The sequence below is a fragment of the Furipterus horrens genome, unplaced genomic scaffold, assembly GCF_987537825.1.
Source record: "Furipterus horrens unplaced genomic scaffold, mFurHor1.1.pri manual_scaffold_9, whole genome shotgun sequence".
Taxonomy (NCBI): Eukaryota; Metazoa; Chordata; class Mammalia; order Chiroptera; family Furipteridae; genus Furipterus; species Furipterus horrens.
The window spans coordinates 617,090-684,221 of NW_028327179.1; the positions used below are offsets into that span (position 1 = coordinate 617,090).

Consider the following 67,132-nt stretch of genomic DNA (forward strand, 5'->3'; position numbering starts at 1 on the left):
GCTCCCACCAGGCTCCGGCTCGTCCCGTCCCTGTGACTCAGCACGAGCCCCCGCAGCCTCTGCTTCTTCGTCAGCAAAAGGAGGGATCAGCCTCCTGTTCAGGATGCTCCCAGGAGTAAGTGGGATGACAGGACGGCGACCGTGCATGTGTGCTAGGGCCACATGTCGGCCTGGGACACGCGCCCTGACGAAGCCACACAGGCTCGTTGGCAGCTGGGTGCTGACCCTGCCTGGGAGGCTGGGTGCGAGGGGGAGGAGGGTGCAGTGATCTGTGAACTTTCACCCGCATGCCTTCACCCCACGGCCTTCAGTCACATGTAGCGTGATCAAGTGTTCGGTGTTTGCTTTCCTTTCATACAATCCTCAGGGCATAAAACACACCTCACCTGTTAACCAGAGACTCTACCCTTCATTCCTACCACGTGGAGAGGAAATTCCTGTAGATGTTGCTACCATCTGGGGACAGGCAGGGGACGAGATGATGGAAGATGGCACTTGCCACATCAGCCATGTAAAGAGGCAGGGCCAGGTCAGCTGGTCAGGTGCCACCTTCCAGGAGCACCAGTTCCAAGGGTGGTGGAGACAAATGACCGGATGACCAGACAGAGTGGTGGGCCTTAGGGAGATTGAGGACTGGGGGTGGGGAGGCGAGGAGGGCCCCGGGGGCCACCACGCACTTGCTGGTGCGAGCTGTTGGGGACAGGGGGCGGGCAGAAGTCCTCGCCTGCGCAAAGGCGGAGGTGCCATCCCTATGACAGTCAGAGCTGATATGCGACCACTCTGGACATTTTACAGAAACGGCGACTTGGAGGGGCTTAACTGGTACTGACTGCAGAGACTTCAAACTCACCTCAAATTCCAACCCTCAGACCCAAATAGCAACACGTGGCGGGGTGGCTCTCCCTCCCAGAGCCCTCGGGGAGCTCTGGGGCACCTCCAAGGAGGCGGGTGCCTGGGCCATCCCAGTTAAACCCAGGTGTCTGGGAGTGGGCTGGTACGGAGCTCCAGCCGTGGGCTGGCTTCCTGGTGTCTGGTTTCACAGGCCCCCAGTGCCTGCCCCATTTCTGCTGGGAGCCCTCACCCCTCTGCACCCTTCCAAGGGCACCACTTACCCTGGGCCCTTGTCCCACCTGCGGGCCGTTGCGAGCCGCAGTGGACATGCCACAGACGAACGTCTGGGACAAAGCACTTCCCTAGTGAGGGAGTGTAGGCGGGGGGTCCCCCAGGGTCACCTTACGTCGGGTTGGGCTGGAAGGAATCAGCTGGCCATCACTGGGGTTTTCCAGCTTCCCCTCGGGGCAAGCTGAGCGCCCCTCGCCTTTCTTGTCCCACCCACGGCTGCACCAGCCTCACACCTGTTTCCTAAAGGCTTGGGCTCCAGGGCTCACACCTGGCGTTTGGAGGAGCCAGGGCACGGATTGTCCTCAGCCCGCTGCGGAGAAGGTCCCACGGGGAGGGGCGGGGGTGGGGAGCAAGGGGACACCGCGGGCCCCTGCCCCGGGTTCTTGGTACTGCTCCTGCATCTCGCGGGACCTGGCCTTGGGTGCGGGAAGCACCTCTAGCTCCTCTAGAATTGAGGGATCTGGTGCCATGGGGAGGGGGCGCGGGTGGACACATATTTGGCAGGATTAACCCGCCACGGGGAAGAGCGCAGGATTTCAGCATTTTTAACACCCCAAGAGACGGCTCCAAAAATGGGGCAGTGACCTGCGCTGCGAACGGCGGGTTGGGAAACAGGCTTGGCGGTGCAAAGCGGGCGCCCAAGGTCACGCGGCCCGTCCGGCGGCGGGGAACGCGGGTGGCGAGGTGGAGACGCGCGTGGGCCGTGCGCGCCCAGCCAGGCGGCGCCGGGCTCGGCTGTCGCAGCGCGGTCGCCAAACGATCGCGGCGGGGGCGCGGGCGGCAGCAGTGCGCAGGCGCGGCGGGCGGGAGGGGACGCGCTCCGGGCGCGCGCGCGCGGGGCAGCCGGCGCCCCAACTCGGCCCGCCCGCCCCGGCGCCTCGCCGCCCGCCCCGGCGCCCCGGCCGGCGAGGGGCGCGCCCGCTGCATGGCGCTGAGATGGCGGGGGCGCCGCGCGGCCGAGGCGGCGGCGGAGGCGGAAGCGGCGGCGGTGGCGGCGGCGGTGCGGGCGAGTCCGCGGGCTCCGAGCGGGCGGCCGAGCCGGGCGGCCGGCGCGGGCTGCGGGCGTGCGAAGAGGAGTTCGCGTGCCCCGAGCTGGAGGCGCTGTTCCGCGGCTACACGCTGCGGCTGGAGCAGGCGGCCACGCTGAAGGCGCTGGCCGTGCTCAGCCTGCTGGCGGGCGCGCTGGCGCTGGCGGAGCTGCTGGGCGCGCCGGGGCCCGCGCCCGGCCTGGCCAAGGGCTCGCACCCCGTGCACTGCGTGCTCTTCCTGGCGCTGCTCGTGGTCACCAACGTCCGCTCGCTGCAGGTGCCGCAGCTGCAGCAGGTCGGGCAGCTGGCGCTGTTCTTCAGCCTCACCTTCGCGCTGCTCTGCTGTCCCTTCGCGCTTGGCGGCCCCGCCGGGTTCCATGCCGGCACCGCTGCGGGGCCGCCGGCCGCGGACCAGGGCGTCTGGCAGCTCCTCCTGGTCACCTTCGTGTCCTATGCCCTGCTGCCCGTGCGCAGCCTGCTGGCCATCGGCTTCGGGCTCGTGGTGGCCGCCTCGCACTTGCTGGTCACGGCCACCTTGGTCCCCACCAAGCGCCCCCGTCTCTGGAGGACAGTAAGTGCCCCGCGCGCGTTCCCCCTCCAACCTGGGACACCCCTGCCAGGGAGGGACTGGGAACGCTGGGAACCAGGCGCGCATCTACCTGTAGGGCAGGTGGGGAATCAGAAGCCCCGATATTTTGAGGGGGGGGGCGTTCAAGGTCACTCAGTGAGTTGGGGACATAGTGGGGCTGGCACCTCGGAGCTGGGCTCTTTTCTGAGTTACAGTCCGCAAAGCGCCTCTGGGTGTGGAGTGTGGAGACGGGAGACCGGCGTGCAGAGGGCAAGGATTGCCCCAAGGTCAGGCAGCTGGTGAGCGGCCAGGCGGGGTTGGAGCCGGGGTCCGCCGTCCTGGATGCACCCATCCCCTTAGGAGGCTGGAAACTGGGCGCGGAGAGAGGGTCCAGGCGGGCAGGGCTCCTTGCTGGCTGTGCGCACAGCCCGGGGCGCCTCTCCGGTGTGCGCCTGGGGCGCGCCGCGCAGGGTTCTCAGAGTCCCCTCCCAGCCCCGAGGCTCCCCGGGGGGCGTGGGCGTGGGCAGGGAAGGGACTTTGGCTCCTTCCAGTTGCCCTGGCGCCCCGTGGTGGACCCCTCTTGGGTCCAGAAGGACTGGGTTTGCCAAGGTCGCACACGGCTCTGTCCCCACCGACCCCGGTCCGCCGGGGCTCCGCCTTGCTCTCAGCGCCGAACTTTGTCACTGTCGCCTGGGCCGGTGGGCGAGGTGGCGTGAGGACAGGGGCAGCAGTGCCTCCCCGCTGGTTCCTCCTTTGCCGCGGGGCTCTTGGGGCTTCCCCAGCTTTTCCGCAGGGGCGGGGGGCGCGTCCCCTCCCCGTCTCTGCTTCCGCTCCTGCCTGGGGCTAAGGGTGGTGGGAGCCGGAGGAGTGGGGGAAAGGAGGGAGAGGAGGCGACAGGTGGAGGAGGAGGCTGGGGAAGGAGGTGAGGAGGGGAAGCCGGACGTGTAAGACATCTGGTGGGGGATGGGAACCAGGCAGCTGGGGCCGGGAGAGATAGAGAGAGAGAGAGGTCCCCACCTTGAGTCCCGGTGCCCTGGTGGTGCCCTGGACGTGGTCAGAGGGGCCACAGGATCCAGTGGAGAGGCAGTTTGGGACCGGCATTTCAGGGCCCGGAGAGGAGGCAGGGCTGGGAGGGCCGGAGGAGGGAGTACCTGGAGGGGGGCTGGGGGGAGAGGAAGAGAAGTAGGGGTGACGGCAGAGAGAAGGGAGAATGGCCAGGCTGCTCGCCCAGGGGAAGGGGGAGGGGGGGGAGGGCAGGAGGGGCTGGGTTCGGTTCAGAGGCCCTGTTCACGGGCCGCCCACTTTCCTCCTGTGGCACCTGGCCGTGCTTGACCTTCTGGAGGGGTCACTCCTGCAGCTCTTCCCCTACAACTCTCATCTGTTGTGTCTTGGTCCCCCCCGAGTGCCCCCCACCCGACCCCGGACAACCTCCCCACGAGGACAAGGCAGGAGGCACAGAGGCCAGGTCATCTGCGGGTGGGGAGGGCCCACCGGGAGGGTGGCGAGCCAGGGGCCAGCTGGGGCCGTGAAGGGCTTGCTGTCGGCTGCCCCTTTCCAGTGAAAAACCTGCTGCATGGCCTCCTCACGTCTTTTAGAGACTTAAACGGTTAAAGGAGAGAGGGGACAGTTGCCAGGCAGCCTCGGCACCGGGCTCTGCCCTGTCTCCAGGAGGCGCGGAGCCCCCCCGTTCTAGGGGAAGGGCCCGCCCTGGGAGTGGGGCTCAGGGAGGCGCCGCCTGGGGCCGCTGCTCCGGGCCGCGCAGGCCTCCCCCTTGTGAGCCTCAGCCCCGCAGCTGCCCCGCTGGAAAAGCGCGCACCTGTGGCCCCTGCCACTTCTGTGGAACGAGTGGGGGTTCACGGCCGAGGCAGCTGGTGGCCACAGTGGCCCGTAGAGGGGGTGGGTGCAGAGGAGCAGGTGGTGAGGGGTCTGGGCGACTGTCCTGAGGCCAGTGAGGAGGGCGGCCCCCAGATTTATGGAGCAGGTCCATGGCTCGTCCCCGCCCCCATCCTGCACTCAGTCACCTGCTGAGGGCGCCCTTCCCGCGCACCTGTCTGGGCCACACCTGCGGGCAGGTGGCCTCTCTCCTCGCTGTCACCCTCATCCCTGCCGACGCCCCTGATCGTGGGGCTGTGCGAGTGAAGGCAGCGTCTGCCTTGCGGGAGTGGGTCAGTGAGATGCAGGGGAGCCCCCGGGGGTGCGGATATGCCCCTCTGACCCAATGGACGCCGACCCTGGGGCAGGTCACGGTGAGCAGCTCACGCAGTGCTGACCAGGCGGCTGGGTGCTCAGGGACCACGCGGTCGGGCCTGGGAGTCCCTGGGGTGTCACTGTGGCTGGAGTAGAGGGAAAGGGTAATGCAGGGGATGCGTGACAAAGTAGGGCTCCCGGGAGACCCGCTCCAACTCAACTAGTGTCTTCCTCCTTGACCAGCCACCCTGCCTCGCTGGGCCGCTGTGCCCCTGCCCGGTCTGTCCCTCAGCCCCTCCGCACCTGTCCCTGCTCCGCTGAGGCCTCGCTTTCTGGAAAAGCCATGGCCGCCGGGCTCGTGAGCAGACTTTGGCATTCTGCCCTGGGCCCCCTGTTCCCGCCTGGACGGCGCCTCCCTGAGGCGATGGCAGCTGAGCGCTCCATGGGGGGCCCTCAGGGACTGGGGTGCTGGCGGCGACGGCGTCTCAGGAGGGGTCGCTGCTGTCTCATGTGTCATGGGTTCTGCGTGGCCAGGATGTTAAATGGAGGTCGGGAGCCAAAATGACTGTGTGTCTCCTGGGAAGACGAGCTTTTTGCAGCGAATGTGCCCCCATGCGCCCCGGGCTTGTTCAGCCCGCTCAGTGCAGAGTAAATATTGACTCCGCAGAAATGTGCTTCATTGTCTCTTCCTGGCTGGCCTTCCAACGGCCGCCAGGGCCGTCGGGAACAGACCGGCCCGAGCATATGTCCACACGCAGCAGATGGCCCGTTGGAACACGGAAAGCTCCCTGGTCACTGGGACCCAGGCCCTTAGGCACGGCCGCCAGCAGCCCCAGGGGCAGCTGCACAGGAGCCAGCCCGTGCCTGGTTCCAGACCTGCACCTCGTGCCCCTGTGGGTGCCCCGCTGGGAGGCAGTACCGGGTTTAGAGGGACTGGCGGTGTCGGAGGCCACAGTGACGATGACCAGGGCCACATGGGGACGATCAGGTCACATGGGGGTGTGCAAGGTCAAAGTGGACACTTTTTTTCAAAAAAGATTTTATTTATTTACTTTTAGAGAGAGAGGAAGGAAGGGAGAAAGAGAGGGAGAGAAACATCGATGTGTGGTTGCCTCTCGTGCGCCCCCAACTGTGGACCTGGCCTGAAACCTATACATGTGCCCTGACCAGGAATCGAACCGGCGACCCTTTGGTTCGCAGGCCGGTGCTCCATCCACTGAGCCACACCAACACTAGTTTTAGAGGACTTTTGGCCACTCCTGTCTGCCTGTCACAGAGGATAGCTGTCCCTCTCTCCGGCTGGCAGAGGGTGTTTGTGCGGTGGTCTCCAGGAGGGCTTTCCCCTCCCATGTCTGTCTGCGGTGGACAGGTGTGTGCACCACTGTGGCAGGTGTGTGTGAGCCTGAATGGGCTCTGTCCGGCTCACTGACGACAGCCCCCGGATAGCAGTCCCTCCAGGGGGAGAGGCAGCGAGCGCCCCTCTGACAGCGGCGAGAAGAGCGTCACGGGAGGCTCTGGTTCCGGCAGGAGCCCAGACGGTGCCCTGAATGGGAGGCGAGGGAGGGGTGGCGAGGAGACAGAAGGGAGCAGCCTCCTCCGCAGCAGCGTGGTGTCGCTGTGTCTGCAGATGCCGTGACGCAGCGACGCCGATTCTAAGCGAGGTTTCTGACTTTTGGCCCGGTGCTCATTCCGTCTCTTTCTTGGGAAACAGTGCTGCTTCCGGCCCGGTGCCACTTTACCCCGTTCTATCCTCCAAACCGAGGAACCAGAGGAGCAGGATGGGTCCCCGGGGACGCAGCGCCGGCTCCATTTTAAAGAGGCTCCGTTTCACTCTCCTGTTTTCTCGGAGCTGTCCGCTGCGGGCTGGGGTGCATAGATTCCCGTCCGTTTCTGCCGTCACCTCCTGTGAGCGGCTCTAATGTCCCCAAATGGAGTCACTGCCAGCAGCAGCCCTGTCTGTCTGTCCCCCCAACAGGCTGAAGACCTCCACAGCCCCTGTCTCCCCCTGTGCTCCCCCCACTCCCGTCCGGGCCAGGTGCAGCTCTGTGTCCCCGCGGCTCACGCCGGCAGGCGCCCTGCCCTCCACGCTGGGTCTGGGCAGAAGCCTGTGACCTTGGCCCGCAGCCCACTGACCACGGTGCTGCTTCTGCCCCGTGTGATGGGGAACGGCGGGCACTCCTCTGTGGCTAACCCAGCAGGAGCAGTGGCCCTGGCGCCTGCCGGGAAAGCCCGGCCTCCCTGGGGACGGGAGCCCTCCATTTCCGCAGCGACGGGGACCTCGCCCTTGTGCTCTCGCGCCCCCGTGGGAGCGGTCGCCTGGCCGTGCTTCTCCCCTGGGCTGCTGCGGAGGGGACTCTGGAGCGCCTGCCCGGCGGGCCCCTGCCCACGGCTTGCCCTCTGCCCCCCAGCTCGGCGCCAACGCCCTGCTCTTCGTGGGCGTCAACATGTATGGCGTGTGCGTGCGCGTCCTGGCCGAGCGCTCCCAGAGGCGCGCCTTCCTGCAGGCGCGCACCTGCATCGAGGACCGGCTGAAGCTGGAGGACGAGAACGAGAAGCAGGTGGGTCCCCGCGGTCCCTCGCGCTCTGCGCACGTCTCCCCGTGTGCAGCTTCTGTCTATCCTGCTCTCAGACTCGTGGGCGCCCTCCTCGGCAGCCTCAGCGGTGCCGTCTCCGCAGAGCCGTCTGGGAGCGAGACCACGAACAAGGCTGGGTCGTTTCCCACGGGTTCACGGCCCGTCCTGAGCGTGAGCCAGCCAGCGTCCTGCCTGGTGGCGCCTCCTCTGTTGACAGAGGCGCAGCCTGTGGGTCCGTCCATCACAGGACAGCTGTCTCGGGGGGTGGCCTTGTCACTTGTCTCCAGCACTCGGGCCCACTCTGGCCTCACTGGCCCGACTCATTTCAGCCCAGGATGGGGACATGCAGGCTCGGATGGGGCTGGGCCACCTCAGCGCACTTAGGCACCAGCAGGCGGGGGGCCGAGGCTCCCTGGCGGGCGGGAGGCAGCTGTTCAGGTGCAGGAAACAGGTGTTTTGCAGGGCAGGTCTGCGCTTATGTGGCTGCCACGGGCCGCCAGGGTTTGCGGGGGGCGGAACTAGGGACCCTCCCTGAAACGCAGATGCCCAGTGTTGGGCCTGAGTCTGTGGCCAGGGTCATCCCCTTGTGTCCTGCGCCTGTCATGGCTGAGTCTGGGGCCACCCCATGAGGAAAGTGACCTTTGCTGCCGTCCAGGGGTCCCCCTCCCCTTTCTGGTTTAGAAGGAAGAGCCCTGTGTTGCGGAAGTCGTGGGAAAAGAAAGTTTGAGCCTTTGGCTGCAGAACCTGCGTTTGGACTGGCCTTGCGCCCCGCTCCCCACGGACAGGGACAGGCACAGCCGCCCTGCGTTTCACAGTGGAAACGCCAGGACAGCAGTCTGCCTTCCAGGGCGGCCGCAGGGCCAGGGGGCCGGGAGGCCGGGCGGGCTCACCTGCTCACCAGACCTCTCTGCCTCTAGAAGGTTCTCTGCTCCTTCAGAAAGCTGCCTGTGCCGGCAGTGCCTGAGGCTGAGCCCCGTGATGGGGCCTTAGAAATAGATGCTGGAGTGGCCCCTCCTCCCCGCTGTCCGGCCGCAGGACAGGGTCCTGGCAGAACAAAGAAGCTGTTCTTTCCGTCAGGGGTCTGGGTTCTTTAAGCTAATTCAGGCCTCTGCTTCATAGTTGAGTGTAAAGAAACGTGGTCCTGCTTTGTAATCTGGGAACGGGGGCCTGGCTCGGAGACCTTTGCTGACTTGGGAAGAAGAATGGGGTGAGTGACAAAGTGGCCGGTGGCAGAGGGGGACAGGGGACACCGGGGCCCAGATGCCCAGTCTCAGGTCTCCTCACCCTAAAAAGGCTCCCCCAGGGTCTCTGGGTTGAAGGACAGCGCAGAGAAAGTGTCCCAAAGGCTGTGGAGGGCTGGCAGCCGCTCTCCGTTTCGGAACAGAATGTCCAAATTGGCTCTTTGAAACAGAAAAGACCTCGGGGCCCTGGATCCAGAAGAAAGAGCGCGCAGAAATAAGAGTCTCAGGGACGGGGACACGTGGCCGCAGGTAAAGGCAGGTTAAAAATAGATGACAGGGAGGTAATCGGAATGATCTGAAGCCAGACTACTTGAAAGCTTTGGCAAGTGGACCGATTCCCAGAATGGGGTCAGTTGCTGCAGCTGATTCTGGAAGGAAGGGAAGCCTGGGGCATCCTGGGACTGGGGAGCAGGAAGCGTGCGGAAAGGAGGCCCCAGGCCCGCCGGTCCCCCAGACGGGGTACACGACTCCCCGGGAAAACGGTGCCCTTTCAGGACCATCCTAGAGGCAGGACAAGACAGGGGCAGACGTCTGTGAAGTCCGGGCCACCCTAGGCTTAGCCCCTGGGAGGACGTGTCAGTGGGCTCCCGTCAGGGCCGTCGTGAGGGGAGGGGCCGCGCACCCTTGGGCGCAGGTTTATGTGTGGGGGCGCCCGTCCTCGTCCCCGGCGTGGGAGTCCCAGCAGCACAGTTGCTGGGCATCTGGTGGTTCATGTTTTGGTGGCTGAGAAGGTGTGAAGCTGTTTTCACACTTTTCGTTCCCAGCAGACCCTGCTGTCTGCACCCTCGCCGGCACACGGCCAGGTCCCAGGTACGCTGGGACATGCCACTGTGGTTTTAACTTCCTTTTCTCTCCTGCACTGACCGGACCGGTCAGGCCGCGTGGACGCGGCATGAGGGCGGCCGGCGCTCCCTGCCCGTTCGGTGTCAGCCGGAGCCTCTTTCTGGATGCTCCTCCGTCAGACGAGGATGCTCCCCTCGTCCTCACTTCTGGGGACTTTTCATCACGAGTGGGTGCTGAGCTTTGCTGGGTTCTCTTCTGCATCGATCGCTGCGTATTTTTATTTGTGTCCTGTTGCCGCGTTGTGTGGCACTGACGGACACTTCGCTAGTGAACCAGCGTGGCGCCCCGCCTGAATGTCCCCAGCCAGGTTTCCAGGGTCACTGAGGTGCTAACAAGCGTGCTTAAGGTTTCTGTCTCTCTGTTCTTCAGGGACATTGGTCTGCAGTTGTCTCTTTTTGTCTTTGTATGGTTTTGGCATCCGATAACACGAACTTTATAAAATGAATTGGGACATGTTCCCTCATTTTTTATGGGAGATTTAATGTAGAATTAGTGTTAATTCTTCTTTAAGTGCTTGGTATATATGTCCAGGAAAACCACTTGGCTCTGGAGAGTTCTTTCTTATGAGTTTTTAAAGTAAGCTTTCAATTCCTTTAACAGTTATAGAGCTGTTCCAGCATTTTGTTCATAGTACTTATTTCATATTCGGTGACTTGTCATAATTTGTGCTTTTAGAGAAACTTCTTCCTTTTAAATTTATGTGTGAAGAGCTGTTCCTGCTCCCTTTAGCCTGTGACAGCTGCAGGGTCAGTAGCGACAGGTCATTTCATTCCTGATTCCGTGTCTTTGGGTCTCTCCCTCTGCTGGCTTTGCTGCAGGTTTGTGGGTGTCTGTGAGGGGCCACCAGAGGGGCAGAGTGAGGCGGGGGCTCTCCTGCACCACCCCCTGGCCCACCTCCTCGGGAGGACGGCCTCACTAATTCCACGTGGGATCTAAACTCCCTTCTTCGGTTTTCTTCTCAAAGCACATGGAAGGGGGTGTGACAACTGAGGGAGGAGCGGGCCCAGACCCCACGTGGCCAGGTGGTTGAGGCCAGGGAAGGGCCCTGGGGAGGGGCGAGGCAGAGGCGGCGGAGTCCGGGTGGCCTCCTGTCCTCTGGCGGAAAGAAGTCTGATCCCCGGAGACCAGGCGAAATCAGAAGATGAGACCGGGAGAAAATGCTGTGTTGCCTCCAAAGCCACTTACCTCTGCGAGAACAGGGGCCCCTTTCTGCCTTGGGGACAGGACCTCTCCTCGCCCAATGTGGTGGCCGTCTCTCAGGGCGGGGCAGTGGGGCGGCATGGGTTCCTTCCGGTGACCGCTGCCTGGAGAAGCTGGGGCGCCGGGTGGGCGGCCGGGGGACCAGTGGGGGCGTGTGAGTGGCTGGGTGTCCTGGCGGCACCGGCCCTGCTCTCTGGGATCGAGCCCCAGGCCTGCGCACCGTCCCTGGAGCTCTGGAGCTGGGCAAGGGCTGCGGGACTGGCCCATGTGCTGGCCACGCGTGAGGAGGGTCTGCGGCCCTCATCCTGGGTGGGTGCTTCGAGGAGACACAGGGAGGGCCCCGCGTAGCACAGCACCCGCCTCTCCTGTCCAGGAGCGGCTGCTCATGAGCCTCCTGCCCCGGAACGTCGCCATGGAGATGAAGGAGGATTTTCTGAAGCCCCCTGAGAGGATTTTCCACAAAATTTATATCCAGCGGCATGACAACGTGAGGTAGGGTGTGCTGGCTGGGGCTGTGGGCCTGGGAGCTGAGGCACAGGTAATGGCGGGGGTGGTCGGGGCAACGGAGGAAGCGAAGGTGTTGCAGGTGGGAGGTGATGGAGGTGATGCAGGTGATGCAGGTGGGAGGTGATGCAGGTGATTCGGGTGATGCAGGTGATGCAGGTGATGGAGGTGATGCAGGTGGGAGGTGATGCAGGTGATTCGGGTGATGCAGGTGATGGAGGTGATGGAGGTGATGCAGGTGGGAGGTGATGCAGGTGATGCAGGTGATGCAGGTGGGAGGTGATGCAGGTGATGGAGGTGATGCAGGTGATGCAGGTGGGAGGTGATGCAGGTGATGGAGGTGATGCAGGTGATGCAGGTGGGAGGTGATGCAGGTGATTCGGGTGATGCAGGTGATGGAGGTGATGCAGGTGATGGAGGTGATGCAGGTGATTCGGGTGATGCAGGTGATGGAGGTGATGCAGGTGATGCAGGTGGGAGGTGATGCAGGTGATGCAGGTGATGCAGGTGGGAGGTGATGCAGGTGATGGAGGTGATGCAGGTGATTCGGGTGATGCAGGTGATGGAGGTGATGCAGGTGATGCAGGTGGGAGGTGATGCAGGTGATTCGGGTGATGCAGGTGATGCAGGTGATGGAGGTGATGCAGGTGATGGAGGTGATGCAGGTGATTCGGGTGATGCAGGTGATGGAGGTGATGCAGGTGATGCAGGTGGGAGGTGATGCAGGTGATGGAGGTGATGCAGGTGATGCAGGTGGGAGGTGATGCAGGTGATGGAGGTGATGCAGGTGATGCAGGTGGGAGGTGATGCAGGTGATGGAGGTGATGCAGGTGATGCAGGTGGGAGGTGATGCAGGTGATTCGGGTGATGCAGGTGATGCAGGTGATGGAGGTGATGCAGGTGGGAGGTGATGCAGGTGATTCGGGTGATGCAGGTGATGGAGGTGATGGAGGTGATGGAGGAGGGGGCGATGGAGGAGGTAGTGATGATGGTGGGGATGATGGTGGGGGCAGGTGGGAAGTGATGGCTGAGGTGGGCAGAGGGCCCCAGCTTGAGGGCAGGAGGGGCAGGTGTGGGTCAGCAGGCCCAGGTGAGCAGCCACCTGGCAGGGAAGCAAGTCCCACAGGGGGTGCAGTGGGGGCTTCTCAGAGGTCCCACGACTCAGCACCTCTGTCCTGTGCTGCTGGGACAGGTGGAGCTCTGTCCCTCAGCTGGCGTTGGGCGTGGCTTTCAGGTGACCGTGTCCCACCTCCGGCTCATCGCTGAGCCCTGTTGCAGGCGGTGCGGGGCCTGGGGCGGGCATTGTTTTTCTCCGTCTGTCCATCCCTGGGGGGGCTTGCTGTCCCTGTGTCACAGGCGAGGAACAGCCCTTGAGTGAGCTAGCTTGCCCCAGAGGCTCTCAGGTCCGCTCATCTGTTTTTAAAGTCTGTTAAGAAGTCTTTTATTCTAATAAACGGTGCATTTCCTTTTTAAATACTCAGACCAGCTGAGTGTTGCCTGTTGAGGTCGCCTGCACCTGCCACTCAGGCACAAGGTGGCGGCTCTTCGGAGTAGGTGGGGGTGCCGGGCCTCCCTGCTCGCTGGGCCCGTGACACAGACAGACGTGGAAACCTCGCTGTGTGTCTGTCCAGGGCTGTGACGGGCCCTGTGAGCTGGTACCTGTTCATCGAGGGCCCAGCTGTCCCTGTGTGCGGTCTGCGTGGCTCACTGCCATCTGGCCAAGCTCAGTTCCACTGCCATGGCCCTCGGGGAGGACCTGAGCGGTCCTCCTAGAGAAGGGACCGCTGAAGACGGGCGTGGGCGGCGGGGACAGTGTGGGGCCAGCGTCTGGGTGCAGGTGGGACAGATCTCTGGACACTTAGTTCCATTTAATGTAGTCACACCCCGTCTTCTCCAGTGTCCGCACTCAGCTTCGTAGGTGAGGAAACCGCGGCTCAGTGAGAGTCCCTGCCATGCGCAGCGGGGCTGCGGCACCTCCTGCCTTCGTGACCGCCAGGGGTCTGACCGCCAGGGGTCCGGCCGCCCTCCGGCCTGGGCTCTAAGGTGACCCGGGGTTTGGGCTGTAGGCAGCGCAGGGCCGCCCTCGCCTGGGGCGGGCGCGAGCGTGGACAGCGGCGCCCCGTGTCTTGCAGCATCCTCTTCGCGGACATCGTGGGCTTCACGAGCCTGGCGTCGCAGTGCACGGCCCAGGAACTGGTCAAGCTGCTGAACGAGCTCTTCGGCAAGTTTGACGAGCTGGCCACGGTAAGGCTGGGGCTGGGGCCTGCGGGGGGGCTGCAGACGAGGGGCCGCAGGGGTGGGGGGCTCTGCAGACGAGGGGGCATGTGCACCGACCTGGCCAGGGCAGCGAGGCCATGGGACGGCTTCCTGCCTTGGGCCACCGGCAGCAGGTGCCCTGGTCATCACAGCCCCTTGTGTGGCGTAGTCTCCGCCTGCGTGCTCCTCGCACACGTAGGCACACGCCCGTGGCGTATTTCTCGTCCTTCTGCCTGAACAGCGTCCTCCGTGTCCGCGGCGTTGGCCTGCGGCGGGCGAATTCTTCGTGTCTTGGAAAAACTGCTGTTTGTCCTTCGGGGTTCTGGTTTTTTCTTCCCCGGGTACAGACTTCTAGGTGGCAGGTTTCCCCCAGAACTTCACGGATGTCACGGTGCCGTCTCTTGTGCAGTTTTCAAGGCGAAGTCTCTGTCTCTACACAAAACCCTCCCCGTGCTCTGCCTGGGGTTCAGACGGTCCCCCCTCCCGTGCCCGGATGCCCCGCCTGCGCGGCGCCTTGCCCGGCCCTCCTCCCTGTTCATGGAGTTTCTAGTGTCTGTAGGTGAATAGTGTCATCATCTTTGGGTAAAACACTTGGCCACCCCTTCTCAAACAGTTTTTTGCTCCTCCCCATTCCTTCGGGGACACCAGACGTCCGCAGCCTGGCTCGTCCTGTTCCTTTTGGATCCTTTGTTTCTCTTTCATTTTGGGTTGTTTCTGCTGCCGTGCGGCATCCCGTCTTCTGTTCTGACGACGCCCGTCCGTGCGGTCCCCACCCCACGCTGCAGTCCCCTCCGCACGTTCAGTTCAGAACTTGTTGTTGCGGTGACTGTGAAGAAGCCCCGAACCATGACTTCCTGCTCCCTTCCTTGCTGCTGTTCCCGGCTTCCCTCGGGTGTGGATGGCGCTGTATGTACCACTCAAGTCCCGTTGGAGGAGCGCGTGGGACGTGTCTTCCTCCCGTGCCCACGGTGCTGGCTGTGAGGATGTCACGCGTGCGGCTTGGAAAAGCACACACAGCTGCGGGGCCATGCGCCCTCTGCCCGGGTGCCGCGGCAGTGAGACAGACACGCGTGTTTGCCTTGGTCTCCAGTGCGGCGGGCGGTTTATTTGTCCCTCATCCGTGGCCGGGGGCTGCAGATGTGCACAGATTTCTGACCTTCCCCCCACTTTTAGCTGCATTTTAGAGCTGTGTTTGCTCTGATATTCACACATATGTAGCAAGCTGGTCACGTCCTTCTGAACCGATGGGGCGGCAGCTGTCGGGGGCTCGTCTTGCTCCCCTGCCTGCGGGGGTTGGGCCTGACTGGAGGTCAGTGTTCTCAGCAGGAAAGTGAATGAGCTAGACAAGGCAGCTGTGTGTTTGGCCGGGTCCCGGGGGCCGTGGAGCGGTGAGGAGAGTTCTCTGTGCACCCCTGCCAGCGGACTGCCTGGACCGGCCCAGCCCTGCTCCTCAGGGTGACAGGCCAGGAGAGCCGCTCCTTAGCTCTGGCCACGACCCCACCCCTCAGGGGCTGTTTCCTGGGAGGACCTGTCACTCTGCTGTACGTTCTCAGCCCCAGCGTGGCTGTTGGTGGACGTGACGGGGTGCCTGGGACCTAGGACGGTGCAGGCGACTCACGCCCGGGGACCAGTTTGCGCGTGTCACTGGGCAGTTAGGAGGGTGGGCAGGCGCAGAGGCGATTACTAGTATTGCATTAGCTTCAGGTGCACAGCGTAGCAGTGAGACATTTATACACCCTGTGAAGGGACCCCCCGCAAGTCTGGCGCCCACCTTCCACGGTCATCACAATATTATTGACTCTTCTGCATTCTTCACAGAGGACCTGGATCTCGGTAACCTCCCCTCCCCTAGCAGGAAACAGACGGTAGCTGTCTGCAAGTCTAAGTGCCTGTCATTTGTATGGGGTCACTTGTAGACACCCCACTCCGGCTGCCAGGAAATTGCTTCCTCAGCCGCCGGGCCTGAATGGGGTCCATTCCAGCGCCCCCTGCACCGGCCCACCCCCTCAGGTGCCCCAGGTCCCAGAGCCGACCTGCCCTCCCAGAATTCTGTCGCGTTGGCCTCTGGACCCCACCCACCATTTCAGAGGTGGCCGCAAGGGGGCGGGGGCACCTTCGGGCTCTGCAGTTGGGTGACCCTTCCTCCAGGGCCTGGGGCGGGCGGGCTGGGAGGGGCAGAGGCCAGAGCTCACCTGGAACCTGCAAACCCCCCCCCCAGTGCCTTGCTGCTGCTGCGTCACCTCCTGCCAATCCTGTCCCTTCCCAGCATGCCCCTCCCCCCTCCTTTCTTTGCTTTGTCTGGGAAACACGTGCGCTCCGCATGGGGACCTCCAGGCGCTGATTAGATTTACAGGGGAGATTTTAAACTCGAACACCGAAACCCACGGAAAGAATGCCGTGGGTCTGTTAGCGGCTGACAGACAGACAGACACCAGGACACCTGAGATTCATAGATCCAGACGATGCGTTCTCCTCCCCGCACCTGCTCTGGGCCCCGTTGACCTGCGGGAGGGCCGCGGGGGGGAGCGGCTCTGCTCTCAGGCCCGCCGTCCGCTGACCGTCCTGCTGCCCCGTGGGGCTGCTGCTCCAGCGCCCCCAAGAACGGGCGGGCCTTGTGTACCCATGACGCCTGCCCCTCGGCCTCCGCGGGCCGCGCACTGCCCCCGCTCAGTGTTCTCCCTCGCGCTCGAGTCAGCCCTGAGGCTCGGGGGCACCTCTTGCCTGCACCCAGGCCGCTGCATGCACCCCATTCTAACAGTGGGTTCTTCCCGTGGGCTTGCCATTGGAGAGTCCACCCTGACAGCCCCACAGCATCTTCTCTCCGTGGGGCCACCCCCGTCCCCGTGTCACGGAGAGGCCGTGCCCCGCAGCCCCCCGCACAGCCCGCCTGTGGGGTCTGAGACCAGTCACTCACACAGCTGCCTCGCACCGAGCGCCTGTGGTCCCAAGGACTGGCTTGCTGGGGGCAGGCACAGACCCAGAGGAGGCCGCAGGGCCCCAGGGTTTAGACACAGCTGGGGGCCCTGCGCAGCCATGAGGGTGCAGCAGCTTCCAGAGTCACCCGTACTCGTGAGCCATGGAGGTGCCGACGGGGGAGGGGGACATGTCACCCTCCAAGTCCCCCTGGTTGGGCTACAGTGCCTGGTGCCAGTAGGTGTGCTGCAAGTCCTGCGGTCTCCGCGGAGGGCGGAGCTGCTGACCCCAGCTGGACGGCGGAGGGGAGACCCTAATATGTCGGGGCCATCGTAGGCCTGAAGGTCTCCTCGGGGGTCTCGGCTCCAGGCGGGACAGGGCCCAGCATGGACCTTTGGCTGGTGCCCAGGCCCACGGTCTGGGGAAGGCCGCCGCAGGTGGTGACAGGGAGAGGTGCCAGAGGAGCCGCCCTCGCGATGGGCAGTGATGACAGGGACGGGGAGGGTGGGCATTCCAGAGGGACCCGGAGAAAGCCTGTTGCCGCCCGTTGGCCTGGAGGCCTGGGGGAGCGTGGCCTGTGGCTGGCTCCCCAAGCGTGGGGACAGCCTTCGGAGATCATGGGGAAGGAGACCTGGCGGCTGGGCTTCCTGAGGCCCCCCTGATGGGCAGAACGTCTGCCCCCCTCCTCCCCTTTGTCTGCATATCCCTGGTGTCCTCAGGCCCAGGGAGGCCCAGGGCTGGGCGGGGCCGGTGTGGGCGCTGCCCTGGGCCGGCCCAGCAGGTGGGTCCTTAGGGAGAGCTGCGTACAGGTCTGAGGACTCAGCCGTGGGGCTGAAAGCTGCAGGCCATGCAGATGCATGTGGCCTGCCCTTCCCAGGTGGGTGGGGGAATCTAGCATGTTCTAGACGGTGTTGCATGGCGACCCTCGTTGCTGGTCAGGAGGGGCCTGTGCCCGCAGCCCTCTTAGGGGAGGGAGCCCTGGCTTGGGCAGGGTCTGCGGGGTGGGCCCCATGAACCGAGGGATGGGTGGGTGGGCCCCTGCCTGGAGGAGGCCTGAGTGCAGGTGTGGGGGAGCTGGGTGTCCCAGGGGGGCTCTGATTCCTGCCCTGGGGGCCGCCCACCCTCCCGAGGCTGCCCTGCCTGTGGCGAGTCCTCTGGGGGAGGCACTGGGGCCCCTGTGCGAGCCGAGCCCGGCGGTCTGTGGCCACCGGCACCCGGTGCTGGGCAGGGTGCCTGTGCTGGCCCCGGGCCCCACTAACGTGCCGTTTGCCTGAAGGAGAACCACTGCCGGCGCATCAAGATCCTGGGGGACTGTTACTACTGCGTGTCGGGCCTCACCCAGCCCAAGGCCGACCACGCCCACTGCTGCGTGGAGATGGGCCTGGACATGATCGACACCATCACGTGAGTGCACTCAGGCCGCGGGCCTCAGCCTGGGTGTCCCGCCCGCTCCGCCCTGGGAGCCCCCGCAGCCCCGGCTGTCCCGGCCAGTCTGTCCCAGGGGTTACCTGTGCCATGACCCCCACAGGGCAGGGGCCTGGGCGGAGGAAGTCTAGGCTGGAGTCTCCCTCTCTTTGAGCTTTGTGGGGACTGCATTTCTTTGTCCGTGGTCCCCCCAGGTCAGGGCCAACTGGGGAAAGGGGCTCAGATCCCGCTGAGTTCCGAGGGTGCTGTCTTCCCGGGGCAGGGGACTGGTTCTTGGGGCTCTCTGTGCAGAGTGGTCCAGGAATACCACGGCCCTGACCTGCCGTTTGCTGGCCAGCCTTGTCTACCCTGGCTCTTGTCGGTGGCGGGATGAAGGGTCTAGACCTTCTGTTCAGTAGGGAAGGCCTGCACCGGGAGGCCGAGTCCCTGACTCTGAACCGGGGCTTCCCACACGGGGTCTGGACTTCCTGGTGCTGGCCTGGCCTTGCTTCCCGTTTCTCTTGCTGACCTGACTTCTGTGGATCAGGAAATGATTCTGGGGAGGGTCTGTCCCCGCTCATGCCTGGCAGCCCTCTGGTGTGTCCCCGCCTCCTTCGTGGTCTCCCCTGGGGCCTCAGCGCCTCACCTGTGCCGACCCTCAGCCAGGCTGGAGTCAGGGCTGGTTGGCCTGTCCCCGGGTGGGGGGGCGAGGGCACCAGGGTCTGAGGTCTGGTCTCTTGCCCACATGTTTTGTTGGTTTGTTTCCAGCACCAGTGGGCAGACTCGCACCTTAAGGTCTGGTAGTTCCAGGCGGGTGGGCAGAGCCTTGAGCCTCCCCGCAGGCCATTCTGTAGCGCCCCCCCTCCCCCCCGAGTCACGGAGCTCGGGGCCAAACCCTGCCTGTTCTCCGGGCCCCTGGCTCTGTGTTGCAGGTCTGTGGCTGAGGCCACCGAGGTGAACTTGAACATGCGCGTGGGGCTGCACACCGGCAGGGTCCTCTGTGGCGTCCTGGGGCTGCGCAAGTGGCAGTACGATGTGTGGTCCAATGATGTGACCCTGGCCAACGTCATGGAGGCCGCAGGCCTGCCCGGGTATGTCGCGGCCCTGAGCGGGGGGCGGGGGTGGGGGTGGGGGGGGATGCCAGGGCTTGGAAGCCTGTCCCCTCAGCTGCTGGCCAATTGGAACGGGCTGCGCTGGGCCGTCTCTGGTGGCCCCTCAGAAGGCGGGGGACACACACACACACAGGAAGGGGGTGGAGGAGGGCAGGAGGAGACCGGGCGCTGACCGAGGTGCTGACTGGTCCTCAGTTTGCTTCCTTCCTTCTCTGCGGGGGATGCTGGAGTCAGAGCCCCGGGGTTGCTGTTCCCTCTGGGTCCCTGCGCTTCACACTCTTTCACGCCCCCTGCTTTGGCTTCACGTTCTTCAAACTGTCCACAAAACCAAGGCCTCATGGTCCGCAGAACCACTGAGAACGGGATGGGGGGGTGGGGATGCGCCCGGGCGGCTGTGGAGGCCCAGGTGGCCGTGAGCATCAGGTGCCTGCACGCCCCTGCCGTGGGGGCTGGAGAGAACCCCTGCGCCTCGCCACCTGCCCGCTGCCAGACGCTGAGGCCAGGGCCGTCGGGCCTGGGGCCCTGTGGACAGGCTTGTGTCTCTGTCACTTTACCGCCACACCGTCCCCCACCTTCCCTGCGGCAGCCCCTGCGCTCTCTCCTTCCCTCTCCTCGGGTCCTCTCACCCCCTGCCACGGCCCCCCTGCCACGGCCCTCCCGCCGGCCCTCTCCAGGGCCCCGTGCTCCTCCTGGAGCTGTGACGCCAGGGGAAGCCTGTGCCACCGCCCGCAGAACCTGCCCCCACGTGGTCCAGACGAGCAGCCCCGGGCGGGCCCTGGTCAGGTCCCGCCGGGGCTCCGAGCTGCCTCCTTCCTGCAGGAAGGTCCACATCACCAAGACGACGCTGGCCTGCTTGAACGGGGACTACGAGGTGGAGCCGGGCCACGGGCAGGAGCGGAGCAGTTTCCTGAAAGCGCACGACATCGAGACCTTCTTCATCGTGCCCTCGCATCGGCGGAAGGTGGGCGGAGCCCCGCCTGGGGCCGGTGGTGCCTCCTCTGCGGGGCATCACCTCTCCCGGGGCCCGGGCTCGGTGCTTGCGGAGTGTCTCCCACGTCTGGTCTTGGGCTTGGCCACGGGGGGCGTGTGTCGGGGGGAGGGGCCAGTACTTGGTCATCTCTGAGCCCTGAGACCTGGGTGGCAGGGCCGCCCTGCGTCCCCCCTGGGCCTTCACTGCCTCCTGTACAGGACAGGCTGGAGGGCCCCCCGCAGGGCTCGGGCAGGGGGGCCGTGGACTGGGGTACGTGCACACAGCAAGGCTGTGACCGTCTTAGGTGGGCACTCAAGGTTACCGTGCCAGGGACAGGATGTGGCCAGGGTGGGGGTTTCCAAGCCACTTCCAGGGCTCAGGGGCGGGGCGGGGCTCGGGGGAGGGGCGCGGGGCGCAGGGCGCGGGGCGCGGGGCTCAGACACCGCCCTGTGGCTGCCTAGCTGCACCGGGAGGCAAGGTGCCTCGGCCGCTCACAGGTGCTCAGCTGCGTCCTTGCAGATATTTCCGGGGCTGATCCTGTCGGACATCAAGCCGGCGAAGAGGATGAAGTTCAAGACCGTGTGCTACCTGCTGGTGCAGCTCATGCAGTGCCGCAAGATGTTCAAGGCGGAGATTCCCTTCTCCAACGTCATGACATGCGAGGACGACGACAAGGTAGGGCCGCGTCTGGCAGCGCTTGCAGCCTCTTGTGCTTCCCTGCAGAGCTCTCCAAAGTGCCTGCATGTCTCGCAGCCTGGCATTCCCCGCATTTATTGCTAAATTCACGCTGAGGTCCCCGCCATTGTCTGAATCTGCCCTTGGATATTCATGCACCGGGGGTCTATAGCTCGGTCTTCCGGTCTCTGCCCTCGATCCTCTGTCCGAGTTCAGGGCTGCCCTTCCATGAGGGGGTGGGGTGGCGTCTCTGGGCAATCCCTCCTGCGTGGCCTCCTATCTGGTTGGTGGAACTTGGCCTCCAGCACCCACCAGTCCCCCTCTGCAGGCAGACTGCATGGTGGCCTGGCTCAGGATTTTCGGTTCTGGGGTTGGCCAGCGTCGCCTTTGGATCTTCTGGTCTCTGCAGGGGTCAGGCTCAGGGTTCTGGGTGGGGAGAGCTTGGAGTTAAGTTGGAGCGCCTGCGGGGTTCCTGAGTATCCACTTGATCCATACATACCTCGTGCCTGTGATCCTGGCCAGAAGCCCCGGTCCCTTCCAGGGAAGCCCTGTGCTCGGAGGCAGAACGGCTGTGTCATCGGGCAGCCAGAGTGAGCTCTGGCCACCACCCCTGGGGGATCAACTGTGCATGTCCTGTCCACGTCACCCGGGCTCGCCTCCCAGCCCCGGCCACAGCCCCTGTGCCCACGCCCGGGAACAGGCTACCTCCTCCGTCTCGGAGTCCTGGGCTTCCCACCACAGACCCGGTCCCGCCTCCCGGACTACACCTGCCTGCCACGTCCCTGCCTCTGTGGGCTCAGTGCCTTCTTCGAAAGGGGTCTCATCACCGAAGCTTCCCAGGCTGGTCAGGGAGAGCAGACGTCTGTGGACTCCCTCCCGTGGGTCGTGGCCGTGGGATTTGGTGCGGTTTTGGCTGTGAGCTGTATTTGTGGGACATGGTCTGGAGCTTTCTTAAGGCCCTGTGGGTGGTGAGTAGCAGCCTGTGAGCCGCCTCCCCAGCCGGACTCCCACCTTCCCAGTGCTTCTAGGTCCCTGCTCTGTTTCCTTCCTTTCCGGCCAGCTTGGGGGTCGTTTGCACGCACGTCTCTGTGTGAGTGTGTTCACAGCAGACCTTTCAGGCCTCTTGTCGGCTCATCACGTGAGCAGAAACACTGTAGCCCCTGTCTTCTCCCAGGCTCAGCGTGACCCCCCGAGTCTGGGACTCAGGGAGGGGAGTGAGGCGCCTGCCTTGGGTGCACAGTTTAGTTGTATCCTCAAACTCAGAATAAAAATGAATAATAGTTAATGCAGCCTTTTATTATTTATTTATTTCAAAAAGATTTTATTTATTTATTTTTAGAGAGAGGGGAAGGGAGGGAGAGAACTATCAGTGTGTGGTTGCCTCTCGAGAGCCCCCCAACTGGGGACCTGATGTGCAACCCAGGCTGTGCCCTGACTGGGAATCGAACCAGCAACCCTTTGGTTCGCAGGCCAGTGCTCAATCCACTGAGCCACACCAGCCAGGGCAATAGAATATTTTAAAAGTCAAATTTAACCTGAAAGAATCTGCTGTGAACAAAAATACCAACGTTGTACATGAAGGCAGGACAGCGCAGAGGCCCATCCCCCAGGACTCCCCAGAGGGCGGAGGGTCAGGGGACGGATTCATTCCTGGTGGGTTGCTGAGGAGCCAGGTTAGTAAGATCTGGGCCCAGACACATCCTGGCAGGTGTGCTGACCTGAGAGAGAAGCCTGGGACACAGTGACCATCTGCCTCCCAACCTGTGTTACCTCTGTGCAGGTCCAGCCCCCTCTCCTCTCGCTCCTCCCACCTGGGTCCTCCGCCTCCTCTGGGAGCACCTGTTGGACATAAGATCCATTTGAATTAAATTTTTGTCAGGTGTGCGGTTGAGGTCAGGCTCCATTTCTGGCTTGTGGAGGTCCAGCTGTTCTGGCACCAGGTGTTGAAAAGCTCACCTTCTCACGGAATGGCTTTTGTACTTTTGTCAAAAAATCTGTTGGACATACTTGTGTGGGGCTTTTGTGGGCTCGCTCGTGTGTCCCACAGATCTGTGTGTCTGTCCCTCAGGCAACACCACATGGTCTGAGTTCATGTAATTATATAATGTCATAAAATCAGTGGAGTGAGCCCTCTCTTTATTCCTTTTAAGGAAAATGAGCGATTCTAATCTTTTTTCCTTTTCACGTAATATTTAGAATAAGATTATCTGTTTACAAAAAAAATCCTCCCAGGATTTGACAGACATTATGTTAAACTGGTGCATATCAATACAGGGACAATTACATCTTGAGTCATCTAATCCATGAACATGGTATGTCTCTCCATGTATCACGATCTCCTTTGATTTCTGTCATCAGCTTTGATTACAACTTCTGTATGTGTTTTGTTAGAGTCATACCAAGTATTTCATTCTCTCAGTCTCAGTGATTGTGAGTGGTTCTGTGTTTTAATTTTGGTCTTTATGAGCTCATTGTTTGTGTAAAGAAATACCGTTGTCTTCCTATTTTAGTTTATCTTGTATCCAGTGACCTTGTGAAACCCATTTATTTTTCTAGTTTTATTTTGTATGTTCCTTGGGATTTTCTGTGTAGACCACCATATCATTTGCCAGTAAGGACAGTTCTATTTCTTTCTTTCTGACCTGTTTGCCTTGTATTTCCTTTTCTTGCCTTATTGCATTGGCTGGGGCGTTCTAGGGCCAGGTGAACAGGAAGGGAAGACAGAGAGCATAGTCCTTCACCCACTGACTATGCTATTAGCTGCAGGTGTTCTTCTCCAAGTTGGGGGAGGTCCCCTCCATTCCTGCTTTCCTGATCAGTTAAATCACATATGGGTGTTGAATTTCATCAGCTTTTCCTGTATCATGATGTCAAGGTGGGAGTTCTCCTCTTTGATCTGTTAATATGGTGGACGGCATTGATACTGAAATGTCTAAATAGACTTGTATCTTCAGAAGTGGGAATGATGTGTACTTTTGCGATAAACTGCTGGCTTATGGTGTCTGGTACTGTGTTCAGAGTTTTTGCGTCTCTCTTTCTGAGCGGTCTGGCTTGCGGTTGTCCTTTTCCGTGCTGTGGTTTCCTGGTTAATAGTGGATGACGTACAGTGAGCTGGGACGAGTTCCCTGTGGGACTGGAGTTCGTTTCCCTTCGTATGTTTGGCGGGATTCTCCAGTGAAGCCTCCTGGGCCCAGAGATGACTTTCCCAGGGATTTAAAGTTATGAATTCCATTTCTCTCACCCTTACAGGACTATTCAGACGACCTGTCATGCTGGGTGGCTTGTGTATTTGTGTGTGACATTGTTCATGTCTGCGGGTCTGAGACTCCTTTTCCCTCCTGAATCTTAGTGTCTTTGTCTCCATCTCACTTGCTGGAGATTCGTCCGTTTCATTGATGTTCCCAGAGAACCAGTTGTCTCGCTGCTCTGTGCCGGGCACTGTCCCCACTGCGCTCACGTGGGGTCCCATCCTCACGGGGCTGCTGCATCGTCTTCTGCAATCCCACGTGCAGATGCAGAAACCCGGTGACCGGTGACGAGATAGCTCACCTGGGGTGTCACTGCTAGCGAGTGGCGGAGCCACGATTACATCTCAGGCCCCAAACCCAGCTGACGGCCGGCCGTGTGCTGGGGGCAGGCCGGGGTCCCCGATGGCCGAGGTCCCTGACGGCTGTGTGCTGTGGGCAGGCCAGGGTCCCCGATGGCCGAGGTCCCTGACGGCTGTGCGCTGGGGGCAGGCCGGGTCGGGGGTGTGGGAGCCCCTTTCTTCCCAACACAGAGACTTGATGTCAGTCCTTTCTTTCTCTGACGGCCGCAGCGCAGGGCCTTGCGAACAGCCTCGGAAAAGCTCAGAAACCGCTTGTCTTTCTCCACCAACGTGGTCTACACCACCCCGGGCACCCGCGTCAATAGGTACATCGGCCGCCTCCTAGAAGCCCGCCAGACAGAGCTGGAGATGGCAGACCTGAACTTCTTCACCCTCAAGTACAAGCAGGCTGAGCGGGAGCGGAAGGTGGGTGACAGGGCGCGGGGGTGGCCGCATGCGCGCACCCTCCTCCTGGTCCCTGTGGGCGGGGGCTGCCGTTCCGGCCTCTGCAGTGGCTCCCGCCGTCCTGGAGGCCCCTCGGGTCTCGGGGGCAGCGGCGCTGACGCCGGACTCCGTCTGCAGTACCACCAGCTGCAGGACGAGTACTTCACGAGTGCCGTGGTGGTCGCCCTTGCGCTGGCTGCCCTGCTCGGCCTCATCTACCTGCTGATCATCCCGCAGTGAGTGTGCAGGGTTGCGGGGCGGGCGCCCCGGGGGCCCCCCATTTGCGGACTGCACAGGCCAGGCACTGGCCCCGCACTGACCCCAGGATCTGGGGCATCTGATGGCAAGGGGAGGGCTGGTCCCGCTCAGGTGTCCATTTTCAGGTGTGCAACTCTGAGACCCCCGGCTACTTCCGGGTCCCCGTTCACACACAGACTCCGCTGCCTCGGCCTCTGGGGAGAAAGCGCACGGGCAGCAGTGGCTGGTTTCTGGGTGCGGGGCGTTTTCAGAAACATGGAAGGCGAAAGTAACTTCTGAAAAGCAAGAAAAGTACAGTGACTTTAAGAACCTGTCACCGCCATGAATCAGAGAGGGCAGGACCCAGAAAAATCTCCACTTTATTTACACACCACGTTTTCCTAATGGAACCTCTTGAGGGGAGTCCTTCTCTCTTCTCTGAGTTTCCTGCAGGCACGCCCCCCACCCCCACCCTGTGAGGGCACTGCACCCCTGCAGGGCCCCACCTGGGGCTCAGGCTCCTCCTAGGAGTGCTGACCCCAGACAGAGCCCACCCTTTCTCGAGAGGGAGGGGCCTTGCAAGCTTCCAGGGCACCCGTTCTGCAAGGGAACGAGCTGGCCCAAGTCCTCAGAGGCTGCTGCTCCTTCCGGGGGCAGGCGACCAGCTGGGGTCAGGGAGGGGGCGTTTTCCCAGGCACATCTCGAGCTACCTCTCCAGGACCAGCCCGCAGGGACCCCATTTCTTCTGTCCTAGGAGTGTGGCTGTCCTGCTCCTGCTAGTGTTTTGCATCTGCTTCCTGGTGGCCTGTGTCCTATACCTGCACATCACCCGGGTCCAGGTACGTGTGCGCGTGTGTCCTGTACCTGCCTCACCTGGACAGGTGCACTGTGGTCTCCACCGGCCCTGCCCCCAGGACAGGTGGGGCTGTGCAGGGATTGGTCCACTCGCCGTCCTCCTGGCAGGTAGAAAGTGTTACCTGTGTAGCAGGAGCTCATTAAGCCCCAACATGTGCTGGTCGGTCGTGGCACAAGGGGCAGGGGGACCGGCAGAGACGGAACAAACGAGCACAGCTTCAGTGTTCTCCTGGAACGGAGAGTCCCTGGGGGCAGGGGCTGTGGCCGCTGGTCTGCCACGTACTGGTGCCGCAGACTGCGCGTCTCCCTGTGGCTTCGCTGGCATCTACTTTTGGAGCCAAGGTGGAGGGCTGGGCCCCAGGCCGCAGGTGGTTCCGGGAGGGGCCTCAGTCCCAGGACCTGCCCCCCAGACTTCACTCCCACTGTCCTGCTGCCCCGCTGCCCCCTGTGCTGTCTGGCAGGCCCAGGGCTATTTTTCATAATTGTTAGAACCAGCAACTCCTTAAAAAATTACATCCGGTTTTACTCATTGAACGTCCTTATTCCTAGGTAACTTCTTGACTTTCTTAAAATGAATAAATGCCCTTTATTCAAGCCACGCTCCAGCCCTTTGACTTTCATAGGTCGAGTGTTGTTCAGTTTGGTAAACGGAAATTTCCCACATCGGATAAGATGGCTTTAATTACATGATTTCAAGCAAAAGCATCACACGTGGACGCTAATTTCTGAAGCCTGCATGTCTGTCCCTGTGTGGGGACCGGTGTGCCTGCAGAGGCCCGGCTCCACCAGCCCCTTTCTTTCTGGCCGTCCGTGTCCCCCCGTCTCGGGCCTGCAGGTTGTTCTAGGATGTGTCCGGCCTTCCTGGGACCTGCTGGTGGGAAGCACGGCGGGGAGCGTGTGGCCCTCAGTGGGCTGCTGGCTGTGTGCGCCCTGACACTCCCACGAGTGGGCCCTGCCCTCAGCTTGGAGCTCACCTGCGGCTCATGCGTGGGGATGGCTGTGGGGCACGGACGGACAGACGGCAGGACCAGGCTGGAAGTGGGGGCCCTCCACCCAGCAGAGGCCCAGCCGTGCCCAGGGAGGGAGACTCGAGTGGCCAGCTTTGCTCACGCAGCTCACTGCTTCCGGGGACGTGCGGGCAGCGTGGCCCGGGGGTGGCTGCTGTGTACCTGGGACAGGTGCCTTCTTGGCAGCCAAGCCTGGTGGCCATAGTGGCCTTGCAGCTTCGTGTTTCCCTCTCCCCCTGGGGCTGGGGTCTTGTTGCCATCTCATCCCCATGGTCCTGAGCCAGGCAGGGAGGAGGAGGGCGGGGGTCCTGCCCTGCGCTCCTGGGGCCCGACAGCCTCACTGGGCGGAGACGGGACTGGAGTGCAGGGGGCGGAGGGACGCACTGCGGCGGTTTACGGCTTCTGCTTGCCCACGTCGTTCACACTCATCAGCCAGGCCAGCTGCCTGCCTGCCCACGTGTGGCCTTTGCTTTTGTTTTCATCTCTAATGTCAACAGTGTGAGTCTGAAAAAACTCTGGCTTTTATCCGTGAAATTGTTGAATATTAAAAAATGCATTTTAAACAAGTGGATTTAAAATAAAATGTCAAATAACTTACAAAAATGAAACAATTTAGTTAAGCGTGGAGACAGCAATAAATGAAAATTCTCACCATTGATGAGATAGAAAGACTCAGCATCATGAAAACGTCAGGTTCATCTGTTCAGTTGATTTCGGAGCCAAAGTCACAATGTGGGGGTGGGGGAGGTGTTGCCCTTTTTAATTTAAAGATACCAGGTTTTTGCAAGGTTTCCAACTGGGAGACTAAAGGTGAGAAAGCGGACGAGAAGCGCGTGGGGGGTGAGTGGCGGCTGGGACTCGGGCAGGACTGCGGCCGCTGCGCCTCCCGTGCCGAGTTGCTGTCGGGGGACATGGGTCCCTGCGGGGCGAGCGGCTGTTTCTGAGCCCACGTTGCCTCGTCAGTGTTTCCCAGGCTGCCTGACCATCCAGATCCGCACTGTGCTCTGCGTTTTCATCGCAGTCTTGATCTACTCCGCTGCCCAAGGCTGCGTGGTGAGCCTCACGGTGCAGGGATGAGGGGTGCCTGCGGGGACCGGGGGGCTGGGCAGAGGGGGAGAGGGGCGCGGGGTGTCAGACGGGCCTGGGGGTGCCCAGCCCAGGAAACCAGGGGGAAGAAGCGCAGTCCCCTCCTGGCAGAGGGAGACCACCCCCTTCGGCTTGGTAGGGAACACAGGGCAGAAGGCGGAGTGGGAGTAACGGGCGGAGGCCGCAGGGGACTCGGGAGGGGACACCCCGAGCCTTGAGTGAGTCCCCTCCCTGCTTCTTGCCCTCCGTCCCCTCCAGGTGGGCTGCCTGCCCTGGGCCTGGAGCCGCGACCCCAATGGGTCTCTGGTGGTGATGTCTCCCGGGGGCCAGGGCCCCGTGCTGCCCGCCCCGCCCTGCGAGTCTGCGCCCCACGCCCTGCTCTGCGGCATCGTGGGCACCCTCCCGCTCGCCATCTTCCTGCGGGTCTCCTCCCTGCCGAAGCTGATCCTGCTGTCTGTGCTCAGCGCGTCCTACATCCTGGTGCTGGAGCTCAGCGGGTACACCAAGGCCGCGGGGTAGGCGCCTCCCGCCGGAGCGGGCCAGCGCGGGGGGCGTGGGAGCCAGCTGGGGAAGCCCTCCCTCCGGTGGCTTCTGCCCTTCGGCCCCAGGTTCGGGGAGGCCTCTGGTTCAGGGACACCTGGCTCTGCTGGGGTCAGCCCCAGGTGTCCTTGCGGGTGTCTCAGGTGAGCGGCGCTCTCCGGACACAGCTTGACTGCACTTCCCTCCTGTCTTCCCCAAGGGGCGGTGCCGTCTCTGTGCGCAGCTTTGAGCCGATCGTGGCCATCCTGCTGTTCTCGTGCACCCTGGCCCTGCATGCCCGGCAGGTGGACGTCAAGCTGCGGTTGGACTACCTCTGGGCCGCACAGGCAAGATGCGCCCCTCTGCTTCCCTGGGGGCTGACAGAGGGGCCCCGTGGGGCAGGGGTCGGGGGCGGGGATCCTGGCTGGACACCAGGAGGCTGTGAAGGTGGCACCGTCCAGCGTGAGCAGTGGGACTGTGGCCGGAGGGACAGCTTGATGGCTCAGAGTTGGGTGGTTTTGTGAGTAGTGAGTTCCCCGTCCCCAGCGGCATTCCAGCAACCACTCACCTGCTTTCTGTACCTGAGGGTTTGGCCGTTTCATTGATCCTCCAACCTGGACACTCAGTGCCTGTGCTCAGCACCCTCACCAGTGTGTGGCCAGGAGCTCGGAGCCGGGATGTGGGGAGGCTGCTGATTCCAAGGGGCCACGCCTGGATGCTGGGTCATGGGTGGGCGGGGCCCCGTGGGGCAGAGATGCCCAGGGTGGGCTGCTGGGACAGCGCAGCCCCTGTTCCCACTGTAGACTGGGAGCTGGGGGCGAGATCCCAGGACCTGGGACAGGGCCGGCTGCCAGGCTGAATTCACAACCTCCAGCCACAGGACATGGCCACCCCACAGTGACCATGCCAGGAGTGGCCCAGCCTGGGCTCCTCCCTCACGCCCGCTCCTGCTGGTTCTGCTTCCCCTTGGCTGTGTCTGGCGGGAAGCAGGCGGCGAGGGGCCTGCTGGTTGGCTCCTCGGGTGAGAGCAGGCACCAGCAAACGGGCTGGGTCCCGGGCAGGCGGTGTGGCCTTGGCAGTTTGCCAGAGCCCCCGGGTGCCGGAGAGCAGTGCTCTGTGCTGGCGGGTTCTCAGGGGACCGACCAGGCTGCTGGTCCCCGAGATGCGTCCACTCCGCCTGCAGCCGGGGCCTCTGAATTACGAATAGCTCCTCAGAGCTCAAGAGGGACGGGTGCAGGGAGAGCGGGGAGGCCGGCCTGGGGGTGCGCGGCCCGGGCTGCAGCTTGGGGGCGGCTTGAGAGCGGGGCTGAGGCCCCGGCCTGTGGCTGTTCCAGTCGGGACACCCGGGCGGGCACTTTCTCTCCTCTGGGTTGACGAGGGCTTTTCCTTGGTGTTCCTTCAAATGTCATTACATGTGCGAGCCGATCCATCCTCAGAACACTGGCACCCCTCGCCATGGGGGCCCCTCCGTGAGGTGAGCTCTCTGGGGGTTCAGAGCAGGAGGGCCCCTTCACGTGTTGGGGGCTCCTGCACGGGACACAAAGACGCGGTTTTGCAAAGGTCCTAAGAGGAGGCGCCTCACTTCCCGTAAATCCAGCAACTCAAGGGTGTTTCTGGACTGCGCGTGCTTTTGCCTTGGGTGTTTGCGCCGGTGCGACGTCAGGATCCTGGGCCCGCTGCCGGGGCAGGCGGGGGCTCGGCCAGCCGTTTTCGGAGCCGCATCAGCAGCCAGGCTGTCCCCGACATGCCAGCCTCGCCCTGCAGCCACCGCGGACCCCTCTGGCTCCGGTGCGAGCTTCTCCTCGGACTCAGGAGATAATCGTGGTGGCAGTTCTGATGTTCTTGATGGTGAAACCACTTCTCTGCAAATGAGTGCTTATGCCGAGGTCCCCGCCAGGCCCACGGTCAGACAGGGAGTCGGGCGGCGCTTCCCCCACACCCACCTGCCTTCTCCAGCCTCCGCGTGGGGCAGGGATCCACACCATGCCCACGCAGCCCCCTCTGCTCCATGTGCTCCCTGCTCACTGACAGGAGGCGTTTCTGGCTCTGCATTGGCTTGTCCGAGTGTCTGTCTCAGCGCCTCGCACATGGAGGTGTTGGGAAGTGTAGTCTGAGTGACCTGGACAGAGCCTGGTGACACTATGACAGCCAGTCTGATACCTGAGATGGCTGCTGAGTCATTGACATGCAGCAGCGCCCACTGCGTGGGGACGTGGGACAAGGGGACGGGTCCCGTCCCCGGTGACTCAGTGGGACAGCGAGGATTTCATCATGCTCCTCAGAACAGCGCACAATTTCAAATGGATGAACCATATTTACGGAATTTTCCGTGGAGTGTTTTCGGATCCTGGTTGACCCTAGCGACTTGCTGAAGCTGAGGAGAAGCGGGGACAAGGGCAGCTCCTGCTGCTCACTTGTCCCTGAGGAGATGGTCACCTCCCAGATCCCAACAGAAGCCTTGCATCCGGGATGGATTAAAGAGCAGACGGCGGATTAGGAAGAGGGGTGATCCGATGGTCTATAAACCTAAGTAACTTGTAAGTAAGTAGAAATAAACTGAGCTGAGGACCAGAGCTCCTCACAAACTGAATGACCAGGATGCTTTTTAAAAACCTGAAGCACATTCACCTGCATGGATCTCATTAAAACTGTTACTGATCCATTTACAAGGGCTTCCGGCCAAGATGGAGGCCCAGACAGACACGCTGCGTCTCCCTCCACAACTAAGAAGGAACACAACTACCTCAGAACTAGACACAACCAGAAGTTCCAGAAAATCAAACTGTAAGGAAGTCCAACAAACAAAGGTATAAAGAAGAAATACTCATCCAGACAGGTAGGAGGGGCAGAGCCGGGACAGAGAGGACGCGGTGTGGTGGCAGCAGCAGCAGGTCAGCAGAAAACACAATCACATGTTTTAAAAAGTCAGGAGGGACACCTGGGGAGGGTTCCCAGCTCCTTACCAAACATCGAAGCTCACAGTCCCAGCGCCGGGGAAAATCAAGCCTCATTGCTTCTGACTGTGCAAACCAGTGGGGGTTGGGGTGGAGGCAGAAACTGCCGGTCTCAGCAGAGTCCGCTTGTTTAAAGGGCCCCCACGGTCCTAGAACGTCCGCAGACCCACCCACTCTGGGAACGACAGCCAGGGCAGCAGCTAGAGGGGTGGCAGTCCCATACGGAAGTGGGAGAAGTGCCTGGAAAAGGAGCAAGTGCTGAGCAGGCGGCATTGTTCCCTCTTGGACCCCTCCCCACCACACACAGCGCCACAACGTGGTGAAACACGTCGCCCTGTACTGACGAATCCCTAAGGCTCCGCCCCTTATGACATAACAGGAGCGACAGCTCTACCTGGGACGTGGAGGCAAACAAACACAGGAGCCTGTCAAGATGAGGAGACAGAGAGGTATGGCCCAAAAGGGGGAACAGATCAAGGTTCCAGTGGGAGAACTAAGCGACGAGGAGACAGCCAACCTAACAGATGAGAAGATAGACAACCTCACAGATGCAGAGTTGAAAACACTGGTGATAAAGATGCTCACAGACTTGACAGATATGCTTGAGTATGGCAAACATATAAGGGAAGAAGTGAAGGCTGTGCTAAGTGAAATGAGGGAAAATCCACACAAAACCAATGGTGAAGGGAAGGAAACCAGGGTTCAAATCAATGATTTGGAACATAAGGAAGAAAAAAAAGTCAACCAGTGCAGAATGAGGAAGCAAGAATTGAAAAAAATGAGGAAAACTTCCCAAATTTTGTGAAGGAGATGGACATACAGGTGTGGGAAGCACAGAGAGTCCCGGGCGAGCTGGACCCAGAGGAGACCACACCAGGACGCATCATGACTGAGATGCCAAAGGGGAAAGATAAAGACAGAGTCCTGGGGGCAGCAAGAGAGAGGCAGAGAATTGCCTACAAAGGGGTGCCTATAGGACTATCAGCTGATTTCTCAGAGGACACTTTGCAGGCAGGAAGGGACTGGCAAGCAGTATTCAATGTGATGAAAGGCAACCTGCAACCAAGATTACTCTATCCAGCAAAGCTATCATTCGGAATGGAAGGGCAGATGAAGTGCTTCCCAGACAAGGTGAAGCTAAAGGAGCTCATCATCACCAAGCCATTATTATATGAAATGTCAAAGGGACTTACTTAAGAAAAAGAAGATAAAAACTATGAACACTAAAATGACAACAAACTCACAACTATCAACAACTGAATCTAAAAAATAGAAACAAAACCCAACTAAGCAAACCAGAAGAGGAACAGAATCATAGGTATGGGGATCATTTGGCGGGTTATCAGCTGGGAGGGGGAAGGGAGAAATGGGGAAATGGTGCAGGGACTTAGAAGCATAATCGGTTGGTACAAAATAGACAGGGGGAAGTTAAGAATAATATAGGAAAGGGTGAAGCCAAAGAACTTATATGCACGACCCACGGACATTGGTGCAGGGGTGGGATTGCTGGAGGGAAGGGGGCTGCTGGGCGGAGGGGAGCAAAGGGGGAAAAAGTTGGAACGACTGTAACAACACAACCGTAAAATGTACTTAAAAAAAACAAAAACAGAAACTGTTACTAACATCAATGGCCATGTTTTGAGAGAGTGAACATTCTGTGCCATTAATAAATGAAACAGAGCATTATTAAAACACATCATTTGCTTCCTCTTCATGTCATCCTTGAAAAACACGTTCTTCCGTGTGCCCGTGCGCACGTGTTAACAGGTAGTGACCCGTGGGGGTCTCCGGACAGGTTCCTGTCTCTGCACCATTCTCTCCACGTGGCCAGAGACCCTCTCAGCCCTCCTGTCCGCTGAGCCTGCTCCTCTGAGCTGGACCTGGTAGCGTCTGGGTCCCTCTCCTGCTCACCTGCTGCCTCTCTACCTGCTTTAAGGACCAGGAGGAGACCTGATGTGCTGTCAGCTTCTGGCCACCCCATGGCTGCTGGGGACCTTGCACAGCCCTGGAAGGAGGCCCAGGGGCCCCAGCCGCCCACTCATCCTGGCCCTGCCGTCCCCAGTGGTCGAAGGCTCGTGGGCCTGAGGCCTGAGGCCTGCCCACACTGCCGTGGGGAGTCGCCACCTCTTGCTCTTCAATGCAGAACCTCTGTGGGCAACGTGGCAGCACATGATGCCCAGCTCAACTGTTAGAGTGACGGCCCTGCCAGTGGGACACTGGGCCTTCTGCCCTTCTCACCGTCGATGAGCAGGGTGGTGTCCTTAAGAGGGGGTACTTTACACCCCGTGTACAAAGAAGAAACAGGAGTGCACTGCGTGGTCAGGGGACGCCAGCCAAGCACGTGGCCTTTGAGCCTCAGCTTCTGATGGCCAGACCCCAGGCCCCAAGGCAGTGTGGTGACGGTTATCACCTTCAGGGGCACGATGCCTGCAGCATCGCCACGCACCTAGAGTGTCCCCAAGTGGAGCTGCCTTCGCGGGTCAGGCTCGGTGCCAGGCGGGGAAGCGGGGAGGAGTGACCCCGTATCCTGGGGGCTTCCGTGGTGGAGACTGGAGCCCCGCGTCTGGCTGCTGTCACCACTAGGCCAGCAGGGCCCTTGGAGCCGGCCTGGTGGAGCTGCTGTGGCGCGGGCTTGGCCCCCGTCCAGTCCCGCAGCTTTCTGCTCGCTCAGCACCCCGGGAGGCAGGCGTCCTGGAGGCCGAGAGTCCAGAGGACAGAGGAGTTTGAAAGGCGGCTTTGGCGTGCGCAGTGAGCGAGCACGAGGCAGTGGTGGCCCGTCCTGCGGGGCTGGGGGCCGGAGGGCAGCCTGTGTTGTCGCTAGGGCTCTGTGGACATCTGGTCCCCAGAGGTGGCAGAGATGGACCCTGGAAATGGGGTGAGGCTCCCCATTGCCTGTCCTTTGACAGTTCTAGCAGATGGGGTGGCAACTTACCCAGAAAGTCATGGGTCCTCTGGGTGGCTGTCCCCGCAGTCCAGTGTCCCTGCGGGGTGGGGGCTCGGCGCTCTGTGAATTCAGCGAGGGTGGTGACGAAGGTGTGTGTGCGCGTGGCTTCAGGCAAGGTGAACAGCAGCCAGCCTGCCCGGGGGCCCGTTGGAGGTGCTGGGGCAGACGCTGCTCAGGACACGTGTGACCGGTGTGGGGCCCCGCGGGGAGGAGGCGGGGCTCAGCCCCAGTAGCACAAGGAGAGAGGGGTTTAGCCCGGGAGCAGGTGGGGGCTGGAGGGCAGAAACCCACCCGGAAGATGCGTCAGGGGCAAGGGGGGACCCCGGCTAAGCTGACGTAACAGGGTTCCTGCTGTGGATGGGCCGGAGGTCTGATGTCACCAGGAGCGTGGGGGAGGGATGAGGAACCCCTCGGCTGTCCCCGGTGGTCAGACGTCAAGGGCGGGGCTCGCTGGGGTCGTGGGCAGGGATGCCCCCCGAGTCAGGGCCCGGCGGGGAGGGGCTCCGAGTGGCCACGCAGGCGCTGAGGCCGAGCGTGTCCCCGCAGGCAGAGGAGGAGAGAGATGACATGGAGCGGGTGAAGCTGGACAACCGGCGGATCCTCTTCAACCTGCTGCCGGCCCACGTGGCCCAGCACTTCCTCATGTCCAACCCCCGGAACATGGTGAGCGCTGCCTCTGGGGCGTCCGCGGGGCCGGGTGGGGCGGCCATCGCAGGCCCGCGGTCTGACCCAGGGGCCCCATCGCCCGCTTAGAGTCTCCCTGAGGCTGGAGTCCCTGCCGCCACCCCCAAGGGCCCGGAGGGTCTGGGCCGTCAGGAGGCTCTTGGGGAAGACGAAGTGCCTGGAGTGGCAGCTTCCCTTTGACCCGGGAGGAGGCGCAGCGGCTTCTGCAGCTGGTGGGGGCGCCTTCTGGGCTGCGCAGAACTTCCTGGGACATCACCTGCCCAGTCAGACCCTGGGGCCACGGGCCGCAGCGCAGGGCTGACAGCTGCTGATCCAGGAAGGAGGGGCCGGGCCAGTGCTCTGGCTCCCGAGGCACAGCCCCCGCATGTCCGCCTGGCCCCCGGGCGTGGCCTGTGCTGGGGGGGGGGCTGCAGCGCCCTCCTGCCGGCCCCTCCTCGCCCCGCTCTGCGCAGCCGCGAGCTGACCCCCGGGGGCTGGCGCCCTCAGAGCCCCTCCCGTGTGCAGCAGGGTCCCCCAGTGCCGCGGTGGCCGACCCGCCCTCTGCCCCCAGGACCTGTACTACCAGTCGTACTCCCAGGTGGGCGTCATGTTTGCGTCCATCCCCAACTTCAACGACTTCTACATCGAGCTGGACGGGAACAACATGGGCGTGGAGTGCCTGCGGCTGCTCAACGAGATCATCGCCGACTTCGACGAGGTGCGGCCCGGGGGCGGCCCGGGCGTCGAGACCCGTCCTCCCGCGGGCACGTGCCCACAGGGGCCCAGACGGGGGCGGGGGCCGCCCATTGTCCGTCCCCTTGGGCCCGGGAGGGGCGCCGCCGGGCAGGCACGGGGCTGCAAGGCAGGTGCTGCGACCCCCACTCCTCCCTTGGGCCCCGGGCGGCCTCTGGCTGGAGCGCGGCCCGTCCTGCATGGTCCCCAGGCTCCCCTTCCTCAGGCCTCTGCAGAAGCCCCTCGGGCCTGCGTTTCTCGGCTCAGCCCAGACCTGGCCTGGTGCCCGCGGCAAAGAAGACAGTCTCCGCATGGTGCTCCGCGGGGCTCCTGGCATCCGATCGTCACGGTGCCTTGTCTGCACTGTGATGTCACGCTGAGCAGTGTTGTGTTTTCCACGAAGCTCATGGAAAAGGACGTGTACAAGGACCTGGAGAAGATCAAAACCATCGGCAGCACCTACATGGCGGCGGCAGGGCTGGCGCCCTCCGCGGGAGCCCAGGTGGGTGTGTCTCTGAGCTCTGCTGGGCAGTCCCCGCCCTGCCCGGCCCCCACTGCCCCGGCCCTGGACCGGCTGCCCCGCTGGGCCTCGGTCTGTCCTCCGCGTAAGATTGAGACTGAGGCCTGTGGGCCGCCCTGTCGGCGACCAGCTCTCTCCAGGCCCAGTCTGCTTTGGAGAGTCAGCGTGGAGGGCCAGTGTTGGGGGTGCCCTCATCCCCACAGCCCTGCCCTCTCCCACCAGCCCCAGCCCAGCACCACTCAGTGCCCCCTGCCCAGGGCAGAATGGAGAATGGCGTCCTCAGGTTGTCCCTTTAAAAAAGAAAAAAAAAAAAAAAAACCCAGAAGAAAGGAGACACAAAAACAGAATTAGATGATAACTGTGCACCCACTAGTCCCATTAATTACACCAGTAATCGCTTCACAGGGAAATGGTGAGCGCAGCAGTTAAAAGACACGCTGACAGCGTGGCTTAAAAAAAGACCCAACGAGGTTTTCCATAAGAAACACACTTTAAATATAAAGACACAAGGAGATACATTGGAACCAAAAGCGTGCAGAGAGGCCCACGTCAGCAGGAGTAGGTGCGCGCGGCCGTAGTACTTTCAGTCGGAGCCGCCTTCAGATGGAGGAGAATCTTCAGGGGGGCCAAGGGCCCTCGTGTGATGGCGGCGGAGCCACCTGTCCAAGCCCTACCCGTCCTCGGTGTGTTTGAGCTTGACCGAGACTCAGAATACCAGCGGAGCCGCTGGTAGACGTGCCAGGAGGACGCGCCGGCGGCCGGGGCAGGCAGTGCCAACAGCGGGACGGACAGTGGAACCGGGAAGTGAGCGGAGCAAGGTGGCAGGACAGAAGGCTGGTCTACGCGAGCCCGCAGCCTCCCCGAGTGCCCGGCGTGAGCAAGTGGCACTGGAAGGGAAGACGCGGCACCGTTTACATGAGCACCTGAGGCTGGGCTGCCCGCATGCCCGGCTCGGCTGGGAACTGCTCTGTCCAGCAGAGGTTTCACGGCCACGGCGGAACAGATCTACCCAGGATGCTGTGTTTTGTCTGAAGGGGAAGTGGCTGTTCCCTCTAGTGCAGAAAGCACAAGACCTCCGTCCCTCATGCCTTTTATTGAGGAGGATATACATGGGAGGTACAAGGTCAGAATTCATGAATCATCAATAGCTTTTAGGCGCCTGGATTACAGCTGAGAACAACAGATGACATGTACCAGTACAGGGGCCACTGTGACCAGTCTGGGTCAGGGTCTATTAAACATCTTGACGCCACACTGGCATTAGGGGAAGGTTCCATACATTCCTTGCTGGAGACTGTTTACAGTTAACTGAGAGGTAAGGAAAGCAGAGCCAACTCCAAAGCATAACAAGCATCCTTAAACCCAGTTCCCATGGGAGCCCTCTGAGTGGCCGTCGGTCCTGTCTCCCACGCAGCCTTCCAGTTTTCTGTTGAGACTTAGAGGCCTCCCGGGGGGGCCTGGCTCACGGCTTGGGCTACAATTCCCGAAACCACAAGGAGCGGGTCCCCGCAAGCACCTCCCCAATCGGACACCAGACATAAACCTAAAAATGTGCACAAGGTCTACGTAAGGAAAATTGTGAAACTCGGGCGGAGAAGGGGTAGGTGAGGAAGCCTTCTGTCCCTGCTGAGTACTCGCTGCCACGACGTGGGTTGTCCCCACGTTACCTGCAGGTTTAATGCCCCCATCAGAAGCCCGGCAGGTTACGCTGCGACCTTTGCCAGCGAATCCCGAGTTTACCTGGAGCCAAAGGACCCAGAGACGCCGCGCGGGACTGAAGGAGAGGAGCAGAGTGGGGGGCGGACTCTGCCCGACCTGAGGACCTGCAGGAAGCTGCCGGGACCCAGGCAGTGTGGTGTCGATGAGAGAAGAGCCATGGATCAGGGCGAGAACAGGAAGCCAGAGCTGGGCCCCCAGAAAACTAGACAGGGGAGCAAAGGCAGACTCTCCACAAACGGTGCTGGAGCAACGGGACATCTACCGATCGGTCTGACTACCTGCTTATCATCTGTCTGTCATGTATCTGTCTACCGATCTAATTTTAAAAATGAATCTACACACAGACTTTATTACACTCTTCATGAAAATGAACTGGAAATGGATTGTAGACCTAAATGGAAAATGGAAAACTAAAACATCCGGAAGATAACGGAAAACCTAGGTGCCCTTGGGGTGAGGGTGCGTTTTTGGGTACAACCAAAGGCCTGAGCCGTGGAACTCATCACTGGTAAGTTGGGCCTAATTAAAAACTTGAAATTCTACTCTGTGGGAAATACTGCAACGGAAAGACAATCCGTGGACCGAGAGAAGCTGTTCTACCTTATACGACAACCACAAACCTTTGTCCAAACCCGTAGAATGTGCAACCCCCGACGCGAACCCTAAGTCAACCTGGACTTCAGTGGGTGCTGATGAATCAGTGGTAGCAAACGTATCCACCCTGAGTCAGGAAGTTAACTAGGGGCAGCTCTGTGTGTTTTTGGGGGGTAGTGAATGGGAACTCTTTGTACTGTGGGCTCAGTATTCCCTTTATTTGAGGACTAGTAAAATATCCTCTAAAAAGAGAAAAATGAGAAATCTTGGTATCATTAAAAAAATGTAGAGTCGTCATTGTTTCACAAAAGACAGGCCCTTTCAGCGCTGCAGAAGGATGGCAGGGAGTGCAGGCCTCTCCCTGGGGTGGGGGCGGGGGGGGCCCTGACCCGTCCCACTTGTCTGTGGCCTGCGACAGCACGTCCCAGCAGACACCTGGGCCTGCTCACAGGGTGCCCGCCTGTCGGCGAGGCCCGTCCTGAGCTCAGCCAGCCGCTGCGGCGGGCTCCTCCCTGTTGCATGAGCACTGAGGGCACCCCAGGGAGCTGTGGGGGTTGCAGATCCCTGGCGACAGGGATGGACCGCGGTCGGGGGCGGCCTTGTTGATGTGGGGCCCCTGATCGCACCGGGGCTGTGGGCTTGGCCCTGCCCCTCAGCCCGTGTTCTCCCCAGACGTAACGCCCGTGTCTGCTCACGTCCAGGCTAAGAAGTGCGTCTCCTCCCACCTCGGCACGCTGGCGGACTTCGCCATCGAGATGTTCGGCGTCCTGGATGCCATCAACTACCAGTCTTACAACGACTTCGTGCTCCGTGTGGGTGCGTGCCTGCTGGCCGCACGGCCTCGGCCCGGCTCCGGGCGCCCCCCTCCCCTGGGAGCAGGGCGAGCTGGTGGGGGAGGGGGACCTCACCAGAGGGACAGACTGGGGGTACAGGGACAGAGCTCTCTGGACATGGGGTGTCAGCGCTGTGAACCTGGAAGGGTTAATGTTTAGCTAGTCAAACACCCAGGAATCTGTTTTCGTGTGACATCCAGACGCGCCTTGGAGTCCACACGGAGCTGGAGGAAAGTGTCCCGTTTCCATCAGCCAAGCCCCAACTCGGGCGCGGTCCTGCGTGGGGCGGGGGTGGGTCCTTGTCTGAGGAGAGGACGCCCTAAGTGCCTTGCTAGCTCTTACAAAACCGTGGGGCCAGCTTTGGTCTTCCCTTCAGTGTTCTTCCGAGATGCGGGCAGTACCAGAATTCCTCCTGGTTCTGCATAGAATTGAGCAGGAGACTTGCGGCTGTTTTAGAATTTAAAAACAGACCGAGAGCTGGGATTGAGCGTGAGGGCGGGAGCAGGTGACCCTCAGAGTGGGCGGAGTTCAGATGAACTTGAACCCAGCTCTGCTGTCCCTGAGGGCCTGGCGCGCAGTGAGGTGGATGCCCCTCGCCCCGGCCAGCATTCAGGCCTCCTCCTCCCTCTGTGGCCCCGACTGGCAGGGGCAGGAGGCAGATCTGAGGGTCCCTCCGGGAAACTGTTTCCCTTTCTCCCACAGGGACCCTGCAGACAAGCCCGGCCGCTGTGCCCAATGGCAGGTCACACGGGGGACCGGACGCCGGCTCAGCCTCATCCTGGTTGGTGGAGGGGGTTCCCTGTGTCCACCACCCACGGATGAAGCGGTCACCTTGGGGCTCCGCCCGGCCGTGGGGGAGCTCACACTGCAGAGTGCTGCCCCCTCCTCACCCCTCCTCAGCCCCCCAGCCCCACTGCCCAGGCTCCGGCGGGCCGACCAGGCCAGGGTGTGAGCTGGTGCTGACAGCCCAGGCCACTCCCCGGAGGATCAGGGCGGACGCAGCAGGGGCAGCTGTGTTTCCCCCAGCAGCCGGGCACGAGCCCCGTAAAGACAAGGGGCCTTCACCCCCCCTCAGAGCGTCCTGAGATGCTGTGATCCCTTCTGGGCCCTGCACCCAGAGCAGCCGCGGGGTCCCCTCCAGGGAAGCAGGCAGGAGCCAGGGCTCCTTTTGGGGAGGGGGCTCCAGGGGGCACACGGTGAACCACAGACGAGAGGTCAGCCTCCGTGTGGCCGGACACCACCTGTGGGCACTCTTCCAGGGTCAGGACGTCACCGCGCCCGGGAGGCAGTGGCTCCTGCTGCAGGGGTCATTGCACTAGGTGACCCCAGGGGCCCGTGATCTGGAGGGGCAGCGCCATCCCTGAAAGCACCCCCGTGACCCCCACGCGGCGGCTGTCTTCCAGGCATAAACGTGGGCCCCGTGGTGGCTGGCGTAATCGGGGCTCGCCGGCCGCAGTACGACATCTGGGGAAACACGGTGAACGTGGCCAGTCGGATGGACAGCACCGGGGTCCCGGGCAAAATCCAGGTCAGTCGCCCCAAGTCCCGAGGTGCTGGCTGCGGGCATTTCAGGAATCGTGGCGTCCTTCTTTCTGTGGGGGCAGTGCCCGGTGCCCAGCCTGAGGCAGGCCCGCTGTCCCCCTGCAGGTGACGGAGGAGGTGCACCGGCTGCTGAGGCAGGGTGCCTACCGCTTCCTGTGCCGGGGCAAGGTCAGCGTCAAGGGCAAGGGCGAGATGCTGACCTACTTCCTGGAAGGCAGGACTGGCGGGAACGGCGTGGAAACCAGGTCCCTGAGCTCCGCGCGGAAAATGTGTCCTTACGGGAGAGCTGGCCTCCAGACCAGGCTGGCATCGGGCCGCCCCCCGGTGCCCCCCATGGCCGGCCTTGCAGTTGGAGCTGGGCTGGGGGCTCCGCAGGGCTCGGGGCTCAGCCCCCGGCCCCCCGGCCCGTACCTGCCCCCAGGAGCGGCTGGGAAGGAGGCTTAGCGGAGCCCGTGCTGGTCACTGGGGGCACAGGGCGCAGTGCGGGGCCTCGCTCGCTCCGGCAGGACCAGCCCAGCCAGCAGAGCAGGGCTGGGGAAGGGGCGCCGTCTGGGCAAGGACCCCGAGCACCCGGTCGGGGGCAGGGCCTCGGGGAGGGGCCAGCCCCACCTGCATGGCCGTGAGGCGGCTTGGCAGCTGGGATTGCTCCGAGGTCGGCCAGGTGGGCCTGGGGCTGCCCGGGAGCAGGCCTGCGGGAGCCCGGAGCGGCCGTGCTGAGGGCTGGGGCCAGGCCCAGAGCCGCCGGGCCCTGGACAGACGGTTTGGGAAGAACCGAGGAGCCGGCCCCCTGGCTCGGGGCTGTGGCTCCTGCCTCCCTTCAAGAGTCACTCAGAGGCAGAGGCACCTCTTCTGGGATTCCTGGGGCCCGGCAGCCGCGCCTCCGCGTGTGGCCAGCGCGCTGTGTGGGCGGCCCCCCGCCCTGCCTGGCGGCTGGCGCCAGCTCTGTCCTGCGGGCCGTGCCGGTGGGTCAGCACGGTCCTTGCTCTCCGAGTGGCCTCTTGGGTTCCTGTGGGTGACCGGCAGCGCGAGGCGTCGCTGTGGCTGAAAACAAGCGAGACTCCAGCACGAGACGCTTCCTCGCCTGCAGGGGCTTCTCTGGCAGAACCAGCCCCAGACGTGTTTCGGAGTTTACAGACGTCAACCCAGGGGCCTGCTGCCCTCGGCGGGGATGGGGGCTGCAAGGGGGGCTGTGGGCGTGGCACGTGGTCTCCGACGTGGCGAGGCCGTGATCCCCCAGCACGGACGGTGCCAGGTCATGCGGATGGGCTGCGATGCGGGACAGGACGGCCTCCCTTCTTCTGAGGACCACCCTGTGTTGGCCAGTGACGGCCATCAATCTGTTCAGAAGCAGGAGGGGGCACAGGACGGGGCCCCCAAACTGGGACTATGCTGTTGATGCCAAAGGGCGCTTCGCAGAGGGGGTTCCGGGGGGTGGCCATCAGCTGCGGAGAGGACCCCACTCCCCGGGGGCTCGTGCGACCTCATGGCACCTGACACGTGGGGAGGGCAGTGGGGTCGTCAGGACGCTTCCAAGAGGAGTGGCCGCAGGGGGGCTGGAGGTGAGGACGCCCCAACCACTGCCACCGGGCAGCGGCGTCCCCACAGCTGCCCGTGCTGTTTGGTGTCAGCCCGTGAGTGGGGGCGGGGGGAGCCGGTGACGGCACAGCTGCTACACCAGATGCCCCGGGAGACTCAGCCGTCGCCTCGGAGGGTGGGGCTCGGGCCCAGGCCACCGGTGTGTGCAGAGCCGCGAAGTGCAGGCGGCAGCTCCGAGCCTCCAGGTCCGGAGGAGCCCCCTCCAGCCCTCCTGTGACGCAGGAGCCGGCAGCCATACCTCCTCTGGGCAGCAGGGGCGCACTCCCTTCTCATCTGTGATAAGACTGTGGTGTTGCCTTATTTGTTTTTAATCTTGTACAATATTCATGCACAAACGTTAGGGCCTCCGAGTGGGACCCTGACGCTCAGACGCTCTGTAAATAGTGCACCGGGAGCTGGTGCCGCCGTCGCTCCCACCGAAATGAGGGACGGCCACCCTGACGCGTGATGTTCCTAACCCACTGCGCCTGTGTGGCGATCCTCGGCCCCTTGTAGTGACCCTCGTGTCCCCGCATGACCCTCGCATGCCTGTGTCCGACCTCAGTAGAGCAGAGCACAGCCTGAGCTTCCAAACACGTCCCCGGACCACCAGCCCCGGCCGGTCCCTCCACAGTGTCTGCGTCACAGGCAGACGCCCCTGCAGACCCAGCCACGGACCTGGTGTGTCCGTCAGACTCCAAAGCCACCGGAAGCAATAACTAACACTGAGCATAGAGACAAGTTGGTCCTGAGCACTTGCCGATGCAGAGAGAGGCCACGCGGGCGAGTTTGCCGGGACTGAGGGCGCTGTGGGGCCGCACCCCAGCCTCCCAGCTCGGGCAGCCCCGCAGTGGGGTTGGCTGTCGGCACCGGGCTTGGGAGCAGAGGGCCAGTGTGAGCCTGTCGGGTCATCCCCGGGGCTGGCCCTCCGGCCAGGACGCCCGTCTCCCATGGTGAACAGGCTGCCGTGGGCAGCTGGGCTTGGCGGGACCTGCCAGGCTCCCGACATCACATCTGTGTCCCTGATAGCACGCCGAGCTGCGTCCCCACAGCCACCTCGAGGTAGCTTCTACGCCTCGCTCTCACTGCCGCTCCAGAAGGAAGGGTCCCCAGGACCCGTCTCGGCTCCAGCTGCGTCCCCACTGCACTGTGTCCCTGTGACCCCGGGTCGGTCACAGGGGCTCCCCAAGTGTGTGTCCTGCTGTGCAGGTGCCTGTCACGTGCTGATGTCACACACGTGTGCGTCACTGAGTGGACAGGGTAGGCCACAAAGTCGCCTTGGTCCTTCGGACCCTGATTACATGCAGACCTGTAGGTTCTCCATGCCGTGACCCCCAGAAACTGGCTCCCCCCTGTTTTGGAATGACCTCAGTTAAAAATAACCACAAAAGGAAAGTAACAAACAGCCTTCCCAGAGGCAGCTGCTTTCGAAACATCGGTTTGGCGCCAGTGAGGAGCAGCTTTGCAGCTGGGGGCTGGAGGGGCGCAGGGTCCCTGGGCCTGGACACCTGTTCCCGGTGCCGGGGGCTCTGGAGGCTCGTGCAGGAAGCCTGAGCCAGCGGCCGGTCCCTCGCTCTTGTTTAAAACCCCAGACTCCGCAGCAGGCGGGCGAGGAAGAGTGTGCCGCTTGCTCACGGCCTCGGGGGCCTGCGTCGCCTGCTCGGGCCCTGGGCCAGGGGTGCTTGTGGGTCAGACTCAGCACGTTCTGGGGCCGTGTGGGAAGCCAGGACCCCACCGGGCCCCTGGCCTGCGTGTTGGGGGTCGGCGATGGGAGCTCAGGCTTCCAGCGTCAGCACAGTGCCCACCCCCACGTGACCCAGGCTGAGGCCAGGCGCCCCTGCGGGCAAAGCGGGCAGCGGGGGAGTTGGGCTGCTGTGACCCCCTTGGGCCCCAGTACCCCCACTCCCACCAGTCACACCTGACTCGCGTGGGCTGCGGCCAGTCTCCCAGCTGGACCCAGCCCCACTGAGACAGAGGGGGCGGGTAGCGGGTGGGACAGGGCCCTAGGACCCCCGACGGGAGGGTGGGCAGGAGAGCTCCGTGCAGCTCTGCCGTAGGTCTTCCCAGGGCCGTGGCTGCGGGAGTCGGGGGGCTGGCGCCCTGTGTGTGGTTCTGTGTGAGCTGGGGCGGGAGCTGAGGGGGGGCATCTGGAGACCATTGGGCCCCCTGAGGGGCGGCAGGGATGTCGGGGTGACGGGGGGACTGGAGCTGACAGGATGGGGCTGGTGTGGCCAGCAGGGCAGCCGGGTGATCCAGCCACGGCCCAGCCCTGGCAGCTGTAACCGGACTAGGTTTTCCCTCTGAAAGTGTCAGGGCCCTGTGGGCACAGCCCCAGATAGCCACCTGCATGGGGACACTTCCAGGTCATTGCACTCGAGGGCCCCCTGTGGCGGGCTTGTCTCCACAGCCCACACCGGGTCGCCCCAGCCGCAGCCTCCTCTCACGAGGCCCCATGTTGGGAGATGAGGTCTGCTCCTGTCCTCTGGGCTGAGCTCCATCTCTCCTTTAACAACGGGTCCCTCAGGACAAAATGTTCAGCCTGGGAAATCCCTGCCGCATCTGGTACCCCTTTCTGTCCTGAACTGCATCCCAGAGCACGAGCTGTCGGTGCCTAAGGAAACAGACTGTCCTTGGGCGAGGAGGACAGTGGGCCCGTCCCTCCTGACATCAGATGCAGCAGAAGGGGGTCCCCAGGTGCCCCAGATCACACACATCTCTCCCGTTACCTGGGCCCAACCTAGCTCCCAACACCTGGTCAGAGCCACCCAAGGTCCTTGTCACCTTGCTGGCCGGGTGTAGGCAGTCAGGCTCCTCCCTGGGGATTAGAGGATGTCCGAGAGCCCCGGGATCACGGTGGGTGACGAGGAGCTGGGGACACCTCCTGCAGGGTCTGCCCCTCCCTGCGGTACCGGCAGTTCAGACTGCAGGAGTTCTGGTTTCTGAAGCAGGCTCTTGTCGAGAACGGACGTTTAAACGGAGAAGGTGACCTAGACGCACCCCCAGGAGATCCGTCCGGCCTCCGGGAGTAACAGGCGCAAGGGGGTGGTCAGCGGGGACGGCCGCGTGGCCCCCCGGCAGCGGGAACTTGTCTCTTGCCTCCCACCAGCACCCCCCACATAGCCCCGGCACAAAGCACATGTCTCAGGGGACTGTCCTCTCATCCTGGGACCCCTGAGGGGGCCCCGCTGCCGGTCGCGCAGCGGGGGCCACACTCCCAGCACCGTCCTGCCGAGGGGGGCGGCTTTGCCTTCATCCCTGTGAACCCCGCGCACACCCAAGCCATTGCACGCGGGCGCATGCCGTGAAGTCCCCGAGTGTGTGAATCTAGTCTGAGTTTGGAGTCGCACAGCACGCACAGCCAACGGGCAGCCCGCCTTGGGCCATCTGCCGGCTGGCCGCAGAGCGTCCCCGACGGGTGGGCCCGGCACCCGCACTCCTGCACGCGCCCGCCCACCCCATCACGCTGATGGCGTGCCACCTCGCACAGCGAAGGGACAGAACGGAGCCACCTCTCGGGTGGGCCCTCCCATGCAGATGAAGCCCGCGTCCCTTGCGGGTTGTCTGTCTGTCCTCGGGAATGGTTTGCAGAGGCCTGTGGCCGTCGGTGTCCCCCAATGGGACGCAGCGGGTGGCTCGGGGTGCAGGCTCCTACAGGACAGCTCAGTGCGCATGCTTCGTGAGATGTGAACACAGGCGACCATGCGATGTCACCGCATGCTAGATTTGTATGATCAATACGGGTCTATTTTTATGTCAACAACACTGTAGAGCACCTTCCAGTCTCTTCCAAGATTGTTAAATTGAGACAAGTCATTGAACAACGTGTCCTATTTTTATTTTAAAAACAAGCGAATGGACTGAGATGTTAAATGTGAATTACGTTTCTTAATCGCAACTTTTTTACTGAGTGTTTGCACTACACTTTCTGGGCACTTATTTAACAAAAGTAAAGGAAAAAAACTGCTTGACTAAACCGGTGGTCGTTTTCATTGAAAACCAAGTGGGTGTTGTAGCAACAGGGTCGCTGACCTGCAGGGCAGACCCTGACTCCCGCCCCCACCCCTTCCTCGGGCCCTGGCTGGGCTCTGCCCTCCTGGGACCACAAAGCCCACATGTAACGGGCTGGGCTGAGGATGACACACTGCGCCCTAAGTGTGCGCAAGTGTACTCAGGAGCGTGGTCAGGTGGCCAGGGACTCGGAGGCCATGGGCAGGCATGACACTAGGTTCGGTGTTGGGGGGCCCTCCATCAACAGGCTTGGAAGGACCGTTGGCCAGAGCTGGACTCGGCATGCTAAGGTCGCGCTGGGGTCGGGCTCAGCAGAGAAGACCGAGTGGTCAGGGAGGGTTTGCCACCGGCCACGGTGACCAGGACACAGTGAGTACCTGTCCCGCCCCTGAACCAGGAGTGAGAGAGACGGGGCCAGGGCAGGGACCTGTGCCCGGAGCTGATGGCGGGGAAGGGACGAGGCTGAGTGGACGGCTGGGGCCACCCCCCGGGGACCCGAGTGTGAGGTTGAGGCGGCCACCGTTTCTGGTTTTTTGAGCATGAAAACGGGCGACAGAGGCCGCGAGCCAGGGTGCCCGCGCAGCTGGGGGCTGTTCCCGTGAGAACAGCTTACTTGGGTCACCACGGCGGGAAGGACGAGCCGCAGCTCCTGCCTCCACCTGCGGCGACCGCAGGCAGTTTTCCTGCTTCTCTCCACGTTTGTTTCATTTGAGAAATTAATGTGTCATTTTAAATAAATTGTTGCTCTTTATTGTCACTGTTTGACAGTTGCCGATGTCCCCACCCGTCCCTCTGAACAAACACGTCACGTTTATAATCTGATCATTGTGACAGCAAAGGAAACAGCAGTCAGCTCCTTCCTGTAGGAGGAACCAGCCCAGGAAGCACCTCTCACCACACCCGGGGCCCAGCGATGGAGCCCGAGGGACCGTCCCCTCCTGTGAGGACTGTCATCACGCCTTCCGTGTGGGGACCTGGAGGGATGCGGCACTTCCAGGGAGACCAGGTCGCCCCCCCGCCTCTCAGCAACCCCGGCCTTGCCGGCCTGCGCCACCTGCTCTCCTGCTGTCCACCCGGCCTGAGTCTGTTTGGGGTGCCCTGTGTCAGGGTGCTTCATGTCGGGGTGCTGTCTGGTTCTGCTCCCGCAGTAAAGTAAGCTTGGTCCGCGTTCCTGAGGAGCAGCCAGGCTGCCCCACAGGCCCGGACGAGGGGGCGGGAGACAAGCCTTTTTTGGTTTTTAGGAGAAAAAACAAAGACTTTTAGATAAAGTTGGGGGGGGTGAAAACACTGACAAGAACAAAACCTATCACCCTAACGTGTCCACAGTGAGACGTGTCTGGGTGCCTGGCCTTGGCGGCCTGAGGCCCTTTGCTGTGTAGCTCACGGGCGCCGGCTTCCCCCTCCTCACAGTGTGTGTGGGGGCCGGGCGGGGCTTCAGGTCCTCTGCTCCCCGGGAACAAAACCAGGCCCGCAGGTCCCAGGGCCCTCAGGCTGAGAGCCCCGGTTCTGGGCTCTTCCTGGGGTGACATTCTGAACCCGTGACATGGGACACCTCAGCCTTTGCTGGGCTGGCAGTACCCTGAGCTCCCCGGTCTTTGCCTGCAAAATGTCACCAGTCACCCCCCACCCCCGCCCCCGTCACCCTGCACTCCCTGGGAAGCAGGTGGTGGGCGGGACTGCGTCTCGCTGGGGCGCCTGCCTCAGGGGCACCGCTCACGCTTGGATCCGAGTAACGAGATCTTTATCAACAGCCCCCCCACCTGAGCGGCAGGATGTGGGGGGTGTCAAGGGGGACCTGCAGGAAGTCCTGGGGAGGGCGTGGGGTTCACAGGCGGACGGACGGGGGGACGGACAGATGAGCAGGGGGGCTGGCCAGCTGGCCGAGTGGCAGGCCCTACGGGCAGTCCACGGTGAGCTCGTGCCGCGTGGCCTCCTCGATGCTGCGGAGCTGGCGCGCCTCCCACTGCTGCACGCGCTCCATCTGCGGGAGGAACGGCCTCTGAGGGGCGACTGCCGGGGACGTGACGCCTGCTCCGCGTGGGAGACCCCCACCTGTCAGCACTGGGCTGCGAGCCACAGTGGACTGGCCAGGCACTGGGACCCCCGACGGAGCCAGCAGCCACCCAGACAGTGGTGGCGAGGACGGCTGCAGGGACAGGAGGGGTCAGGGTGCGAGCAGTTGGGTGTGACTTGGGCACAGAGAGAGTGCTGAACAGGGACAGGGGCGGGGAGGGAACAGCGACAAGGAGGGCCAGTGCGGGGGCGCAGGGGGGCACTGCAAATGCAGTGTCGGGGTGGCTGGGGACAGTCCGTCTGCCACTGTTGCCCAGAGGCCCCTCCTCCCGGAGCTGCCGCAGGAACAGGCCCTAGGACACTGCAGGGTCGGGGGCAGGGTGACTTCTGCGGCCACACAAGACAGGGGCTCAGGGGCGGAGCCTCGGGGGTCAGGCGGTTAAGCCAGACATGGGGCGTGTGCCAGGACTGGGCTGCGGAGAACAGGTTTGCAGGAGGAAGGAAAGAAAGGGGGCCCACTGCCCGCCAAGGCAGCCCCCACAGTTCAGGGTTTTCCAAGCACCCAGAGAGCATGAGAGCAGTAGCCGACTGGGTGGGTGGCTGGGGACAAAGGAGGAGCAGGAGGAGCAGACACCGGCCTGGACACGGACGGTGGGCCGGGCAGAGCAGGGCGGGGTCAGAGCAGCTGGGATGGGGGCCTCCTGGAAAGTGACGTCACCCTGCGGTCCCCTGGGAAGACAGGAGCCCACAGCCCTCTGGGAAAGAGGGTGCAGGGCCAGGGGCGCAGGAGGAACCGAAAGCGAGGCCGTCAGGGGTGCGGCTCTCAGTGGCCCAGCGCGTCGGGCAGACAGAGTGGACAGGCCTCCGAGGCCGCACGGAGCTGGGCCGGGGCTCCCAGAGCTGACGGGCGAGGGTGCCCAGGGCACGGGATGCCTCGGCATGCACCACCTCGGTCATCAGAGCCCCAGGGCTGGGCGGGAGGGGCCGGGGACCCCGAGGGGTCTCAGCTGCTGACCTGGCAGCCCCTTCTCCGGAGCCTCCCAGCCCAGGAGGGAAGCAGAGCTCAGCGGGGCACGTGGCCTGGGACCCTCCCATGGACTGACCCATTGGGACCCTTGGTGCTGGCCAGAGTGGGCAGCAGGGGGCTGGCTGCAGGCTGTGCAAGGGACAAGGACAGTGAGTGACTTTCTGGGGCTTCTACATCATCCTGCCCCGTCCCGAGCACAGGAAGCTCTACGGCAGTGTGCTGAGGAGACCGGGGAGCGAGGGGATGATGGGGCACACATTTTAATGGCATAACCTCCCCCTGGAGGCTGGGGGACCCTCAGAGAGGAGCCCAGATGTTAGAAAGGCCAGTCACCCAGCACCCTCTGGCCTGTGACCTCACTGCGCCCAGGCCCAGGTAGCTCAGTGAGGGAGGAGCTATGGTCTAGCTCCCAACAGGCCGCCTCCCAGGTTGGGGGAGACCCAGAGCTCCCAGGGGACAGGGACAGGCTGGGGTCGGGGCCTACCACAGCTGCCAGCTTCTTCAGGTCCCGGTGCCTCCGCCCAGTGGTGTTGGGAATCCCGGGCAATCCCATGCGCTCTGTCCAGCCTCTTGGGGACCCTCGCTGCTGCTTGTCTTGCCGCCTCTGCTGCCGCCGCTGGGTGACCTTGGCTGGTGCTGGCGGCTCTTCCTCAGGGGCCCAGGGCTCCCCGTCTGGCTCTGGCTGCTCACTGGATGCCTCGGAGGCCCAGATGGTGGAAAGCCGCCTCTTCTGGATGGGGGATGGCAGGTCCCGGGAAGAGCGGGCAGGCAGTGGGGACCCATCAGCAGGACGTCCTCCCCAGCGGGAGGGGACGCGGCCCAGGGGGCTCCTGCGCCCCCGCAGGAAGCCTTGCTCAGGGGTGCTGTGCTCTGGGACCATCCCAGGGGACAGCCGTCCGGGCACCGAAGGGGGGCTCTCATCCTCAGGGGAGCTCCACCCGGAAACCTGTCAACAGAGCAGAGAGGTGGCTACGGGGGGTGGGGGGTGGGGGGCAGGGGCTGAGCCACCGGACCCCTAAGGATAAGTTTTTAAAAAAATATTTTTTGGGAAAGAAAAGTACAAAGCCTTGTAAAAGAGATCAGATAACATTTAAGCTCAACATAAAAAAGCAAGGCCCGTGGGCAGGAAGTCCCGCTGGGCAGGCCAAGTATCCCCCAGGTGGTGGCCCAGCGGGGGTGGGGGCCGCAGGTCTACGACCTGCCTCCGGAGCCCCTCCCGAGGGAACGCACACAAGTCCAAGCCCCTTCTCACAGGGGCGGCCCTGAACTGACCTATTCCTGACCGAACTGATCTGGTCTTCGCTGGAGGGACAGGTGAGGCGGTGGGAGCTCACAGGCGAAGCAGGTTAGTGCTGCTCCGCAGATGGGGCCTCGGGACAGGTGACCAGATGCTGGGAACATCTTCACACCAGCAGAGAAGTGTCTCCTCACTTCACACTGCGCTGACTGGGGGTCATCTGGGAAAAGCACCCAGAACAGCAGGGACCCCACACTCCCCCTCATGCCTTAGCCTAACGTAGGTCACATCTGTGCTCTTTAAAAATACAGAGGTTGCTCAGAAAAAAGAATTTTAAAACTTTTACATAACATCATTTACCCAGAAAATTCCATTTGCACGCGTGCGCGCGCGCACACACACACACACACACACACTCCAGGGGTATAAGATTTAACTGTAAAATCACACAGGCATAACAGTTTTGGATGGAAATACAGCTGATTGCTCTGTAAACTTGCCAGGAGTCAGCTTTGTGACGAAAACTCACAGCGCAGAAGCCATGCGAGCAAAGGAAAGCTAACCAAAATATATGTAAAAATGCTTCCGTGAAGCAAAGGGAAAAACGCCACTTACTGGGAGAAGAAAGACCACGCCGGGTCTACAGAAGAGAAACGTGAAACCGCCAACACCACGGATGTGCAGGGGCCCTTAACAGACACCCATGAATGTTAAAACAATGTTGGTAAGAAAAGAGCTCCACGTTTTGGGTGGAGTCTTTTGTGAAAATCCAGGAAAAGCGAGAACCGGAAGAAGTTCTAGAAGCAGCTAAAAAGGATGTTTTCTCAGGGCAGGGTCGCCCGGAGACCCTTCCTTACTGTTTACAAATGAAAAAGGAGACCGAGACCCCCGTCTGGTCTGACGAGGGGACTCAGAAGCCCCGACCCCTGGGGTGGGCGTCTTGGGGGGGGGGTCCCGCCCAGCGGGGCCTCTGGGCCGAAGCGCAGGGTTAAAGGTCGGGGCTGACCTGCACCCGCGGACCGTTACCAGTTCTGCGCCCGCCTCGCTTCGAACGAGGAGCGGCCGCCGCGCCGGGGGTCCTCGGGCTTCCCCAGGACAGGCCCCGACCCAGGACAGGGACCACCGGGCGAGGCGGCGGGGAGGGGCCGGACCCCGTCGGAGGGTGCTGGGGTGGCCCTTTGGGTGTGGGTTCCGGTCCCGGCCGGGAGGCGCGAGGCGGCCCAGGACGGGGGGCAGGGGCCTCTGGACAGGGGGTCGGGTAGCGACCCGGGGCGGGACCCCACCTGCGGCGCAGACCGACCGGCCTCCCCCCAGCGCGCCCCTCCCCGTCACCTGCGCCCCTCCGGGCCCACCTGCGCGTCGGGCTCCATCCCGCTCCCCGCGGCGACGGCCACCGCCCCGCAAGCCTGGCGCGCGCAAGTACCGCGGCGGCCCCCACACAGGCCCGTGCAGGTGCGCGCGGCCTCACCTGCGCGTGGTTTGCCCTGCGGCGCCCGGGGCCACGCAGACGCAGCGGGCGCAGGGCGGGGCCGCGAGCCCCGAGGGTCTGCACCTGTGCGTCCCGCCTTCGGGAAGTCGCGGTGCGCGTGGACGCCCCGCGCGAGCCGCCGTGTGCGCTCGCTGTGTGCCCTGGGCACAGGGGTCGCCGCCCCAGCGCAGCCCCCACTCCCTGTCTCTGCCTGCGGGGAGGGAGCCTATCTTTAAGAGCCACCCAGGGACGGAGCACAGAGCAGGGAAAGCGCGCGGAGTCAGGACGTCAGGGCCGTCCTAGGGCAGGGACGCCGCTGCCAGTCACACGTGTGTGCTATGCGCGTGCACCATGGACGCACGTGCACGCGGATGCACACTTACCGGCTGGATGTCCGGGACGCTCAAGGAGAAGAGGCTGTACAACCGGCAGTCTAATGTGATGTCATTTCAAAAACCACACACACGACGCACACACGAGACCCACACGTCCAGAAAGAGACCAGAAGGAAACGGTACCGCTGGGAATATCTAGACGGCAGAACAATAGGCAAATTTTAGCGTCACTTAAATCTTTTTCACTTTTTCCACAAAGAACATGCTGTTAGTAAAGAATAATTTAAAGATAAATAAATAGAGCTCCCCGGGCACAGCCCGTCATTTTCCAGATGGAAACCGTGGGCAGCAGTGGACAGTTTGTCCCAAGGCCCAGAGCCCATCAGGTGGGGGCTGCCTGGACACCGTCCCGCTGTCCTGTTTTCTCACCGCACTAGGTCACCCCCAGGGTCCCCTGACCTCATGGCCCCCAGGGTGCCCTGACCCCAAGGCCTCCTGGCACGCAGGTCCACTGCTTTGAACCCAGTGACGGCTCTTTTGTTTGTGTTTGTGAATGGAAACATTGCGAAACCTGCCGTGTGTGTCTAGAGTCACTTCCGTCTGCACACAGTGTCACCTGTCACCAGGGCCCTTCCCCACCGCACGGGCAGAGGTGGGGGTCTGGGTGCAGGGCCCCGCGGGGGCTCCCGGCGCAGCCTGTGGCAGAGCCGGCCCCACTCCCTACTGAACATTTAAGGAGGAAACCATCACTTCTCCTAATCTTCCTGGATATGGAAGCAGAGGGGATACCCTCTAACCTATTCCAGGAGGCCATCATTACCCCGACCCCCAAACCAGAGGAAGACGTGACAAACATGAAGAAGCGCAGACCAACACCTCTCGGGAACGAAGAGGCAGGGACCCCCCACAAACCACTAGCGAATCGAATCTAACAAAGTACAGAACGAGTGACGTGCCACGGCTGGCTCAGCACTCAAAAACCAGGGAGCGTGTCCGTCCTACCAGCAGGCTGAGAAAACGCCACCTGGGTATCTCGACAGATGCAGAAAAAGCATTAACAGAAAAAATCCAATATCCAGTTATGATCAAAACGCTCAGAAAACTAGACATGTGGGGGAGCGCCTCAAGAACGCCTGCAAGAAGCCCACAGAAAAATCCGTGGGGTGTGGGTCGTAGCCAACACAGCCACGCAAGAAAAGGAAATGCAAGGTGTGCAGACGCAGAAGAAAGCTCCAAAGCTGTGCTTGTCTGCAGGGGTCATGGCTGTCTATGTACCAAGTCTGGAAGAGTCAACAGAACTCCCCCGGAACTAAGCTATTACAGCGAGGCAGAAGGCCACGAGGTTAACACACGGGAGTCAATCACTTTTGAATATACCAACAATGACCAAGTGGATTTGAAAAAAATAAAATAAGACCATTTACATTAGAACCCCCAAAATAAAAAGTTGTGCATAACTCTAACAAAACATGTACAAAATCTATGTGAGGAACACTCAGGTAAATACTGAAGAACTAACTATATGGAGAGCTATTCCATGTTCATGGGTAGGGAGAATCAGCAGTCAGGGTGCCAGTTCTTCCCAACTTGATCTGTAGATTTAATGCAACCCCCGTCAAAGCCCCAGCAGATTATGCTGTAGATGTTTGCAACTGATTCTAAAGTTTATATGGAGGCAAAAGACCCAGAAGAGACACCACGAAATTGGTGAAGAGCAACGTCGAAGGACAGAGACTGTCTGACTTCAAGACCTACTATAAATCTACAGTAATAATGTATATATCTCTAGTTTGGAGTGTGGGGCGATGAATCCAGAGACACACAGAGCAGTGGGACGGTGTAGGGGGGCCACAAATAGACCCCACAAGTGTTGCTAGCTGAGTGTGGACGAGGGGAAAGGACAATACAACACAGTAAGACAGTCTCTTAGGAAACAGGGCTGAAACATGTGAAAAAGGATCCTTCACGCGGACCTTCATAAAGGTTAACTCAGGATGCGCCACTGAACTGGGCGTAAGGTGCAAAACCTTCCACCTCAGCAGAGGACCCGGGAGGAAACCCAGATGGCCTGGTCACTGTGATCAAACACATGATCGACTTATACGCTGGACTTCAATAAAATCAAAACCTCTGATCTGCGCAAGAAAGCGTAGCAGGAATGAGCAGGCAAGCCCAGCCAGGAGGGAATATTCATCAAAGACACATCTGACTGTTCACCAAAACACTAGAAAACTCTTAAAACACAAAAATAAGAAAACACACAACCGGGCTGATACATGACCAAACGTCTTGACAGACGCAGCCCCAGGGAAGATTCGCGGGGGCGGAAAGCACCCGAAACACGTTGCACACGCTGGGCCACGGGGGGCACACGCGAAGGCAGAGACGCGAGGGAACAGCGACGGAACGGCCCGCGTCCAGACTGGGACACTGGATGCGGTGGCTGGGGGCTTTTGTGGGGGCTGCGCCCTGTGAGGGGCACACGTGACGTGGGCAAGGCGTCCTACGAGGACCAGCGGCTGCAATGTAGGAGGCCGTGGCCCCTCTTCTGGGCGAGCTCCGCCGCTCTTTGCCAAGGTCAGAGGATAGCAGGCTGGCCCCCCAGGCCCCTGCCCCCAGGCCTGGTGGGCACACTCAGCCAGATGTGGGTGGGAGGGGTCCTGCTGCCCCAGGGTGGGTCCTCTGGGGCTTGATGAGGGGACCCCGATGTTTGGGGGTCAGATAGGGCCGTGGACACACTAAGGGTCTGGGCTGTGCTGATGTGACAAGAGTGAGGTGACTTCCACTTTGGCACAAGGGGTGGGCATGCCTTCAGAGCGGGGAGCGGGGCCAGCCCGGGCACAAACTGACATCATTCCCCCGTCAGCCAAACATATTTTTGTTTTTCTCTCCAGGCTAAAAAGAACATCCCTTTGAGGGCTCCCTGCGTGGCCGTGTTCTCTCCCTTTGAGAGTGCGGCTTTGCCCTTGACCCAGCATTGTTTTTCGGACGCGATTGCCCAATTCCCTGCTGCCAGGGAGTAAGCAGCAGGCTGCGTGGGGGCGGGGCAGGACGTGGCGGGTGACGGAAGGCCCGGCAGGATTTCATCACCCAGAGCGCCCGCCTCTGCTCAGCACGGTGGGGGCAGCTCACAGCGCCCAGAGCTGACTGCTCTGGGATGGCACTATCTCCATTTCACAGGTGACAAAAGCGAGGCCCAGGGACACTGAATCCAGGTGCCAGCACAGACGGTCCTGCTGGGGGCTGTGGAGATGGTGCCCCCGCCCTCGGGACTCCCACTCCTGGGGGTCAGGGCCTCAGCTGCCCCGCCACCCAGGGCTGGTTTGCGTGAAGTGTCCTGAAGTGACTGGACATCCCTGCTCTGTTCCTCTGGGTGGGACAGTGGTTTCCTTCCTCTGCAGGCGGGGAGCTCACAAGGAGTTGGCTGGGTGGGGTCTGTGGCCGCAGCCCCAGGGTAAGGCAGCTGATACGGACTCTTGCCCCTAGGGGGCACTGGGGAGACAGGTGGGGACACCAAGGCAGGACACCAAGCAGGAGTCCACAGGGGACGGTGGTGAGGCTCCAGGGCACCCCACCCCCTACTCAGGATGGTCCCAGAGGTGACCACAACCACTGCCACCTCCCTGTGACTCAGCCTGCTGTGGGGACGGCCACTTACCCCACAGGACAGAGACAGGTGGCCCGCCGGCCTCCATTTGTGTGCGGGGTCAGAGACGGGATCAGCAGGGGCAGGTCTGAGGCCGTCTGTCTTGCAGCTGCAGGAGGCAAGCCATGGAGATGCTGGGAAACCAACCCCCGGGCAGGAGGTCCCACGGCGTGAGGGGACAAGCGAGACCTGAGGGAGGGAGGCAGCCGCCTCCTGGGCATGGGCACGCGTGGGTGACTAAGTGCTGGGACCATGGTAGGCAGAACACGGGTGTCCCTGGCGCCCGCGTCTCTCCATCAGCTCTGTCTCCCGACCCCGTCACTGTGCCATCTCATGCTCTGAGGTTCTGTCCATGTCCCTGGTCCCACCAGAATGAAGGAGGGCCTGCCTCCCCTGCGCAGGGTGTGTCTGGGCTCTGCCTGCACCCTTTTGCACTGCCATTAAGAAGACACTTCTGGGGGCCCTGGTTGCACGCTGAGGAAGTGGGGGCTGGGGGGGGGGGTCGAGCACGGGCTCCTGGAACCGAAGTCACACGGGGCGCAGGCAGGACCCACACTAACACAGAGGGAAGCCTCGGTCACGCCTCAGCCCGCACCGAACTTTGCTCTGGAAAAAGTGATGAACGTGACCCTGAACTCTCAACTGCCACCCTTTTCACGGCCTTATTTTGATGTTGCTGAGGAGAGGCCGTGACCTGTTGTTGACGTGCCCGAGGCCCCGGTGGCGGTGGCCAGAAAAGGAGTCCGTGTGTCCATGTTAACTGGGTTCTTCTCGAGATGGATAGTGTGAGCACTGATTAGTACACGGACATGGTGTTTACTGGGGCAGGTGAACCCGGGGGACCAAACGTGCGCACGGAGCCCCAGTACCCCCCGGCCCCTAATTTCACCCCCGGCCCCGCAGGAGGCACTGACATCAGTTTCTCACGTGTGCTTCTCGAGCGTCAATCCGTCCGCAACAGGAGTGACACGCGTATTCACATTATGCATTGTGCACACACTGGGACGTTCTGCTGACGTGTGTAACTTACCGACCTTGGAGACGTTTCTCTGTCAGTTCACACAGAGCCGCCTGGTCCCAGGGCCGGGGCCCGCTCCCGGGAATGGTGGGGCCATTCCTCACAGTCTTTGAAGGAACTATGACATTTTTCTTAAAACATCTTTTTCTTTCTTTTTATTTATAGATTTGAGAGAGAGAGAGAGAGAGAGGAAGACAGACAGACAAACACCAGTTCTTTGGTCCGCTCATTGATGCGTCATTGGTTGCGGCTTGCATGCGTCCTGACCGGGGACTGGACCTGCAGCCTTGGCGTGTCGGGAGGATGCTCCAGCCAACACAGCTACCAGCCGGGGCCTACAGTGACATTTTTCCTTGCAACCCAGGAGAATAGCCAAGAAACCAGCTGTGACTCAAGAGGGAGCCTTGGAATTTACTCCTGATGAGCCTTTGGTCCCAGCAGGAAGTCAGAGGCAGCCTGGGGCTGGGTGTCACCCTGCAGCTTTGGCCCACTCTGTCCCTGGGCCCCAGGGCCCCTGCTTCCAGGAGGTGCAGTTTCTGAGGTCAGTGTCTGGCTGCAGTGAGAGTGAGGGGCCGCACCCTGGGACAGACTGTCCGTCTGTCCGTCCTCCCTCTGGGAAAGGCTGTGAGACTGGAGTGTGTGCGCTGGGGACCTGCTTCCTGAAGGAGAGCACTTCTGGGCTTGGCCACCGAGACCTCCAGGCCAGCAGATGCCTGGTCCTCCTCTCCTCTCCTCTCCCTGGGCCTCTGTTTCCCCATCTGATGGGGGGGGGGCGGGCGAGTGGCAGCTTTCCTTAGCTCAGGCTGGGCTCTTGAATAAAACAAGCAGCTCCTTTCTCCCCCTGGCGGGGCTCCCGGGTTAGACCCGCACTTTGGGTCCAGGTGGGAACCCACAACAACGCTACAAACAGCCCGAAACCTGGACGCTTACCCTCCGTCCGCCCACGCTTGGCCGGGGGCCTGGAGCGCAGGAGCAAAACAAACTTATTTTGAACAGTCCTCTAGCTCCCAGCTCTGCCAATCATTAACCTCCGGGGACAGGTGGCCGGCCCCGCGTCCTTCATAAGGCGCACGCAGCACCCAGCGAGTAACCACTGCCCAGCGAGCAGCGAGCAGCAAGCACCGGCCCTTGTCGCCACCGCCCAGCGAGCACCGGCCCTTGTCGCCACCGCCCAGCGAGCACCGGCCCTTGTCGCCACCGCCCAGCCAGCTCCGGCCCCTGTCGCCACCGCGCCCCATGATGCCTGCGGCTCCCGCCGTCCCGGCCTGGCCGCTCCTCCTGCTGCTGTCCGTCCAGCTCGGCGCGGCCGTCGGCGCTCCCCAGCCGTGGCACTGCGCGCCCTGCTCTGCCGAGAGGCTGGAGCTCTGCCCGCCCCTGCCTGCCTCGTGCGCGGAGCCCGCCCGGCCCGCCGGCTGCGGCTGCTGCCCGACGTGCGCGCTGCCGCTGGGCACCGCCTGCGGGGTGGCCACTGCGCGCTGCGCCCGCGGACTCAGCTGCCGCGCTCGGCCCGGGGAGCCACGGCCTCTGCGCGCCCTCACCCGCGGCCAGGGCGCCTGCACGCCCGAGCCCGACCACGCGGCGCCCAGCGCGGAGGCCACAGGTACCGCGGTCCCTCCCCCGGGACGGCTGAGCGAGCCTGAGGCGGAGAGGGGCAGGGACTCCGCCCAAGTCTATAGCCAGTGGGGCGTGAACCCGCCTGGGCCCCGAGCTTGGGGCTGGAGCCTGTCAGGGGCCCCATCTTTGCATGGCCCTGCGGGGTGTGCTCAGGGGCAGGGGGAGAGCCCAGCTCCCGCAGCCCACCCAGTGGGGAGGGCGGCAGAGGCAGTGGGGCGCCCCCCGCCCCCACGCCGCGGGGACCCCGGGTCCTCCTCTCTGCCGGGCATGGGCCGCCTGGAATGGGAACCCCTCCTGCGGCCCAGCCTGCGCCCCCTCTGCGTCCGGAATGTCCTGTGGAGACAGGCTGCGCCTTCCGGATGTTTGCAGGACATAACGTGAGAATTTAGGCTGAAAACGCCGCTGCCTTCCCGGCAGAGCCTGGCCTCCCGCTCTTTCCCAAACGTGGCGGTGGCTTGCTTGCAGGGGAACAGGAAATGCCTGCGCGCCCCACTCCCGACCTCCCAGCCTCCCGGCGCCGCACTCTCCCGGGAGGGGACCGGAGAGAGTCGGGGGGCTTTCCTGTGGGCTTGGGCCTCACAGCCAATGAAATGGGGTCGTCTCCATGGTCCTTAAAGGCAAGGGTTCCCCTAGGCTCTCTCGGGAGGGCCAGTTCTGGGACATTCTTTTGGGCACCCAATCCAAACCGTTGATGACTTGCAAGATATCTGCTGACCCTCCCCCTGGTGCTGGGAAAGGCGGAGCGCTAGGGGGGAGGGGACAGCAGCCAGGTAGACCCTCTCCCAAAGGCCCCAGCACAGGCTCACGTGGATGCACTCTGATGCACCTGCGTGGATGGGGAAGCCGAGGGTAGGGGCCAGGACTGACCCAGAATCTGTGGCTTCTTCAGGGTTCTCCCAGCCTGGAGGGGGGCGGGGCGCATGTGCCTCCCTCTCCCACGGCTCTGGGAGGAGTGACCAAGGCTCAGCATCTTCCCAGAAGCAAGTTCAGGGGGCAGGTGCAGACGAGTCGGAGGCTCACCTGCCTGTGATGTTCCGTTTTCAGATGCCAAGGGCCCCGCGGTCCTGGAGAACGTGGCCCCCGAGGGCACAGAGATGAGCCAGGAACAGCTTCGGGGCACTTGGCCATCAGTGGCGCCCTCCGGGGAGGACCTGCCCACCCTCGGGAAGGCCACCAGTAATGATGAGAGCATGAGGGCACTCGGGGTCACCGAAGTCAAGAAGTGGAAGGTGAGCTGGGGACGGTGCCGCTGTGGGACCTGCTGGGCGGGAAGGCCTGTCAGCCTCGGCCCGGGGCAGAGCCCTGCACACCGCAGACGGTTCTCAGCCGAGCCGAGCCGAGCTTTTGTGGCGAGGACTCAGCAGACTTTCCTGCAGACGGAAAGGCAAGGCAGTGAATTCCTGCCGTGCACCTCGGATACGTGACCTCATGTCCTGAGCTCACCTCTAAATAAGGGTCTCAGAGAGACACTGTCTGAAGAGCACTGAGTTTGCTCTTCTAAAGCCGAGCGCAGGGCTTAACACCTCTCCCCTCGAGTATCCCCCCTGAAACAATTGTAGTAAAACTCGCCTGACCTGAAAGTTAGCGTCTCCACCATCTTACAGCCTAAAGAACCTCAGGATTAAGTACATCCACAATATTCCGCAACTGTCCCCTCTGTCCATCTTCCCAAGGGGACGCTGCCCACCCTGTGACCCCCTCAGTAACGTTGGTGCCGCCCGTTTTTAATTCCACCACGCGAGGGCGACAAAGACCCAAGGCTGGAGTGACTGAGGCTGATCTGGGCGGGAGGGAAGCAGTCAATTCCCAGCTGCACACGCAGAGAAGTGAGGGACTGAACCATTCCCCAGCCGTGCCAGAATTTCACCTGGAAGTGATGTCAAAGGAAGAAAAGTTCACTCTTAGCTCAAAGCACCCAGATGGACGCCTCCTTCCTCACCCACCTGGGCTCACGGGAACGGGCCTTGTGGGTCACAGCAAAGGTGTTTATGGCTGGAAGCCTCTGTGGCAAAGCGCTCCGTTCGAGTGTGCCAGCCTCCCTCCTGCCAGGCGGCCAGGCCCAACTTACTCACAGAGCAGGCGGAGGGGGGAGAGCGTGGAGAAGCTCTCGGTTCCCGTGGGGGTTTAGGGGTGTTTGGTGCAGGAGGGCATGGGACCCCGACCTTCATCTTAACCCAAGATGGAGCCCAGCTGCCCTCCTGTGGCAGGTGGGCGGTGGGGATCCAGAGAAGGCGGGTCAGACCTCCCCCAAGGCCACACAACGCCTCTCCCATCAGTTGCCCCCGCTGGGAATTCGCTTTTTCTTGTCCTTCAACCCGATGTCAAACGACTCTTCCAGGAGCCTTGCCGGCGAGAACTCTACAGCGCGCTGGACAGCTTAGCCCAGCAGCAGCGGCAGCAGGCGGGAGGCGGCCCCTACAGGTTTTACCTGCCCAACTGCCACCGGAACGGCTTCTATCACAGCAAGCAGGTGCGTGTCCTTGCTGAGCGGCGTCCCTGCTCGGCCACACTTCAGTCCCACACATGCTCCCGAAAGCCCATCACAGGCCCTCTGCCTAGGGTCCGGCCCTCTGGCTTCCGGAGCAGAGGCCGGGACACCTGGGTGGGTGGGGCTTTCGCAGGCCCCGCCCCTCCTGGATCTGAGTTTCTCACCTGTCACCTGGCCTGCCGGGGACACAGCTCTGCTTGGGACAGTTAGTACCTGTTCGGACATCTCGTACTTTTTTCCTCTCCACGAGGGGAGGAACTCTGTAATTAAACACAGGCGCGTTTCTCAACCTGCCTGATTGTAGAGAGATCGAACAAACCAAGACTCAGTGTGAGGGCCCCTCAGGCCTTCGTGCAGCGCAGGTTCCGTGGATGTGATGGGCGAGCTGAGGACTAGGCTGAGCTTCACAACAGGCAAGGACTTCGGGGGGGCGACTGGAGAAGCCGGACGGCCCCACCGCCGGGGCCGGGAAGCCACTAGCTGTGCACACACCACACCACGCTGTTTCACACACACGTGGAAGCCTTAACCCACCGGACACCTGACCTTAGTCTCCACTTCACGTGGAGGGCCAGGAGGGTGCAGGGATCGCCCTGGGCTGTGGACACGGCTGACTGGCGGTGCCCGTGGTCGGAGCTCCCGGCGCCGGCTCTGCCTGGTGCTGGGCAGCAGGGAGCTGCGTCCCCTGCTTCGCTGCTGCTCTGACCTCGCATCTCATCTTTGCAGTGCGAGACGTCCCTGGACGGAGAGGCGGGACTCTGCTGGTGCGTGTACCCCTGGAGCGGGACGAAGATCCCGGGGTCTGTGGAGGTCAGAGGGGACCCCAACTGCCAGCAGTATTTTCACTGAGAGCAGAAGCAGCAGGACCCAGTCCTTCAATGAAGTATTTAAGGACATAGCATATTTATTCTCCAGAACACGCACACTTCCCTGTACCGGTGTCTGTATATAGAGGAACCACTTTTCTACGCCACGTGCTACTTGTATACAGCTGTAGTTTATTTATTCAGCGTCAGTTTATTTTTCTACACAGTAACTGTGTTCTATTAATTTACATATCGTGAAACACCTCTCACCACGCTGTGTGTAAATACTTGTATTTTAGCTCTTTAAAGGTTTGTGTTTGTTTTTCAAGAACTGGGAAAAGCCTGTTTAGAAAATGCAAAATCAAATGTGTAGCAGTGATTTTCTCAAGTGATTTACTCTGTATCTTCTTCCAAAGCTGCTGGGTGTAAATTTGCGGGGACAGGTTGGTGACGCGATCACAGCGGGATGTGTCGATGTTGCTACATGCGCCCATTGGATACATTGTCAACCACGCTTGCACAGTATAAACAAATAAACGTCCTACTCAGAGCATCGTTACTGCTGTGGACACTTGGGCCCCTCCTTCCTGCACGCAGCTCTCGTCCCCACTGCTGGGGGGCCTGCCTCTCGGAGCTCGGCCCCAGGAACCCCGGTTGCCACGGCCCAGCGGCGTCCCTCACCCCCAGGCTGGGCCCCCCGCCCACCTCCCTGCCCTAACTTCTCCACTCGCCCCGTCCCTTCCACCTGTGAACTGGTCGGGTTTCTCCTGTCTGGGACAAGACAGACTGTCCCCGTGGCCTTCTCTCAGCGCTGTCCTCTGCAGGGCTTGGGTGGCCTCCTCCAGGTGGGCACCCTGCCTGCCTCTGTTTGCATAGCTCAGCCCTGAGTGCACGGTCCTCTTGCTCCATCGATTTCTTCTTCTTTAGATGGTTCCCCGCTTGTTTTCTGACTCAGCCCCAGTCCTTGGCTGTGAGGGGGCTCGCCACCCCAGCTCACCTCTGTTTTCACAGCACCTCGCCCCTCCCTGGTCTCCCCCACCCCCTCTGGCTGCACGGCTGCCAGCTTCCCTCTGCCATGGAGCTCAGCGTTCAGTGTCACAATAGCTGAAGAATATGGACACAATATCCTCACCATCCAATGGTCCACCTTCCTGAACGAGAAGGCTGTGTCCAGGTTCAGCGCAGGAATCGCTGAGATGATACAGGAGTGGAAATAAAACAGCGCGTGCTCGGCCTCACATCCCCAGGGTGACACCCCAGAGTGTCCGTCTGGGCGTGTGCGCGTGCATGTCATGGACACAAGACAATGGCAGTTTTTGACCCGAGAATTTCCCCACAGGATTAACATTAAGGACATGCAGTGGTGGCCTGGCGTTCCCACTGCGTCATGTTTCAGCCCAAACGTCCCATGCTCCGCACACCTGAGACTGTGCTTTCTGAGCGGTGGCTGGACAAGGGGGACAAAACCCTAACTGCAGTGAGGGCCTCGGAGATGCGCCTGCTGAGGTGCCCGCCTGTCCACCCGGTGACGTGCCGAGGCCAACCGCCGGCCTCCCAGAGGGACATCGGAGCCAGTCACGGGCACAGGGACAGGGTTTCTTCACGGTAAAACTTTATTAACCAATTATAAATACATGGTGAGACAAATTTTTCAAAAATACTTTTTCTTCTGAAAATGATTAAAAACATAAAAGAAAAGCGAATAGGTAGGCAGAATGCTGGTGAGCCCGCTGTCTGGGGGAGGGTAGTGTGCACCCCCCACCCCCACCCCCACCCCGCCCCGACCGGGGGGCTGCAGCACACCCGCCGGTTCTCATCTAGGAGTATCTGATTCGTGGGTCCTTTACATGGGGACTGTGATGCTCACAACAGGGGCATCGCATGGACGCCTTTCTCTGTGAATAGGTGTGAATCGGGGGTGGGGTGGGGGCGGGGCTGTGCCTCCCACGCCCTCCATCTCTCTGGTTCGATACAACTGTGATTAGTGTCTGTTACGTTGTGCCAAGGAGGACACACTGGGACGCATGAACACAGACCTCCTTCTCCTTCAAAAACACCCTTGGTCTTGGGTTTTTTGAGTGGAAAACACCCCGGTCTGTCACCGCCTGAAGCATCGTGCTACTGTTCGGGGATCTCTGAAAATGAAGGGGTGGCGCCCATCCCGGTCCCCGGCCCTGCGGGGCCACCAGCAGAGACCACGTCCTCAGGACTCTGCCTGACAGACCCGCCGCCGCAGGTGCCCGGGCTCCTGACAACACTCTGTCATTTTTAAACAATAAGGGAGACTCCACCTCATTGTCGCCACGCTTCCCCCAGTGGGACAGGTCACCCAAAGACAGGAGGGACGAGGGGACTGCCCCCGGGGCAGCGCCCAGATGTGAGGACACCCGAGTGAGGGGCTGCGGTCCCCAGAGGGGACATGGTGCACGGCTTCGGCAGGGCCAGGTCCCAGGTCAGCCCGCGGGGGCTCTGGACGGCAGGAGGCCTGGCCGCACGGCGCTGCGTTCATAAGCAGTTTCAGAGGAAGCGACGAGAAAAATCACACGGGCTCACTGGCTGCTGGAAAGCGGGGGGCTGCCGAAGGTCACTATGGAGAACCCCGGCGAGGCAGACAGACCTCTGTTTCTAAACTTCGATTAAAAAAAAAACACAGATTCGCCACGAAAAGGAATATAGATCGAGGCTGCGGCCAGCGGCTGACTGTGTCCTTGGCAGTTTTTGTGCAAAACAGGCGTATGTGAGCTCCACAGGAACTAAAACAAACAGAGAAAGAAATATATTGAACTAAGTCCCCAGATGTCACCAGGCTGCTCTCCGGCCCGGGACAGCCAGACGTGACACCCAGACCCACACTTTTCACAGAGCAAAGAGCCCGCCAGACGTTTGCGAGGCCCGCCCAGCCACCAGAAAGCAGCCAGCTCCTCCCACTTGCAAGGGAAGACAGCCACCAAAAACGAAACTCTCTGCTGTTTGCCTAACTCTGCCTCGAGGAGAGGAAAGGAAGCCTGTCTATTATTTTCCCCCACCAATAACTCTCATTTATTATAACAATACTGAATGTGATGGTGTTCTTCAAAATGATGGTTTTAAATTTCACTGTTGGTATTAGCTATTAATAAACTTTACTAACATTCTATTAACCACAGATCACCAGACTATCCACGATGCACTGTACAGGAAAGAAAACAGGCACATCTTTACTGTAGAAATATGTTCTTTAGCAGGTGCTTTTGGATTAAAAGTTGACCCGTGAAGGGAAAGGGGCCACCTGGCTCACAGGGAAAAGCTGCACCCTGAGCACCTCACACGGTGCCTCTGTGACTGTCCGCGTAATCCCGGTTCTTCGCGTGGACCAGAAGCGCCGTTGCGGCAGGTGGGCCATAGACCCTTCTTGCTCTTGTTTAGCTGGGCTGGGGCCCCCGCCCCCTCCTCGGGGCTCTGTTCCTGTCTGTCTCCTCCCTCCAGCCCGCCCCTTCAGAGAGGGACAGCCGGTGCAGCCGCCCCGGCCCCAGGCTTACGTGGACGCGTCACTTGCTCTGCGCGCTGTCACAGTGCACGTCCCCTCTGCCCTTCATGTCGGAGCCCGGGAGGGGCTGCCCATACTTGTCCACACACCAGCAGAAGCCGCGCTTCCTGCCCTTGGACGGGCGGCACTGCAGGTGGAACAGAGAAGGCGGGTGTGGGCCTGGGCGGCGCGCGGGGCCTGACGCCTGACGCGGGGACAGGAGCCAGGGCTGAGCGTGAGAGGCGGTCAAGCCCACACGTGCGTTTGTGTGGGGGCGGGCTGGCTCTGTGTGCTTCAGGGCCCCGGGCCGTCACGGGACCCGCTGGCCCGGCAGGCCTGTGTGCTGGAAGAGGGGGCAGCAAGGCCCCGTGGGCCCTGTGCTTGTCACACCTGCCTCTCAGAGTGCGCTCCACGCCATGGACGTGCTGGGGTCTCAGCGCAACTTTGCTGAATCGTGACGGGGACAGAACAGGGGTGCTGAGGAGGTCAGGGGCCCGTGGCCACTGGAGAAGACCAGCCTCTGATAGCTATTCTGTGGCTAATTCCGCAGACGCCGTGACAGAATGGTCCGAAGAGAAAGCAGACACACGTCACTGCGATCTGGGGAGGGTCCTTGCTGTGGCTTCCAGCACCTCCCTGCATTACGTCCCGGCCAGGAGGGCCTGGGCAGGGTCCCAGGGCAGTTTCTGCAGCCGCAGACGCCTCTCCGCGACGCGGGGCTCGGAGGGTGCCAACGCGCCTGTGTCCTTCGGTGGCCCCAGCCCTGCGTGGGTGCTGTGGCGGCCTCCCCTCGTGTGTGACCGGGCATGCAGTGACACACTCACCTGCTTCTTCTTGTAGAAACCCTTTCTGTCACAGTTGGGGATGTGCACGCCCCTGGGGCTCAGCATGTTCAGGAACTTGAGTTGGTTCAGTGTGTCCTCCATCTCCCGGCGGCAGGGCCCCTGGGGGACAGGGGACCCTCGTTACTCAGGGGCTCAGCCGCCTTATAAAGTCCTGTCCACCTGAGCCCTCCCAATAAAACCTTCCAGTATCTGCTGCCTGACTCAGCTGTTGCTGCTCCCTCGAGGGTGCCCAACCTAGCCCCATCTCTGTGTGTCCCTAGACAAGGCCTGGACCCGGGGACAGAGCCACCCAAGGCCAGGTGAACAGAATAAAGTGTTTATGTGACCGTTTCTCTTTAGCTCAGAGCCTGTGAGCACAGCGTGCGTTTTACCAGCTGCATTTAGCCTGGGCCCCATGAGACCCCCCCAGGGAAGGGGCACTGTCTGGTCACCATCCTGCACATGAGGAGGGCTGGCAGCTGTCCCCACACACTGACCAGGACGTGCCCACGGGGCTCCTGAGTGAAGCGCGCCCAGTGCCCGGGGGCGCCCAGGGCCTGCCTGCCTGTCACCCGCCTGTCTCCTGCCCATCCCCGGGGGGGGGCGGGGGGCGCTCACGTGCTCTGTCTCCTGCCTGGACTCGGAGGACAGGTTCTGGGCGTCCGTGCTCTGGGCCTCGTACTCGACCTTGTAGCGCTGGCTGTCCTTGGCCTGCCCCTTCTTGATCACTTCTATCT

The 67,132-nt window shown here is 61.9% G+C and overlaps 4 protein-coding genes across 4 annotated transcripts in view; 2 read left to right on the top strand and 2 right to left on the bottom strand.

The window, feature by feature from the left end:
* Positions 1-2,058: 2,058 nt before the first annotated feature.
* ADCY1 (adenylate cyclase 1) lies at positions 2,059-41,510 on the top strand. The gene is made up of 20 exons (XM_090286982.1): positions 2,059-2,721; positions 7,314-7,463; positions 11,136-11,254; positions 13,399-13,510; positions 17,712-17,839; positions 18,772-18,930; positions 19,771-19,912; positions 20,441-20,596; positions 24,414-24,608; positions 24,765-24,862; positions 25,618-25,702; positions 27,689-27,778; positions 28,070-28,326; positions 28,551-28,677; positions 34,775-34,891; positions 35,463-35,609; positions 36,027-36,125; positions 39,158-39,272; positions 40,693-40,817; positions 40,937-41,510. The coding sequence occupies exons 1-20, from the start codon at positions 2,059-2,061 to the stop codon at positions 41,273-41,275; spliced, it is 3,423 nt and encodes a 1,140-aa protein (XP_090143108.1). The 3' UTR covers positions 41,276-41,510.
* Positions 41,511-48,300: 6,790 nt separating this feature from the next.
* Positions 48,301-56,593, bottom strand: SYSRN (systirin, meiotic sister chromatid cohesion factor). The gene is made up of 3 exons (XM_090287771.1): positions 56,153-56,593; positions 49,939-50,400; positions 48,301-48,395 (listed from the first exon to the last, which is right to left on the bottom strand). The coding sequence occupies exons 2-3, from the start codon at positions 50,332-50,334 to the stop codon at positions 48,309-48,311; spliced, it is 483 nt and encodes a 160-aa protein (XP_090143897.1). The 5' UTR covers positions 50,335-50,400; positions 56,153-56,593; the 3' UTR covers positions 48,301-48,308.
* Positions 56,594-58,387: 1,794 nt separating this feature from the next.
* IGFBP1 (insulin like growth factor binding protein 1) lies at positions 58,388-62,448 on the top strand. The gene is made up of 4 exons (XM_090286983.1): positions 58,388-58,758; positions 59,817-60,001; positions 61,111-61,242; positions 61,987-62,448. Exons 1-4 carry the CDS (start codon positions 58,395-58,397, stop codon positions 62,107-62,109), a joined length of 804 nt encoding a protein of 267 aa, XP_090143109.1. The 5' UTR covers positions 58,388-58,394; the 3' UTR covers positions 62,110-62,448.
* Positions 62,449-65,589: 3,141 nt separating this feature from the next.
* IGFBP3 (insulin like growth factor binding protein 3) overlaps positions 65,590-67,132 on the bottom strand; it is a 5,034-nt gene continuing 3,491 nt past the window's right edge. The window contains exons 2-4 of the mRNA XM_090286984.1: positions 67,014-67,132; positions 66,396-66,515; positions 65,590-65,719 (exon numbers count right to left, since the gene is read on the bottom strand). The exon at positions 67,014-67,132 is cut by the window's right edge and continues 108 nt beyond it. Of these exons, the coding sequence (XP_090143110.1) occupies positions 65,594-65,719; positions 66,396-66,515; positions 67,014-67,132 (365 nt within the window). The 3' untranslated portion in view covers positions 65,590-65,593. The remainder of the gene's footprint in view (positions 65,720-66,395; positions 66,516-67,013) is intronic.

Coding starts and splice junctions, on each gene's coding strand:
- ADCY1 (XM_090286982.1), top strand. CDS start 2,059: ATGGCGGGGGCGCCGCGCGGCCGAGGCGGCGGCGGAGGCGGAAGCGGC. Junction 2,722..7,313: donor GCCCCCGTCTCTGGAGGACA/GTAAGTGCCCCG, acceptor TCTGCCCCCCAG/CTCGGCGCCAACGCCCTGCT. Junction 18,931..19,770: donor GAGGCCGCAGGCCTGCCCGG/GTATGTCGCGGC, acceptor TCCTTCCTGCAG/GAAGGTCCACATCACCAAGA.
- SYSRN (XM_090287771.1), bottom strand. CDS start 50,334: ATGGTCCCAGAGCACAGCACCCCTGAGCAAGGCTTCCTGCGGGGGCGC. Junction 48,396..49,938: donor TGAAGAAGCTGGCAGCTGTG/GTAGGCCCCGAC, acceptor TTCCTCCCGCAG/ATGGAGCGCGTGCAGCAGTG.
- IGFBP1 (XM_090286983.1), top strand. CDS start 58,395: ATGATGCCTGCGGCTCCCGCCGTCCCGGCCTGGCCGCTCCTCCTGCTG. Junction 58,759..59,816: donor GCCCAGCGCGGAGGCCACAG/GTACCGCGGTCC, acceptor TTCCGTTTTCAG/ATGCCAAGGGCCCCGCGGTC. Junction 60,002..61,110: donor CCGAAGTCAAGAAGTGGAAG/GTGAGCTGGGGA, acceptor CGACTCTTCCAG/GAGCCTTGCCGGCGAGAACT.